We start from the raw sequence: 72,089 nt of genomic DNA on the forward strand, positions 1-72,089 counted from the left end.
TCTCCATAATATCTCCACAATATCTCCATACTATCTTCTCAATATCTCCACAATATCTCCATAATATCTCCACAATATCTCCACAATATCTCCACAATATCTCCATAATATCTCCAAAATATCTCCATAATATCTCCACAATATTGCCATAATATCTTCCAATATCTCCACAATATCTCCACAATATCTCCATAATATCTCCACAATATCTCCCCAATATCGTCCCAATATCTCCACAATATCTCCACAATATCTTCCCAATATCGCCATAATATCTCCACAATATCTCCACAATATCTCTATAATATTGCAGATGGAATTTTCCCAAATGGTCAAATGGCCCTGCTAAACTAATGCCTTTGAACTCGTAGGCCCGTCATATGTTTTTTCATCTTCCCTGTCCACTAAAAAACAGATAAATCATCCCTGTGAAGCAAGGCTGGAGTGCCTGAGAAAGGGCACGCAATCACCCGGAATTAAAGAGCCAGTAGCCAGAAGAGCTGACATCAGCAGTCGAGGCTCTTGACAATAGGCCCTGCCTCCGCCGCAAGCTGTGCCTTAGCATGGCCACCGCAGGAGCCAAAAAGACTCTCACCACCACAAACAAACCTGTGAGCTCTCTCTCGCTCTTTCTCGCTCTCTCCGGGCCCCACACGCACACTATAGCACTATAATATGCTGTATAGCTTTTTACCAAATTATAATGCACTCACGGCTTCCTCCACACTCTCAACTTATCCTGTTACGAGATGGTCTTGGCTTCGCTATGACTGTTCCTGAGCAGCAGTCAAATGAAATGGGACGACTACACTGATTTTGTCAACCGTCAAACTTTGTTTGTTAGACAATAAACAGTGAAAAACATGTCTGAAGTGGAATAATGGGACGTGCACTCTCACAATCTCCACATGGCATACAGTACTTATTTAGGATGAGGTAGTGGATGGTTTCTATCACAGAAAATGCAGCAGGTTGATCTCTCCCCCCATTGATCTGTCTTTGAGAAGGAACAGGCACTACATTAATAACACACATGCTGAATGGTGCAAAAAGAGGGGTTATGGTAGATGCAGAGGAGGGGGAGCGAGAGAGAGAGAGAGATGGGGGACATTATTGTTTGCTTTACTGTCTCATATGAAGCATGCCCCAGTGAATATTAAACAGTTGAATCTAAAATTGCGTTACAACTTATTTTTTCTCTCTACAAGCTAACATCACTTCAATCCACCACTTCACCCTATGCTGTCCCTTTAAACAGTTATGTTGAAAAATGTTTTCAGGCAAATACAGATTATTATTTCCCCCAAAACAAATGCTTTCGTTATGGGCTTGTGTTGGGCTATTACTATGAAAACGTAAATTATGATTTGGTATGAAAATGACATTTCTGTCTCAGAATCAGTGAATAATATACTACCAATGACTATTTCCATGAAATACATTTCAATTCAGCTGAGAACCTGAGGAGAGCCACATACCGTACTCCATAGTTTTCCTGAAACAAAAACCATATCTAATGCAAACACTGAAACCATGCACTCAGGCAATCAGCACAGTGGAGCTTTAAAGCCCCGACAGACTATATCAGACATAATGTGCCACAAATCAGTCAACCTGACCTATCTCATTTACGGCCTCTGCGTTTACCATGCACATGAATACAGATGAACACACACACAAATACACACACATATACACAAATACACAAGCTTGTGCACGCACACACACACACGCACGCACGCACGCACACGCACACACGCACACACGCACACACGCATACGCGCAGGCATACACACACACAACTAGTATCCTGGAGACAACATGAACAAGCACATGGGCATGCCAGCTAGTAATTATTATCAAGATTATTATCATTAGTCAATATGAGCTTTTCCTTCGATGGTCAAGTCAAAGTAAAACTGCGAGAGTGTGTGTGTGTGTGTGTGTGTGTGGGGGGGGGGGGGGTTATGTGCCATGATGCCATGAAAGAGCCAAGACTATTTTCCATCCATCTCTGCATGTTGTGCTGGTGCTGGTGGCTAATTATCACATCATAACAAAACTAAAATAGCTTGGGCCTTTTCCTGGCGGTCCACCAATAACAAGGCACAACTTTCTCCACTCTCTTTTTTTCTCTCTGAGTGTATCCATTGTAAGGCTGGTGAACCACAAGCTGGACTCAGTGCCCTTTACTAAAGTGTTGGGGAAAATGACAGAATATTTCGTAATGGTAAAGAAAATAAAATTAACAGTTACGACATCCAGGTTGAGTTACAAAAATTGCAATATCTAAGGATAAAAGGTAAAAGGTACAGACAGACAAAACATTCTGCTAAACACACAGACAGACAGACAAAACGTTCTGCTAGACACACAGACCGACAGACAAAACATTCTGCTAAACACACAGACAGACAGACAAAACGTTCTGCTAGACACACAGACAGACAGACAAAACATTCTGCTAGACACACAGACAGACAAAACATTCTGCTAAACACACAGACAGACAGACAAAACGTTCTGCTAGACACACAGACAGACAGACAAAACATTCTGCTAGACACACAGACAGACAGACAAAACATTCTGCTAGACACACAGACAGACAGACAAAACATTCTGCTAGACACACAGACAGACAGACAAAACATTCTGCTAGACACACAGACAGACAGACAAAACATTCTGCTAGACACACAGACAGACAGACAAAACGTTCTGCTAGACACACAGACAGACAAAACATTCTGCTAGACACACAGACAGACAAAACATTCTGCTAAACACAGAGACAGACAAAACATTCTGCTAGACACACAGACAGACAGACAAAACATTCTGCTGAACACAGACAGACAGACAAAACATTCTGCTAGACATACAGATAGACAAAGGCAGTCAGAATCATCAATTTTGCAACTGCTAATGAATAAACACAGAGATGATAACAATTCACTTCTGCATTGTCCGCAATTCATTTTTTACTGAAGTTTTCTGTGAGTATAATCCTTGCCAAGGTTATTTGCTAAGCTCATTTTTGACGGAGGGGCTCTGGGAAGATAAAGGAGCGGAGGAGAACGATGGGAACCTAAAAGGTATTATCTGAGTTCAGGAGGTGATGAACCACTGATGGATTTGAACATTTTCAATTAGATAAGAGAAGGTCACTGGAACAGGACACACACACAGACAGGCATGTAGGCACCCCCCCCCCCCCCCCCCCCCCCCCCCCCACACACACACACACACAAACATAGACACACACGCACACACATAAATGCAGATACACGCACACACACACACATAAACTTGTGATTTCACACACAGATAGATACACGCACGTGCATACACACACACACAAAGACACCCACAACGTTCAGCAGAGAGAAAAAGAAGATGAAGTTTGACCATTTTTAGTGGTGGAGGAGATTGCATGTGAATTTATCCCTGCCAGTAAGGATGAGGATTTATACTGTGGTCTTTGCTTGAGCAGCCTGATTAAACAACCTTGTAACAGGCTGCCTGGTCCAACAACTTGGGGTGACAGGCTGCCTGATCCAACAACCTGGGGTGACAGGCTGCCTGATCCAACAACCTGGGGTGACAGGCTGCCTGGTCCAACAACCTGGGGTGACAGGCTGCCTGGTCCAACAACCTGGGGTGACAGGCTGCCTGGTCCAACAACCTGGGGTGACAGGCTGCCTGATCCAACAAGCTGGGGTGACAGGCTGCCTGATCCAACAACCTGGGGTGACAGGCTGCCTGGTCCAACAACCTGGGGTGACAAGCTGACTGATCCAACAAGCTGGGGTGACAGGCTGCCTGATCCAACAACCTGGGGTGACAGGCTGCCTGATCCAACAACCTGGGGTGACAGACTGACTGATCCAACAAGCTGGGGTGACAGGCTGCCTGATCCAACAACCTGGCGTGACAGGCTGCCTGATCCAACAACCTGGGGTGACAGGCTGCCTGGTCCAACAACCTGGGGTGACAGGCTGCCTGGTCCAACAACCTGGGGTGACAGGCTGCCTGATCCAACAACCTGGGGTGACAGACTGACTGATCCAACAAGCTGGGGTGACAGGCTGCCTGATCCAACAACCTGGCGTGACAGGCTGCCTGATCCAACAACCTGGGGTGACAGGCTGCCTGGTCCAACAACCTGGGGTGACAGGCTGCCTGGTCCAACAACCTGGGGTGACAGGCTGCCTGATCCAACAACCTGGGGTGACAGGCTGCCTGATCCAACAACCTGGGGTGACAGGCTGCCTGGTCCAACAACCTGGGGTGACAGGCTGCCTGGTCCAACAACCTGGGGTGACAGGCTGCCTGGTCCAACAACCTGGGGTGACAGGCTGACTGATCCAACAAGCTGGGGTGACAGGCTGCCTGATCCAACAACCTGGGGTGACAGGCTGCCTGATCCAACAACCTGGGGTGACAGGCTGCCTGATCCAACAACCTGGGGTGACAGGCTGCCTGATCCAACAACCTGGGGTGACAGGCTGCCTGATCCAACAACCTGGGGTGACAGACTGACTGATCCAACAAGCTGGGGTGACAGGCTGCCTGATCCAACAACCTGGCGTGACAGGCTGCCTGATCCAACAACCTGGGGTGACAGGCTGCCTGGTCCAACAACCTGGGGTGACAGGCTGCCTGGTCCAACAACCTGGGGTGACAGGCTGCCTGATCCAACAACCTGGGGTGACAGGCTGCCTGATCCAACAACCTGGGGTTACAGGCTGCCTGGTCCAACAACCTGGGGTGACAGGCTGCCTGGTCCAACAACCTGGGGTGACAGGCTGCCTGATCCAACAACCTGGGGTGACAGGCTGCCTGTATTATAGCACAATATGAATTGGAACACGTAAAAATGTAATTCTACACCGTCTTTACTTTCACAAACACCTGAAAATCCCATTTGCATTTTTATTTCCTAAATACATTTAAAATGTATTGGAAGCAGGTTATCAAGTCATTTCACATGTCATGTTTTCCAGTAGGGAAGACTCACACCAATACTGCCTTCATTTCAATATGATATGAAATACTGTACAGTTTTTCCCAAAAATCACACATACCCAGGAATCCAGATCTCTACCGAGTGAGTTCTAAGAATGGTCCTAGCCCAGTAAGGTATCATCATGGAAAAGCAGGAATTTGAATGTAATATTTGTATCTACTGAAATGGCAGCAGTGGCTTGTTCTATTAATAATATTACGTAGTGTTACTGAGAGTGTCTGGACCTGCTCTTACTGCAGACCAGAGTCTCTTCTCTCAGGCATTCAGGACACAGACAGACAGGTGGTTTATAATGCATCCCTGGCATCATGGGAAGAAAGAAGTAACTAAGTAAGAAACAGAGACAGACTGTATAAGGTCACTCTACACCCAGTCTGCACGGTATACACTCCTCCCTGACACACACACACACACACACACACACACACACACACACACACACACACACACACACCAACTTCTATAAGCCTCCAGTCATCACGGTAGCAGACAGGCGGACAGTGGCCGTATCACTCTAGTGGTGTATCCACTGTACCACTCTAGTGTTGTACCTACTGTACTACTCTAGTGGTGTATCTACTGTACCACTCTAGTGGTGTATCTACTGTACCACTCTAGTGGTGTATCTACTGTACCACTCTAGTGGTGTATCTACTGTACCACTCTAGTGGTGTACCTACTGTACCACTCTAGTGGTGTATCTACTGTACCACTCTAGTGGTGTATCTACTGTACCATTCTAGTGGTGTATCTACTGTACCACTCTAGTGGTGTATCTACTGTACCACTCTAGTGGTGTATCTACTGTATCATTATAGTGGTGTATCTACTGGACCACTCTAGTGCTGTATCTACTGTACCACTCTAGTGGTGTATCTACTGTACCACTCTAGTGGTGTATCTACTGCACCACTCTAGTGGTGTATCTACTGTACCACTCTAGTGGTGTATCTACTGTACCATTCTAGTGGTGTATCTACTGTACCACTCTAGTGGTGCATCTACTGTACTATTCTAGGGGTGTATCTACTGTACCACTCTAGTGGTGTATCTACTGTACCACTCTAGTGGTGTATCTACTGTACCACTCTAGTGGTGTATCTACTGTACCACTCTAGTGGTGTATCTACTGTACCACTCTAGTGGTGTATCTACTGTACCACTCTAGTGGTGCATCTATTGTACTATTCTAGGGGTGTATCTACTGTACCACTCTAGTGGTGTATCTACTGTACCACTCTAGTGGTGTATCTACTGTACCACTCTAGTGGTGTATCTACTGTACCACTCTAGTGGTGTATCTACTGTACCACTCTAGTGGTGTATCTACTGTACCATTCTAGTGGTGTATCTACTGTACCACTCTAGAGGTGTATCTACTGTACCACTCTAGTGGTGTATCGACTGTACCACTCTAGTGGTGTATCTACTGTATCATTATAGTGGTGTATCTACTGTACCACTCTAGTGGTGTATCTACTGTACCACTCTAGTGGTGTATCTACTGTATCACTCTAGTGGTGTATCTACTGTACCACTCTAGTGGTGTATCTACTGTACCACTCTAGTGGTGTATCTACTGTACCACTCTAGTGGTGTATCTACTGTATCATTATAGTGGTGTATCTACTGTACCACTCTAGTGGTGTATCTACTGTATCACTCTAGTGGTGTATCTACTGTACCACTCTAGTGGTGTATCTACTGTACCACTCTAGTGGTGTATCTACTGTATCATTATAGTGGTGTATCTTCTGTACCACTCTAGTGGTGTATCTACTGTACCACTCTAGTGGTGTATCTACTGTACCACTCTAGTGGTGTATCTACTGTACCACTCTAGTGGTGTATCTACTGTACCACTCTAGTGGTGTATCTACTGTACCACTCTAGTGGTGTATCTACTGTATCATTATAGTGGTGTATCTACTGTACCACTCTAGTGGTGTATCTACTGTACCACTCTAGTGGTGTATCTACTGTACCACTCTAGTGGTGTATCTACTGTACCACTCTAGTGGTGTATCTACTGTATCATTATAGTGGTGTATCTACTGTACCACTCTAGTGGTGTATCTACTGTACCACTCTAGTGGTGTATCTACTGTATCACTCTAGTGGTGTATCTACTGTACCACTCTAGTGGTGTATCTACTGTACCACTCTTGTGGTGTATCAACAGTACCACTCTAGTGGTGTATCTACTGTACCACTCTAGTGGTGTACCTACTGTACCACTCTAGTGGTGTATCTACTGTACCACTCTAGTGGTGTATCTACTGTACCACTCTAGTGGTGTATCTACTGTATCATTCTAGTGGTGTATCTACTGTACCACTCTAGTAGTGTATCTACTGTACCACTCTAGTGGTGTACCTACTGTACCACGCTAGTGGTGTATCAACAGTACCACTCTAGTGGTGTATCTACGGTACCACTCTAGTGGTGTATCTACTGTACCACTCTAGTGGTGTATCTACTGTATCATTATAGTGGTGTATCTACTGTACCACTCTAGTTGTGTATCTACTGTACCACTCTAGTGGTGTATCTACTGTACCATTCTAGTGGTGTATCTACTGTACCACTCTAGTGATGTATCTACTGTACCACTCTAGTGGTGTATCTACTGTACCACTCTATTGGTGTATCTACTGTATCATTATAGTGGTGTATCTACTGTACCACTCTAGTGGTGTATCTACTGTACCACTCTAGTGGTGTATCTACTGTACCACTCTAGTGGTGTATCTACTGTACCACTCTAGTGGTGTATCTACTGTACCACTCTAGTGGTGTATCTACTGTATCATTATAGTGGTGTATCTACTGTACCACTCTAGTGGTGTATCTACTGTACCACTCTAGTGGTGTATCTACTGTATCACTCTAGTGGTGTATCTACTGTACCACTCTAGTGGTGTATCTACTGTACCACTCTTGTGGTGTATCTACTGTACCACTCTAGTGGTGTATCTACTGTACCACTCTAGTGGTGTACCTACTGTACCACTCTAGTGGTGTATCTACTGTACCACTCTAGTGGTGTATCTACTGTACCACTCTAGTGGTGTATCTACTGTATCATTCTAGTGGTGTATCTACTGTACCACTCTAGTGGTGTATCTACTGTACCACTCTAGTGGTGTACCTACTGTACCACGCTAGTGGTGTATCAACAGTACCACTCTAGTGGTGTATCTACTGTACCACTCTAGTGGTGTATCTACTGTATCATTATAGTGGTGTATCTACTGTACCACTCTAGTTGTGTATCTACTGTACCATTCTAGTGGTGTATCTACTGTACCACTCTAGTGGTGTATCTACTGTACCACTCTAGTGGTGTATCTACTGTACCACTCTAGTGGTGTATCTACTGTATCATTATAGTGGTGTATCTACTGTACCACTCTAGTGGTGTATCTACTGTACCACTCTAGTGGTGTATCTACTGTATCACTCTAGTGGTGTATCTACTGTACCACTCTAGTGGTGTATCTACTGTACCACTCTAGTGGTGTATCTACTGTACCATTCTAGTGGTGTATCTACTGCACCACTCTAGTGGTGTACCTACTGTACCACTCTAGGGCGGACTGAGAGAGGACCTGTATGCGATTGATGCCTGTGGCTGATAAAATAGTTTCCACAGGGACTTGGCAATGACCGAGTCCATTTGGCAAGTCAACCGACACTGGAACAAATGTGTATGTATACTGTGCACATAAGGATTATCAGGATGAAGACCAGATGGTGGAGAGGGTAAGAGTTGTGAGTTGAGTTTAGGGTTGGTTGTGATTTGAGAGCTATGCTACCTGGAGGGTAAGTATAGATTCATGCACGCTTAGTGTGTGTCTTTCAAAGTGATGCCCTGAAGGGGACGCATGCACGCACTCACACACACACACACTTACACACACATTGTTACTTTGAAAGCTCTCTCACTTCCTCTCCTTAGTATCATGAGTGTTATTAGAATGAAATCCAAATGAAAGCAGTGAGAGAAAGATAAAGAGTTAACTTATGTCAGACACCCACGACCTGGCTGAGTTTCCTGTCTCGTGTCATCCCCTCATGCACCATCTTTTAATCCCACCTTCCCCGCACATCAGAGCACACATCTCTTCTTTTCTTTTATCACAAGATTCATGAGATACAACTGGGAAGCTATGCAGAGGTTTGAAGCCTTCAAAAGCCAGAGAGAGACACAGAGAGACAGAGAGACAGAGAGACAGAGAGACAGAGAGACAGAGAGACAGACAGACAGACAGACAGACAGAGACATACCAAATGTGAACGATCTGAGAGACAAGGCAAGAAGGGCATTCTATGCCATCAAAAGGAACAAAATTCGACATACCAATTAGGATTTGGCTAAAAATACTTTAAGCAGTTATAGAACCTGTTGCCCTTCATGGTTGTGAGGTCTGGGGTCCGCTCACCAACCAAGAATTCACAAAATTGGACCAACCCCAAATTGAGAGACTGCGTGTAGAATTTTGCTAAATCAAATCAAATCACACTTATTTATATAGCCCTTTGTACATCAGCTGATATCTCAAAGTACTGTACAGAAACCCAGCCTAAAACCCCAAACAGCAAGCAATGCAGGTATTAAAGCAAAAATATCCTATGTGTACAATGTAGAACACCAAATAATGCATGTTAAGCAGAATTAGGCCGATACCCAATAATTATCAATATCCTGAAAATAGCCGTTAAATTCGACAACCACCTAAAAAGAAGAGATTCCCAAACCTTCCATAACAAAGCCATCACCTACAGAGAGATGAACCTGGAGAAGAGTCCAAGCAAGCTGGTCCTGGGGCTCTGTTCACAAACACAAACACACACCACCGAGTCCCCAGACAGCAACACAATTAGACCTAATCAAATGATGTGAAAACAAAAGGATAATTACTTGACACATTGGAAAGAATTTACAAAAAAACTGCACAAACTAGAATGCTATTTGGCCCTGAACAGAGAGTACACAGTGGCAGAATACCTGACCACTGTGACTGACCCAAACTTAAGGAAAGCTTTGTACAGACTATGCACAGACTCAGTGAGCATAGCCTTGCTATTGAGAAAGGCCGCCGTAGGCAGACCTGGCTCTCAAGAGAAGACAGGCTATGTGCACACTGCCCACAAAATGAGGTGGAAACTAAGCTGCACTTCCTAAGCACCTGCCCAATGTATGACCATATTAGAGACACATATTTCTCTCAGATTACACAGATCCACAAAGAATTCAAAACCAAACACGATTTTGATAAACTCCCATATCTATTAGGTGAAATACCACAGTGTGCCATCACAGCATCAAGATTTGTGACCTGTTGCCACAAGAAAAATGTCAACCAGTGAAGAACAATCATCATTGTAAATACAATCCATATGTATGCTTATTTACTTTAGTCATTTGTACATTGTTACAACACTGTATATATACATAATATGACATTTGAAATGTCTTTATTATTTTGGAACTTCTGTGAGTGTAATGTTTACCGTTCATTTTTATGGTTTATTTAACTTTTGTATACTATCTACCTCACTCTCTTTGGCAATGTTAACATGTTTCACATGCCAATAAAGCCACTTGAATAGATAGATAGATAGATAGATAGATAGATAGATAGATAGATAGATAGATAGATAGATAGATAGATAGATAGATAGATAGATAGATAGATGATAGATAGATAGATAGATAGATAGATAGATAGATAGATAGATAGATAGATAGATAGATAGATAGATAGATAGATAGATAGATAGATAGATAGATGTTTCTCTCGGTGGTGTGTAGGACAGTTTGTGGGCCCAGGTTTGGAAACAAACAATTGCTTAGGTCTGCCTGAGATAGATGAGATTCAGAGTTGTACACGCTTCTTCTGTGCCATGTCAGGACATGGATATTCACACCCATTGTTTTTAATTGTCCAGATTTGAAGCATTCCAATGCATTTGACATTTGGAGTTGTATTACATTATGATGTGGTAAATAATACCTACGGGCTCTTTGAGTTTACAGTTAGACCGTTTGGACTTCATCTTTACTCTGCTCCATTTCCCTTTTCTTACATGCAGTACTGTATATCTTCACCTTGCCTCATCTGTCTCACTTTCTCTTCTTCTCCCTCTCCTGTAATCAATCATTCTGAAGTTTCTGGGGGGAGATATGATATCCAGGATGAGTGTAGAATGGGTGTGTGAAACCTTAAACTATAGTGCCTTCGACATTACATTCCGGCTGTTGCCATGGCGATAGGAGAGCGGAAGTAGAGATAAAAGTATTCATGATTTGATTGGGAGGCGATGGTGACTGATCACTACTACTACTGACTCCCTGATATCATTCCCCTCCACATCAAAGCAGCTTTTCCCGGGATAGGCCTCCCATATACCCCACAGAGATGACTCAGTACAAAGAGAGAGAGTCGACATATAGCTGTAATCGTTCTCTGGTGTTAGACTTCAGGGGTGGCCTGCAGGGGGTCTGCATATACCGACTGTAGCTACATTAAGGACGAGCAGTTGGCCACTCTTTTCTCATATCCCACAGTCAGTGTCAGAGTTTTTGTATAGTTTTTGTATTGACAGGAATGTTCACATTCTGTGACGCTCTTGTCAACCTTCAGCGATATGTTGATTCACTACCCTCTCTCTGTCTCCCAGTCTTTCCGCCACTCCCTCTCTCTCTTCCTCAGACATACGCACGCATATGCACATGCGCAGCTTACAGACCACACATTAAATAACTTTTGATGTAATTTCACCGACTGAGGAATTAAAGGTTGGAGGTTCTGGGCCTGGGGGTGGCTGGGAGGGGGGCTGCACTTCTGACAAGGCAGTTCCTCCAGCACTGTTTAGCATTTACGGTCTTCCTGCTAATTCTGAACCAGGCTGAAATAGATTTGAAGTACTGCTTTCTCTACCTCGCCACATAAGTCTTCATTAGCCAATCCCCATGACCCGCACTAAACCCACATCATTACCCCCCCCTCCCCCCCCTCCCAGCCATCATCAATATACCCCCCAGCCATCATCAATAAACCCTGTTGTCCTGTAGGCTTTGCCTGGCAGGTAGCCTCACACTTCAGTCCAACTTTAATCTAGATTCTGTCACACAGCTTAAACACTGCACCAACTCATTGCCATTCACTCAGCCCTCCCTCTCCCATCCCTCCCTTTGTCATCCAAATGCATTCTGTGCACCTAATACCATTAGGGATGTCCATATCTCAGGCCCTATTCTAATGCTTGGAAAAGGGGTTCTTATATTGAGGGAATTTGTTAGCGTGCCTCATCTCCTTTCTCATTTTAGTTTTCCCCCAGTGAATTAATCTGGGTGGGAAATAAATATAAAACAGAAAACAAAACAAACATTGAGGGTCTCAAAAGGCAGCCAAACTTGAGCACCAGAAAAATACCAAAAACCAAGCAAGAAAAGGGGCTCTGGGGTTCTGATGCGCTAAAACATGTTTTGATTCATTCTGAAGGATGTAGTGTTGGATGGAATCAAATACAGTACCCTGATGACATCCACTCTAGGCAGTTTCCTGTCCTACTTGTTGTAAACATACAGATGTTCACCTTTGTCAGGAAGATTGCAGATTGGTGAAACAATAGAGTGAAGCTGGAGTTCATGTCAGCTGATCATGATCTCTTTTTTCCACAACTGGCCATAATCTTTGCTTCGTTATCATCATCAACACAAACACATATGCACGTGCACACAAATACACACACACACACACACACACACACACACACACACACACACACACACACACACACACAGTACCCACATACGTCCTATAGCAACTTGTTTGTAGTATCCCTGACTGAAGCATCCTGGTTCTGGGTTTTTGTTCCTACGGTACACTAACACTAAGCTGGAGTGGGACGCAACATTCTATACTAAGCCACTAATCCCTGTCAACTTCCTGTAACACCTTCTATATGACAGGATCACACATCTCAAAGCCCTCAAGTCTGGATCACACACACACTGACACACACTGGCAAATACACACACACACACACACACACACACACACACACACACACACACACACACACACACACACACACACACACACACACACACACACACACACACACAAAGACATAGACACACATAAATACACACACGAACACACCCGGGATGCATCCAAAGGACGTCTTATCATCTCCACATCCTGTCTGTAAAGCAGCCAACCAGAAACTTGAGAGGTGGACGGCCATCTTTTGTTCAGCCCACACCCGATATGCAGACTGAATACGGTATTGAATTACCCGAAAGTACATTTTAAAACGCAGCCCACACTTTAACAATATATCTTTCTTCTACCTTCTGCTTCACAAAAGTTACCTTGGTTGTTAGATACTATCGAAAACGTTCTAGTAACTTTGTAAATAGTTAAAGCCGATCCTCTGCCCCCGTGGTCCCGTTCGAGCACTCTGTGCAAGGAGCAAGGATTTGAAATGTTAATTAAGTATGAGGCCATTGCCAGATAAAAAGGGGAAAAAAATTAGCAGAAAGTTGTATGAAATAGAAACTTTTCTATCCAATCATGAAACTAAGATAGATTTCATTAATAATTGAAATATGGAGAAAAAGACTTGCTGGGGGATACTGTCTGCCACGTATGCAGCTTTATAATTCAGTCAAAGTGAATAGGTGTTTCAAGGAACTGCGTGGAAATCAAATCAACAAGCTCTCCAATACCAGTCAAGACACTTGTTGATGTACAAAAAATGATGGCAGACAACCAAGGCATAAACATGACATTTTTGATAGATATAGGAGAGGAAAATTACAGTGTTAATATTATTTTCAAATGAGAGGGGCACTTCTCCAAAGTTAATTTCCTTTCCAAAAGGACATTGTCACTACACTCTTAGGGGAAAAAATCCTATCTGTCCCCATAGGAGAACCCTTTGAAAAACAATTGTTGGTTCCATGTAAAACCCTTTCTATAGAGGGCTGTACATGGAACTCAAAATAGATTCTAACTGGAACCAAAAAGGGTTCTCCTATGGGGACAGCCGAAGAACCCTTTTGGAACCCATTTTTCCAAGAGTGTATACACCAGCCTTCAACCACAAGAGAGATGCGTGTGTGTTTGAGAGAGAGAGAGAGAGAGAGAGAGAGAGTTGCCTTTCTGCTGGTCTATCAATCACTACATGTATTAAGTCTGAAACCACCATCCTAGATGTCGTGACTTCAAAATGAGGGACATTGTAGAAAACTGGATTGCCTCTAACAAATCTAACCAAGTTGATAATGTCATAATGTAGGCTGGCTCTGGCCCAACCCATCGGTTTCTGGAACCAATCAGAATAGTCAGAATGTGTTCGCATTCAAAACTATGGAGAGACAGAGAGGATATCATCAAGACCATAGAGAGACAGAGAGGACCACATCAAGACCATACAGGGACAGAGAGGACCACATCAAGACCATACAGGGACAGAGAGGACCACATCAAGACCATAGAGAGACAGAGAGGACCACAAAAAGACCATACAGAGACAGAGAGGACCACATCAAGACCATACAGAGACAGAGAGGACATCATCAATACCATACAGGGACAGAGAGGACCATATCAACACCATAGAGAGACAGAGAGGACCACATCAAGACCATAGAGAGACAGAGAGGACCACATCAAGACCATACAGGGACAGAGAGGACCACATCAAGACCATAGAGAGACAGAGAGGACCACAAAAAGACCATACAGAGACAGAGAGGACCACATCAAGACCATACAGAGACAGAGAGGACCACATCAAGACCATACAGAGACAGAGAGGACCACATCAAGACCATACAGAGACAGAGAGGACATCATCAATACCATACAGGGACAGAGAGGACCATATCAAGACCATACAGGGACAGAGAGGACCACATCAAGACCATAGAGAGACAGAGAGGACCACAAAAAGACCATACAGAGACAGAGAGGACCACATCAAGACCATACAGAGACAGAGAGGACCACATCAAGACCATACAGAGACAGAGAGGACCACATCAAGACCATACAGAGACAGAGAGGACATCATCAATACCATACAGAGACAGAGAGGACCACATCAAGACCATACAGAGACAGAGAGGACCACATCAACACCATAGAGAGACAGAGAGGACCACATCAACACCATAGAGAGACAGAGAGGACCACATCAAGACCATACAGAGACAGAGAGGACATCATCAATACCATACAGAGACAGAGGACATCATCAAGACCATAGAGATACAGAGAGGACCACATCAAGACCATAGAGAGACAGAGAGGACAACATCAACACCATAGAGAGACAGAGAGGACCACATCAAGACCATACAGAGACAGAGAGGACCACATCAAGACCATACAGAGACAGAGAGGACATCATCAATACCATACAGAGACAGAGGACATCATCAAGACCATAGAGAGACAGAGAGGACCACATCAAGATCATACAGAGACAGAGAAGACCACATCAAGACCATAGAGAGACAGAGAGGACCACATCATGACCATAGAGAGATAGAGAGGACCACATCAAGACCATACAGAGACAGAGAGGACCACATCAAGACCATAGAGAGACAGAGAGGACATCATCAAGACCAGGAGAAATAGAGGTTTGGGCGGAAAGACAGACAGAAGGTGAAGGAAACACTGCTGCTACCTCGCTCTCCAACCAAGGTGCAGGAATTGAGGAGCAAACTGAAGTGAAGTGGAATTTCCACACAGAAAGTCAGAAAGACAGACAAAATAATAGCATCCTTAACAGAGGCAATATTAATAATAATAATTTGATGGGTGCTTATATTTGTCCTATTTGTACAAGTTTGTATTAATTGGAAATATGTTATTTACATATCCCAACACCCCCTGAGAATGGGTCACAGCCAGTGTCTGCAATTATCAGTGGCATCCCTGGAGCAATTAGGGGTTAGTGTCTTGCTCAAGGACATATTTGTTTTAATCTTGTTCACTCTGGGATGGGCTACCACCTGGGCTACCTGCTGCCCCAGAGGTAACAAGGGTAACAGAGGTATGATAACAGGGGTAACATAGGTATGGTAACAGAGGTAACATAAGTAACAGGGGTAACAGGGGTAACATAAGTAACAGGGGTAAGAGAGGTAACAGTGGTAACAGAGGTATGGTAACAGGGGTAACAGAGGTATGGTAACAGGGGTACCAAAGATAACGGGGTACTAGAGGTAACAGAGGTATGATAACAGGGGTAACATATGTATGGTAATAGGGGTAACAGAGGCAACAGAGGTAACAGGGTAACAGAGGTAACAGGAGTATAGTAACAAAGGGAACAGAGGTATCGTAACAGGGGTAACAGAGGCAAAACGGGTTACAGAGGTAACATGAGTAACAGAGGTAACAGGGGTAACTGGGGTAACAGGGATAACAGGGTTAACAGAGGCAAAAAATGGTAACAGGGGTAACATGAATAACAGAGGTAACAGGTAACAGAGGTAACAGGTGTAACAGGTAACAGAGGCAACAGGGGTAATAGAGGTAACAGAGGTAACAGGTGTAACAGGGGTAACAGAGGTAACAAGAGTAACAGAGGTAACAGGGGTAACAGAGGTAACAGAGGTAACAGGGATAACATGGGTAACAGGGATAACAGGGGTAACAGGGTTCACAGAGGCAAAAATGGTAACAGAGGTAACAGGGGTAACAAGGATAACATGGGTAACAGAGGTAACAGTTTTAACTGGGGTAACTTGGGTGACAGGGGTAACAAGGCAAAAAGGGTAACAGAGGTAACATGAATAACAGGGGTAACAGGGGTAACAGAGGCAAAAAGGGTAACAGGTGTAACATGGGTAACAGAGGTAACAAGAGTAACAGGGGTAACAGTGGTTACAGATGTATCGTAAAAAGGGTAATGGGGTAACACTGGTAACAGAAGTAACAGAGGTAACAGGGGTAACAGGGATAACATGGGTAACAGAGGTAACAGGGGTAACATTGGTAACAGGGATAACAGGGGTAACAGGGGTCACAGAGGAAAAAAGGGTAACAGAGGTAACAGGGGTAACAGGGATAACATGGGTAACAGAGGTAACTGGGGTAACACTGGTAACAGGGGTAACACTGGTAACATGGGTAACAGAGGTAACAGGGATAACAGTGGTAACATGGGTACAGAGGTAACAGGGGTAACAGGGGTCACAGAGGTAACAGAGGTAACAGGGGTAACAGGGGTAACAGAGGTAACAGAGGTAACAGGGGTAACAGGGGTCACAGAGGCAAAACGGGTAACAGGGTAAAAGGTGTAACAGGGGTAACAGAGGTAACAGAGGTAACAGGGGTAACAGGGGTAACAGAGGCAACATGAATAACAGAGGTAACAGGGGTAACATGGGTAACATGGGTAACACGGATAACAGGGGTAACAGGGGTCACAGAGGCAAAAAGGGTAACAGAGGTAACAGGGATAACATGGGTAACAGGGAAAACAGGGGTAACAGGGGTCACAGAGGCAAAAAGGGTAACAGAGGTAACAGGGGTAACAAGGATAACATGGGTAGCAGAGGTAACAGGGGTAACTGGGGTAACACTGGTAACAGGGGTAACACAGGTAACAGAGGTAACAGAGGTAACAGGGGTAACAGGGGTAACAGAGGTAACATAGGTAACAGGGGTAACAGGGATAACATGGGTAACAGAGGTAACAGGGGTAACTAGGGTAACATGGGTAACAGGGGTAACAGAAGCAAAAAGGGTAACAGAGGTAACATGAATAACAGGGGTAACAGGGGTAACAGAGGCAAAAAGGGTAACAGGTGTAACATGGGTAACAGAGGTAACAGGTGTCACAGGGATGTTTTCCCCTCTCCTACTGTGAAAGACATTTGCGGTTGATATATTATTGATTATATATTTTAAAAACAACCTGAGGATTGATTATAAAAAATGTTTGACATGTTTCTGTGGACATTATGGAAACTATTTGGAATTTTCGTCTGCGTTGTCATGACCGCTCTTTCCTGTGGATTTCTGAACATAACGCGACAAACAAACTGAGGTATTTTGGATATAAAAATCATCTTTATGGGAAAAAAAATGGAACATTTGTTGTGTAACTGGGAGTCTTGTGAGTGAAAACATTCGAAGATCATCAAAGGTAAACGATTAATTTGATTGCTTTTCTGATTTTCGTGACCGAGCTACCTGATGCTAAATGTACTTAATGTTTTATCGTGCGATCGATAAACTTACACAAACGCTTGGATTGCTTTCGCTGTAAAGCATAATTTCAAAATCTGACACGACAGGTAGATTAACAAAAAGCTAAATTGTGTTTTCCTACATTGCACTTGTGATTTCATGAATATAAATATTTATTGTATGTAGCGCTATGCTATTCAGCGGTTGTTGATGACACTTATCCCGATATCGGGATTGCAGCCATAACAAGTTTTAACTCTGACATCTTAAGGTTAGGCATTAACTGAATGGTTAAGGTAAGGGTTAAGGTTTGGGATAAGCTTTAAAAGAAAAATCACAAATCAACTTTCTATCACTAGATTTCAACTTGCTACCTTTAGAATCGGAGGTAGCTGCTTATGGGAAGCCACCATCCTCATCCACAACACTCTAGCAAAAGCTAAACTTACTTGAAGGTAACAGCACTCACTGTTGACCCTGGTGGATGGTTTTCTTTTCATCTTCCGACGTCCTCAGATGGACGTTGAATACTGACTTAGTACAGTAGTGGTAGTTTAGTACTTTATAGTAGAGATAGGTAGTAAGCAATGATGAAATGATTATTGGTGACACTGTGTGATGGACTGCAAAACTGTCCAAAGCTTCCTCTAATACACACACACACACACACACACACACACACACACACACAAACACACACACACACACACACACACAGACACACACACACACACACACAAACACCCATACAAACACACACACACACATACCAACACACACACAAACACACACACAAATAAATTGTGCTCCCCCACACAATAAGTGGAAAACAGCTGGCTAACAACACCACAGATATGATCCACTGACCACTCACACACACACCCCTTTGATGACCCTGATACAGTATATAGTGTTTCTGAAGTTGTAACCTGCAGTGACAGTTTGAGAGAGGCCAATAAAGAACATAACAGCTGTTGGTGCTACAGATGCAAGTATCAACTGATACACTTAACAATCTGCAATGGTGTACACTACAATACCCATCCTTTTGTATATTGCAATGCAAGAACCTATATTGAGATCTAACTGTATGAGTCAGACCTGGTAACATTGTCCATGGAATCAATGCTCAAACAGATGCTGATTGTTCTCAGACAAACAAATCAATAACGGTTGAAAGGGAATGGATTCCTTTCTGTTGTTTATGCTGCCCGACTGTTTAGACATACACACGGGCGCTGACACAGACACACACACACTTTATACCCCACACATAAACACAAATGCTGTGAACCACACAGAATACACCTCTACCCAATAGCGGAATCAAGTGATACAGGCAACAAACTTTTTGTTTATAAGGAGAGATTTCGGTCAATTTATAATACTATGAGGTTTATGAGAAATTGGGCAACGGCAGCACAGTGATGAATTTAATTCCATTGACCTTCCTAATGAATATATAATTGCCCTGAATTATTTGGATGCTGGAGAAAAAGAGCAAAAGTCATAATCTCCCTCCAGTTTTTTCAGTTTTTTTTTCTGTTAAATTTAAATAAAGGCCATACTTGAATTCTGAGCCTGTTTGTATTTGATGGGATAATACAGCAGCACTTATTATGCCATACCTGGAGGCAATTTCTTGTCAAGTGAATATCCCCATACCCAGCTGAAGAAATGTCAATTGTTTAAATTTTTAAAACACTGTCATTGTCATAGTTAGAAGTTGTATGAATTAGGATCAGTGGTAGAGACTTCAAAGAAACTCACCTGCACATTCATAATCACTTGCTGTGGGAGTGATGAAGACGTCAGCTTAAGAAAGAGGTGAAACCTGCCTCGGAGTCAAATGGCTTTGAGCTACATTTACTCTGTTAATAGACACAGGCGTCCGTTTTATCTTCAATAACCACCGTTTTAAATGTCATTCCATTTCCCAAAAGAAATGCAATCATTTCCCTTCCGTGTGACAGGAAATAATCTATAATTACCGGGGGACATGGTGAGCACTGTGATTACTATAATTCAACTGCAGTGGTCAGAAGAATTCTGGAAAAGACAGGTTTTAATATACTGAACCAAAATATGAACGCAACATGTAAAGTGTTGGACCCATGAGCTGATTTGCACAAAAAGCGTATTTCTCCCAAATGTTGTGCACACATTTGTTTACACCCTGTTAGTGAGCATTTCTCCTCTGAAAGATAATCCATTCATGGCCTCCTGAGTGACGCAGCGGTCTAAGGCAATCTATTGCAGTGCTAGAGGCGTCACTACAGACCCGGGTTTGATTCCAGGCTGTGTTGCAGACTGCCTGGGAGACCCATGAGGCGGCGTACAATTATCCCACCGTCATCTTGGCTAGGGGAGGGTAAGGCTCTCTACCTTTGCCTCTCCCGCGTCCGTACGGGAGTTGCAGCGATGGGACTGTAACTACGAATTGGATATAATGAAAAGGGTTTGTAAAAGATAATACATCCACCTGACAGGTGTGGCATATCAAGGCGATGATCATTACACAGGTAGTGCTGGGGACAATAAAAGGCCACTCTAAAATGTATAGTTCTATCACACAACACAATGAATCAGATGTCTCAAGTTTTGAGGAATCATGCAAATGGAATGCTGACTTCAGGAATGTCCACTAGAGCTGTTGCAAGATAACTGAATGCAAATTTCTCTACCATAATGTTGTTTTAGAGAATTTGGCAGTACGTCAAACCGGCCTCACTACCACAGACCACGTGTAACCACGCCAGCCCAGGACCTCTACATCCGACTTCTTAATCTGCGGGATCGTCTAAGACCAGCCAATGAGACCAGCTGATGAAACTGTGAGTTTGCACAATCAAAGACTTTCTGCACAAACTGTCAGAAACCGTTTCAAAGAAGCGCATCTGCGTGCTCGTCATCCTCACCAGGGTCTTGACCTGACTGCAGTTTGGCGTTTCAACCGACTTCAGTGGGCAAATGCTCACCTTCGATGGCCACTGGCACGCTGGAGAAGTGTGCTCTTCACATGTTAATCATGGATACAGCTTTACCGGGCAGATGGCAGACAGTGTGTATGGCGTCGTGTGGGTGAGCGGTTTGCTAATGTCAACATTGCGAACAGAGAGCCCCATGGTGGTGGTGAGGTTAAGGTATGGGGAGGCATAAGCTACAGACAATGAACACAATTGCATTTTATCGATGGTAATTTGAATGCACAGAAATACCATAGCAAGATCCTGAAGGCCCATTGTCATGCCATTCATCCGCCGCCATCACCTCATGTTTCAGCCTGATAATGCACAACCACATGTCGCAAGGATCTGGATTCATGGATTCATGGAATTCATGGAAGCTAATTCATGGAAGCTAATAATGTCCCAGTTCTTCCATGACCTGCATACTCACGAGACACCCATTGAGCATGTTTGAGATTCTCTGTATCAACGTGTACTGCAGCATGTTCCAGTTCCCACCAAAATCCAGGAACTTCTCACAGCCATTGAAGAGGAGTGGGACAACAGTCCACAGGTCACAATGAACAACATGATCAACTCTATGCGAAGGAGATGAGTCCCGCTGCATGAGGCAAAAGGTGGTCACAGCAGATACTGACTCGTTTTCTGCTCCACGCCTCTACCTTTTTTAAGGTATCTGCAACCAACAGATGCATATCTGTGTGTTTGGACCATGACAGTTTGTTGTTGATGTCGACACCAAGGAACTTGAAACTCTCGACCCGCTCCACTACAGCCCTATCGATGTGAATGGGGGCGTGTTCAGCACTCCTTTTTCTGTAGTGCACGATCAGCTCCTTTGTATTGCTCACGTTGAGGGAGACGTTGTCCTGGCATCTGACCTCCTCCCTATAGGCTGTCTCAATCCTACCACTATTGTGTCAATAGCAAACTTAATGATGGTGTTGGAGTAGTGCTTTGTTACGCAGTCCTGGGTGAACAGGGAGTACAGGAGGGGACTAAGCACGCACCCTTGAGGGGCCCCCGTGTTGAGGATCAGTGTGGCAGACATGTTGTTGCCTACTCTTACCGCCTGGGTGCGGCCCGTCAGGAAGTCCCGGATCCAGTTGCAGAGGGAGGTGTTTAGTCCCAGGGTCCTTAGCTTAGCGATGAGCTTTGTGGGCACTATGGTGTTGAACGATGAGCTGTAGTCAATGAACAGCATTCTCACATAGGTGTTCCTTTGTCCAGGTGGGAAAGGGCAGCGTGGACCGTGATTGAGATTGCGTCATCTGTGGATCTGTTGGAGCGGTATGCGAATTGGAGTGGGTCTAGGGTTTCCGGGATGTTGGTTTTGATGTGAGCCATGACCAGCCTTTCAAAGCACTTCATGGCTACCGACGTGAGTGCTAGTAGTCATTTAGGCAGGTTACCTTCTCTTTTATGGGTACAATGATTATGGTGGTTTGCTAGAAACATGTTGGTATTACAGAATCGGTCAGGGAGAGGTTGAAAATGTCAGTGAAGACACTTGCCAGTTGGTCCGCACATGCTCTGAGTATACGTCCTGGTAATCTGTATGGCCTCGCAGCCTTGTAAATGTTGACCTGTTTAAAGGTCTTGCTCACATTGGCTATGGAGAGTGTGATCACACAGTCATCCAGAATAGCTGGTGCTCTCATGCATGCTTCAGTGTTGCTTGCCTCAAAGCGAGCATAAAAGTCATTTAGCTGGTAGGCTCGCGTCACTGGGCAGCTCGCATCTGGGTTTCCCTTTGTAATCCGTAATAGTTTTCAAGCTCTGCCACATCCGATGAGCATCAGAGCCGGTGTAGTAGGATTCAATCTTAGTCCTGTATTGATGCTTTGATGCTTTGCCTGTCTGATGGTTCGTCTGAGGGCATATCGGGATTTCCTATAAGCATTAGTGTCCCGCTCCTTGAAAGTGCCATCTCTAGCCTTGAGCTCAGTGCGGATGTTGCCTGTAATCCATGGCTTCTGTTGGAATATGTATGTACAGTCACTGTGGGGACAACGTCATCGATACACTTATTGATGGAGCCGGTGACTGAGGTGGTGTACTCCTTAATCCATGCCACTTCCGTATTGAGTGAGTCACTGGTACTTCCTGCTTTCATTTTTGCTTGTAAGCGGGAATCAGGATGATAGAATAATGGTCAGATTTGCCAAATGGAGGGCGAGGGAGAGCTTTGTATGTGTCTCTGTGTGTGGAGTATAGGTGGTCTAGAGTTTTTTATCCTCTGGTTGTACAAACTGACATGCTGGCAGAAATTATGCAAAACGGATATACATTTTCCTGCAAATTTGCCTGTTTGCTTATGGCCTTATATAGCTTGTTGAGTGCGGTCTTAGTGCCAGCATCGGTTTGTGGTGGTAAATAAATGACTGCAAAAAATATAGATGAAAACTCTCTTGGTAGATGGTGTGGTCTACAGCTTATCATGGGTACTCTACCTCAAGCGAGCAATACCTTAGACATCGCGCACCAGCTGTTATTGACAAATAGATACACACAACCACCTCTCATCTTACCGGACGTAGCTGTTTTTTCCTGCTGATGTATGGAAAACCCAGCCAACTGTATATTATCCGTGTCGTCGTTCAGCCACGACTCTGTGAAACATAAGATATTACAGTTTTTTATGTTCCGTTGGTAGAATAGTCTCGGCCGGAGCTCATCCAGTTTATTCTCCAGTGATTGCACGTTGGCCAATAGAAGGAATGGTAGAGGTGGCTTACACACTCGCCGACGAATTCTCACAAGGCACCACGATCTCTGCCCCTTTGTACCTCTGTCTTTTCTTCACGAGAATGACAGGGATTTGGGCTTGGTCTCAGAGAAGCAGCATATCCTTTAGTATATCCTTCGGACTCAATATAGAATCATTCTGCTGTAGAGAAGCTCTTTTCGGTCATAAGAGACGGTAGCAGCAACATTATGTACAAAATAAGCTACAAACAATGCGAATAATCGGACAAAATAGGACAGTTGGTTAGGAGTCCGTAAAATGGCAGCCATCCCCTCCGGCACCATTCCCAGTCATGTGAAATCCATAGATTAGGTCGTAATGTATTTATTTATATTGACTAATTTCCTTGAACTGTAACATGAACTGTAACTCAGTAAAAAAAAAAAATTGCATGTTGCTTTCATTCAGTTCAGTGTAGTTTGCTTGCGGCCCAAATGGCATCCTATTTGCTTAATAAGGATCGTACCCTTTTTTTAAATGTTTTGCCTAAAATGAGATACCCAAATCTAACTGCCTGTAGCGCAGGACCTGAATCAAGGATATGCATATTCTTGTTAACATTTGAAAGGAAACACTTTGAAGTTTGTGGAAATTTGAAATTAATGTTGGAGAAAATAACACATTAGATCTGGTAAAAGAAAACACAAAGAAAAAATGCAAGAGAAATGCCACAATGTATTATTCCAGTTAATGCCCTATCAATGCCCTTAATGCCCTGGTCAAATGTTTCAGTTCTACCTGCATACAATAGACAATATGAAATCCATTGTTTTTTATAATTCACTTTCCTTTTACTGTTAACCACTAGATTTTTGTTGTTGTTGAATGTGTGCATTTTTGGCATCATACTATCTAAAAGTGAAAGAGTCATCTTTACTTTATAGAATGTACAGTAGAAAAAAATAGTAAGTGACAGAACTGCTGCAGTAAAAGCTTTATTAGCAACATGAAATTGCTGCCAGTGATCAACAAAAAATCCAACATACAGATGTCTATGCACCTTGGATAGAAACGCTTGGCCTGCCTTATCCACCCCTGGCAGTCTTCAGCTGAGATGTCTCTGCAGCCGGCATCCACTGCATCCAGGAGGGACATTTGGTCATGTGACCGATGATCATACACTTTCCATCTCCAGGCAGAAAACCATTCCTCAGTGGGGTTCAGCAAGGGTGAGTAGCGGGGGAGGAAAGGTGAGTAGGGGGGAGGAAAGGCGAGTAGGGGAGAGGAAAGGCGAGTAGGGGGGAGGAAAGGTGAGTAGGGGGGAGGAAAGGTGAGTGGGGGGGGTGAAAGGTGAGTAGGGGGGAGGAAAGGCGAGTAGGGGGGGAGGAAAGGCGAGTAGGGGGGTGGAAAGGCGAGTAGGGGGGAGGAAAGGTGAGTAGGGGGGAGGAAAGGTGAGTAGGGGAGAGGAAAGGCGAGTAGGGGGGAGGAAAGGCGAGTAGGGGGGAGGAAAGGTGCGTAGGGGGGAGGAAAGGTGAGTGTGGGGGAGGAAAGGCGAGTAGGGGGGAGGAAAGGCGAGTAGGGGGGAGGAAAGGTGAGTAGGGGGGAGGAAAGGCGAGTGGGGGGGAGGAAAGGCGAGTAGGGGGGAGGAAAGGCGAGTAGGGGGGAGGAAAGGTGAGTAGGGGGGAGGAAAGGCGAGTAGGGGTGAGGAAAATAGAAACCATTCTTGGATGGGCTGCAAACCAGTTTGTGATTACATGTGAATGGTGGAATGCTACATTGTCCCATGCAATCACAAATGTCCTCATATTTTCTCCCAGCTGTTCCTTTTCTGCTTCTGGTGGAGGTCATCTAAAAACAAAAGAAGGCGCTCAGCGTTGTAGGGACCAATCTGGCATTTCTGCAGACCAAACCAGCACTCGAGATTGCAGCACACATTGTGATATTTGCTCCTCTTTGTCCCGGCACATCAATGACGACCCTTTTTGACTCTCTGAAAGAAATCAAACACAGTATGTGTAAATGCTTTTCAGTATGTCCAACTGTATGTACTGTAACCCATGTTTACATGTAGAGTAGCATAGCGTAAAACTCACTACAGAACAATACTTTTTGGATAGACACTATACCTGGACGTATTGGTGCCAGAGTTCCTTGACCCGCTCAGTCTACCTCACTTGGGCCAAGCTTCCTGCCACCTAGGACCTCTATACCAGGCGGTGTCAGAGGAAGGCCCTAAAAATTGTCAAAGACTCCAGCCACCCTAGTCATAGACTGTTCTTTCTGCTACTGCACGGCAAGTGGTACTGGAGCACCAAGTCTAGGTCCAAGAGGCTACCAAACAGCTTCTACCCCCAAGCCATAAGACTCCTGAACATCTAATCAAATGGCTACCCATACTATTAGCCCCCCCCCCCCCCCCCCCCTATTTTACACCAATGCTGCTCTCTGTTGTTATCATCTATGCATAGTCACTACATGTACATACAGTACTACCTCAACTAACCGGTGCCCCCGGATATTGACTCTATACCGGTAGCCCCCTGAATATAGTCTCGCTATTGTTATTTTACTGCTGCTCTTTAATTATTTGTTACTTTTATTTCTTATTCTTATCCGGATTATTTTTAACTGCATTGTTGGCTAGGGGCTCGTAAGTAAGCGTTTCACTGTAAGGTCAACCTACACCTGTTGTATTTGGTGCATGTGACTAATAAAATGTGATTTGATTTGTTCCTTTTATAAATAACTGTGTACAACTGTTTCATTCGAACTCTGTGTTTGGTCAGAGTCTGAGCAATGGTAGTCAGGCTGATGCTTTCCACATTGTGAAATACCAGGTTGTCCTCTACAGTTCTGTATTTCTCTCAGTTTTATTGCATTGTCAGCAATGACCAATCCTATGATGGCATGCTCTTGGTCTACACTGAGGAGCTTTCCTCTTCTCCCCCAGGGGTTTTGTCATGCCCTCTTCCTTCAGAGGAACAAAAATACAATATATGTATTTGCATTGGATGTTGTGCTAATTGTGTTTAGAGTTTTTAAAATGTGACTACAGATTGGACAAAAGGAAGTTAGCGATTGTAAAAATCTGTTATTGGGAGTCTAGCATTTTATAGACAATTGCCTCAGATCTATTGAAAGCTCATGACATATTTTCTCTCCACAGTTGAGTAAAATCATGGTTTTAACACCTCAGTGGATCTGTGATTCAACGTTCCAGCTCCAGCTCCTAACTTTCAGAAATAATCTCCAAGGGTCATAATTAATTAATTAATTCATTCATTCATTCATTTTTATTGTAATGATCTATGTAGTGCAATCACCTACAAGTCAAGCAGAAATACTTACAAAAATATATCTACCTAGAATTAATGAAGAGATGCCTTACCACCAGTGGAGGCTCCTCAGAGGAGGAAAGGGTCATCATCCTTAGTGAATTTCATAAAAATAAAATAAAAATAGTGAAACATTAAAAAAGTTATCCTTTTAAGATAAAACTATAGTAAATATATTCACATTGCCAAATAATTGATTAAAACACACTGTTTTGCAATGAAGATCTACAGTAGCCTCAACAGCACTCAGTAGGGTAGCACCATGGTATAGCCGAAGGACAGCTAGTTTCCGTCCTCCTCTGGGTACATTGAATTCAATACAAAACCTAGGAGGCTCATGGTTCTCACCCCCTTCCATAGACTTACAAAGCAATTATGACCACTTTTGGAGTATTTCCTTCAACATGTCAGAGCTCTTGCAGCATGATCTGACATCTGACATCACTCACTATCTATTTTTTACTATCTATTGCCGCTCTGTCACTGCTAGTCCATATATTTAATAGTTATATATTCTTATCCCATTCCTTTACTAGATTGTGTGTATTAGGTTTTGTTGTGGAATTATTAGATATTACCTGTTAGATACTGCTGCACTGTTAAATAAAATAAAATAAAACTTTATTTGCAACACGCGCCGAATACAACAAGTGTAGACTTTACAGTGAAATGCTTACTTACAAGCCCTTAACCAACAGTGCAGTTCAAGAAGAAGAAAATATTTACCAAGTAGGCTAAAATAAGAAGTAATAATAAAAAGTAACACAGTAAGAATAACAATAATGAGGCTATATACAGAGGGCACCATACCGAGTCAGTGTGCAGGGGCAAAGGCTAGTTGAGGTAATCTGCACATGTCAATTTCAATTTCTTCATTCAGCCATGTCTAGGTGAAAAATAATACATCACAGTTTTTAATGTGCCATTTGTATGATAATCTTAATAGTAGGTCATAAATTTTATTTTCCAACAATTGCACGTTAGCAAGGAGAATAGAAGGCATTGGGAGTTTGCTTCCTCGCCTCCGGATTCTCAGAAGGATCCCCGATCTGTGTCCCCTTTTCCGGCGTCTTTTCTTCACGCAAAAGGTGTGGATCTGGGCCTGTTCCAGTGAAAGCGGAATGTCCTTCTCGTCACCCTCGTTAAAGGAAAAGGTTTCTTCCAGTCCGTGGTGAGTATTCGCTTTTCTGATGTCTAGAAGTTATTTTAGGTCATAAGAGACAGTAGCAGCAACATTATGTGCACAATAAGTTTAAAAAATAAGTTACACAAAATGAAAAAAAATGACAAAATTGCACAATTGGTTGGGAGAATGTAAAAATTCAGCCATGTTCGTCGGTGCCATCTAGCTTGTCGGATCTAGAAGCAGAAGCATTTTGCAACATGTGCATGTGACAACAACATGGTAGCAACACAACATGGTAGCAGCACAAAACATGGTACAAATATTATTGGGTACAGACAACAGCACAAAGGGCAAGAAGGTAGAGCGGTTAGCGGTTATTATATAAAGGTTTGGTTTGGAAATGTTTTTCTCCCCTGGTCACAGACCGTAAAAAAAAAAGTTAAAAAGAAGAAAAACTCGTAGGAGGTGAAAGCTATTTGAACTCCCAGAGTTGTGACACTATTCCATAACAGCGAGACGTGGGAGGAAGAAATGAATGCCCGTTGCAAAATGCTCGCTAATGGCTGACAGGTTCAGGGGTTGTTTTTACGACCGTGTAATTATAAACTTCAACACTACCCTGGTCTTTGGCCAACACACACAGGGACCCATGCAGACGTTGCATTTTTAGAAGATGTAAATTGGTCCTTTTCTATTGAATAGAATATGAATATGATTATCACCAGACTTTAGCTTCAAAGAGGGATTTATGAGAGCATCACTGATGAGTGTGTGTGTGTATGTCTGTCTGTATGTGCGTCCATTTGTGCATGGGTGTTCGTACGTCCATTTGTGCATGGGTGTTCGTGCTTGTGTGATCATATGTGTGTGTTTACTTTTCCATATGGCTCCAGTAAAAACTGTGGAAGTGGAAGAAGCCTTTGTTTCCAGTGACAGTTTGTCTGGGCCGTAGGGAAGAGTAGACAGGACAATGAACAAAAATAAGAGCTCTTCTTATATCAGAAGCACATCTTGGTTATTTTAGGCTCCAACCTGAAACAAGCAACCAAATGGACCATTAAGGGGGCAATCAAGGCGCTCATTGTAATGTCTCTGGAAAGAGTGAAGAAAGTCAAACTGAAAATAATTCATAATTTACTGGTAAGAAGTCTAATTAACAAACACACTATGTTGACAGGTTCTCTCTAGAGAATATACTTTTTATACATTTCTTAACTCTGGGGCCAGATACTAGACTCATACTTAACTCCTGTAGTCATCCTCTCCTCTCCTTGTCACACCTCGCCCCTCCTCTTCTGTCCTCTTCTCCCTTCCCCTCTCCTCCATTCCCTAACCCTCCTCTCCTCTCGTGTCATCCTGTGACCTTGACTAGTGTCAGGACACGAGGCGCTTCACCCTCTCCACTGACCACTTCCTGAAAGCATCAGCTTTAGCATCAGCTTGATTTGGCCACTGGAAGCAAGAGAGGGAGATAGAAAGTGAAAGGGCAGAAACCCAGGTGAGCTGAGCTCTTTGGGGGCAGTCGGCAGTAGGAGTTATGACAGAGAGAGTTGGTGGAGCGCTTCAGTGTTAATGCCTTCCATTATGTTTCTGGGCTTGGCTGGAGCGTCAACCGCAGCTCTTAAGTGATTGGCTTTCTGCTTGGCGGAGTAAGAAGGCGGGACGCCGCTCGTAGCAGGTTAGAATCAGACCCTCGCTCTGTTGTTCTAACAGCTGTTAAAAGGGAGAGTGAAGAATGACAGCTCCTACCTCTTTTGGCCAGGTGTACTACATCACCCACTAACCCAGTCCCTCGCCCAGCCACCCTGCCTCTCAGTCACCCTGCCTCCCAGCCTCCCTGCAAGCCTGTCTCTCAGTCACCCTGCCACCCAGCCACCCTGCAGCCCAGCCACCCTGCCTCTCAGCCACCCTGCCTCTCAGCCACCCTGCCAGTCTGCCTTTCAGCCACCCTGCCAGCCTCCCTGCCAGCCTGCCTTTCAGCCACCCAGTCTCCCCTCTCAATTCAATGGGCATTATTGGCATGGGAAACATATTAATAATTATTTATTAATTAATTTAACTAGGCAAGTCAGTTAAGAACAAATTCAAATGTACAATGACCGCCTATACCAGCCAAACCTGGACAATGCTGGGACAATTGTGCACCACTCCCCATCACAGCCGGTTGTGAAACAGCCTGGATTCGAAATAAATAGGCCATGGTGGCGAAGTAATTACAATAAAGCAATTAAACACTGGAATGGTAGATCGGCAGAAGATGAATGTGCAGGTAGAGATACTGGGGTGCAAAGGAGCAAAATAAATAAATAAATACAGTATGGGGATGAGGTAGGTAGATAGATGGGCTGTTTACAGATAGACTAAGTACAGGTGCAGTGATCTGTAAAATGCTCTGACAGCTGGTGCTTAAAGCTAGTGAGGGAGATGTGAGTCTCCAGCTTCAGAGATTTTTGCATAAACAATAAAAAATGAACAGGTAACATTACACTCACAAAAGTTCCAAAAGAATAAAGACATTTTAAATGTCATATTATGTCTATATACAGTGTTGTAATGATGTGCAAATAGTACAAAAGGGACAATAAATAAACATAAATATAGGTTGTATTTACAAGGGTTTTGTTCTTCACTTGTTGCCCTTTTCTTTTGGCAACAGGTCACAAATCTTGCTGCTGTGATTGCACACTGTGGTATTTCACCCAATATAAATGGGAGTTTAATTCTGGATTTGTTATCTAATTCTTTGTAGGTATGTGTAATCTGAGGGAAACGTGTGTCTCTAAGATATCCTTCATTTTGGGTGTCACGAACCGGCTCAAAGCCTGTAACAAAAGGGAGACAACGTGGAGATAAGGAGTAACAAAATATATATTTATTAAATAAGTAACTAAGTATAATATACAATGGTGTGTGTAATCAGTAATCAGTAGTCTAAGTGAGTGTTTTGCATGCATGAATGTGATAATGCAGGGTGTTGAAAGGAGCCAAAGCGAACCACCATAAAGCCAACAAGAAACACAAAATCTAGAAAGGTGTCTGCATGGAGAAAGTCTCCATGAATGTGGAAGAGGTCTATTTATCCTGGGACACACCTGGCCCAGGTGTTTCCCATGTAGCTGACGACCCTACCAACTCCGCCCACCGGCATCCTAATAAGGAAACAAGAACAAAGAGAGAATACAGCAGACAGAGTGGGAGGGTCTTCATATGGGTCAGTCACAGTGGTTAGGTATTCTGCTACTGTGTACTCTCTGTTTAGGGCCAAATAGCATTCTAGTTTGCTCAGTTTTTTTGTCAATTCTTTCCATTGTGTCAAGTAATTATCTTTTTGTTTTCTCATCATTTGGTTGGGTCTAATTATGTTGCTGTCCTGGGGCCCTGTGGGGTCTGTTTATGTTTGTGAACAGAGCCCCAGGACCAGCTTAATTAGGGGGCTCTTCTCCGGGTTAATTTCTATGTAGGCGAAGGTTTGGGAATCACTTCCTTTTAGGTGGTTGTAGAATTTAACGTCTCTTTTCTGGATTTTGATAATTAGTGGGTATCGGCCTAATTCTGCTCTGCATGCATTATTTGGTGTTTTACGTTGTACACTGAGGATATTTTTTGCCAGATCCTAATTGGTATGTGGAATTTTATGTTCCTTTTAATGGCATATAAGGCCCTTCTTACCTTGTACCTCTCAGACCGTTCACAGCTTTGTGGAGGTTACCTGTGGCTCTGAGGTTTAGGCCGAGGTATATATCGTTTTTGTGTTCTCTAAGGCAACTGTGTCTAGATGGAATTTGTATTCGTGGTCCTGGCAACTGGACCTTTTTTGGAACACCATTATTTTTGTCTTACTGAGATTTACTGTCAGGGCCCAGGTCTTACAGAATCTGTGCAGAAGATCTAGATGCTGCTGTAGGCCCTCCTTGGTTGGGGACAGAAGCACCAGATCAGCAAACAGTAGGCATTTGACTTCAGATTCTAGTAGGGTGAGGACGGATGCTGCAGTCCTCGCCAATTCGTTGATATATACAGTGGGGCAAAAAAGTATTTAGTCAGCCAACAATTGTGCAAGTTCTCCCACTTAAAAAGATGAGAGAGGCCTGTAATTTTCATCATAGGTACAGTTCAACTATGACAGACAAAATGAGAAGAAAAAAAATCCAGAAAATCACATTGTAGGATTTCAAATTAATTTATTTGCAAATTATAAGTAAAAAATAATAATAAATAAATAAGTATTTGGTCACCTACAAACAAACAAGATTTCTGGCTCTCACAGACCTGTAACTACTTCTTTAAGAGGCTCCTCTGTCCTCCACTCGTTACCTGTATTAATGGCACCTGTTTGAACTTGTTATCAGTATAAAAGACACCTGTCCACAACCTCAAACAGTGTCACTCCAAACTCCACTATGGCCACGACCAAAGAGCTGTCAAATGACACCAGAAACAAAATTGTAGACCTGCACCAGGCTGGGAAGACTGAATCTGCAATAGGTAAGCAGCTTGGTTTGAAGAAATTAACTGTGGGAGCAATTATTAGGAAATGAAAGACATACAAGACCACTAATAATCTCCCTCGATCTGGGGCTCCACGCAAGATCTCACCAAAATGATCACAAGAACGGTGAGCAAAAATCCCAGAACCACACGGGGGGACCTAGTGAATGACCTGCAGAGAGCTGGGACCAAAGTAACAAAGCCTACCATCAGTAACACACTACGCCGCCAGGGACTCAAATCCTGCAGTGCCAGACGTGTCCCCCTGCTTAAGCCAGTACATGTCCAGGCCCGCCTGAAGTTTGCTAGAGAGCATTTGGATTATCCAGAAGAATATTGGGAGAATGTCATATGGTCAGATGAAACCAAAATATAACTTTTTGGTAAAAACTCAACTCGTCGTGTTTGGAGGACAAAGAATGCTGAGTTGCATCCAAAGAACACCATACCTACTGTGAAGCATGGGGGTGGAAACATCATGCTTTGGGGCTGTTTTTCTGCAAAGGGACCAGGACGGCTGATCCGTGTAAAGGAAAGAATGAATGAGGCCATGTATCGTGAGATTTTGAGTGAAAACCTCCTTCCATCAGCAAGGGCATTGAAGATGAAACGTGGCTGGGTCTTTCAGCATGACAATGATCCCAAACACACCGCCCGGGCAACGAAGGAGTGGCTTCGTAAGAAGCATTTCAAGGTCCTGGAGCGGCCTAGCCAGTCTCCAGATCTCAACCCCATAGAAATCTTTGGAGGGAGTTGAAAGTCCGTGTTGCCCAGCAACAGCCCCAAAAGGTGTGTGAAAACCTTGTGAAGACAGAAAACATTTGACCTCTGTCATTGCCAACAAAGGGTATATAACAAAATATTGAGATAAACTTTTGTTATTGACCAAATACTTATTTTCTACCATAATTTGCTAATAAATTCATAAAAAATCCTACAATGTGATTTTCTGGACTTTGTTTCCTCATTTTGTCTGTCATAGTTGAAGTGTACCTGTGATTAAAATTACAGGCCTCTCTCATCTTTTTAAGTGGGAGAACTTGCACAATTGGTGGCTGACTAAATACTTTTTTGCCCCACTGTATGTTGAAGAGGGAAGGGCATAAGCTGCATCCCTGTCTCACCCCCAGCCCTGTGTAAAGAAATGTTTGTTTTTTGCTCATTTTAACCACACACTTGTTTGTGTACATGGATTTTATAATGTTGTATGTTTTTCCCACAACACCACATTCCATTAATTTGTCTAGCAGACCCTCATGCCAAATTGAGTGAAAATAGTTTTTGAAATCAACAAAGCATTATAAAATGTAGCCTTTGTTTTGGTTTGTTTATTTGTCAATCAGGGTGTGCTGTCAGGTTTTCTGGGTCTCTACGTTTCTGGTTGGTTATGTTTCTCAATTTCTTTCTTAGGTTTTTGCAGTCTTCATGAAAACATTTGTCATTGTTGGTCATTTTCTTAGGTTGTCTGCCTGAAATTTGATAGGGAAGCTGAGAAGTGAAATATACTGTTTAGGTTTTCTACTGCCAAGTTTCCGCCTTCACTATTACAGTGAACATTTTGTCCAGGAAGTTGTCTCAAAGGGATAAAATTTGTTGTTGCCTAATTGTTTTTTGGTTGATTTCCACTCTACTTTCCTTCAAGCTATAGCATTTCTTTAAATTATTCAGTTACTTTGGCTTTGATGCCTCATGATTGAGCATAGATCAATTCAAGCGGAGTGTGAATTTGCTGTGATCTGATAGGGCTGTCAGTGGACTGATTGTGAACGCTTTAAGAGACTCTGTGTTAAGGTCAGTGATAAAGTAGTCTACAGTACAGTATTACTGCCAAGACATGAGCTATAGGTGTACCTACCATAAGAGTCCCCTCGAAGCCTACCATTGAATATGTACATACCCAGCCTCCGACAGAGCTGCAGGAGTTGTGACACGTTTTTGTTGGTAAGGTTGTTGTAGTTGTGTCTAGGGGTCATATGGCGAAGGGAATGCTATCGCCTCCAGGTAGGTGTTTGTCCCCCTGTGTGCTGAGGGTGTCAGGTTCTTCTCCAGCTCTGGAAATTAGGTCGTCATAGACTAGTACATGTCCTTGGGCCTGGAAATTGTTGATCTCCCCCTCTAGGATTGAGAAACTGTTATCGTAAAAGGTATGGGGATTCTATTGGGGGGATATAGGTAGCACACATAAGATAATTATTTATTTCCTTAATAATTTCTATCCATATTTAAATTGTTCCTGTTTTAAGTAATTTAATGGAGTGGGTTAGATCTGCTTCATACCAAATTAGCATACCACCTGAGTATCTTCCCTCATTACACCTGATAGTTTGGTGGATGGGACTACCAGCTCTTTGTAATCTAGAGGGCAGCCAGTGGGTCGTCTTCTTTATACCATGTTTCTTGTAGGAATTTATTTGATGAAGTCTGGGTTCCTGCTCTTTAGGCCTAAGGTAGATTACCTCAGACCTTCCATATTCCTGGATGAAATAGTAAAAGCTTTGTGTTCCATAGTCTCTAGTGTTGTTTTTGTGTGGTTTAGGCCCGGACTATCACAGTATGTGCGAGCAGAGCATGATGAGCATCTGATACACACCTCTCTGCTCACGGCCTGGGCATATGTCCTGCTGTCACACTGAGGTTCTTTCCACTGGGGCGGGGGGCATGGAGTGGGCAGAAGGAGCATAGATCTAATATGGGGGGCCTATATAGGGTGTGGCCAGGGTTTGCTTGGGGTGGTCTTAGCTGGTTGGGGTGTGGCTGGTGACGCTGTGGTCTGTTGCTCTGTTGGTCCTGTGTGAGGTGCTGGGGCTACGGTTGAGGGTGACATCTTCCAAATAGGGATTGCTGCCTTGTTCAGGTGGACCTGGTCGTAAAGCCTGTTAAAGTCCAGGGTGAGGTGGTGGGCCAGGTAGACATTATGTTTTGAGGCACAGTCTCGCGAAATGCTTGCATTCAAAGGCTGTATGGTGGCAGGGTAAAAGTATCTTCGTGGTAGCAGGGTGGAGATAACCACTTCGTTCGGGAAAGTGAAAGAAACCTTTTCAATCACTCCCTTGAGAGCTGTGGCCACCCTTTCCTGCTGGGCCTTCAGGTCATTTGTGCCCATGTTAATTATGATGTGGCTGGGGGACCCTAGTCTGTCCTCTGACAGCCACTTTGTGTTTGGGAAAAAATGTATCCTCTTGAATGTATTTGCCATTTGAGTCAATGAGGAGCACAATCTCTGACATTTGTGTGGCCTCGGTGGATGTGGGGGGTTGTCAGGATGGTTATCGGGGGAGCTGACAGGAGGGTGGTTAGGAAGGGGTGGGGTCTGTTGGGTTTGTGGGTCCTGTGTTATCTGTTCCATTGCGGTGTTGAGGTTGTGGTCGGGGTCTGAGGTAGGCTGTTCTGTTGGCTTCTCTGGGGGAGTGTCCTGCTCTCTGTCACACCTCAGCTTTATGACCTCTTCCTTCAGTGCCATGTGTGACTCTTTAAGTTCTCTCACCTCAGTCCAGCAGTGCATGTGCATTTGTGGGACCTGGGTGTGTTCAGTGCTGGGGGGGGACTATCCTCGTCTGCAGGACAGTTTGAAGAGGTGTGATCAGACTCAGGATGGTGGAGTCATTACAGAGAGAGAACTTTTCCTGCTATGCTCTCTCTTTGATCCTGTAAAAGTCCTGCTGGAACTGCATGAGGATGCCCTGCACCATTACTGTCCTAGACTTGTACATGTTGACAGAGGTTGTTTCAATTTCCTCAATGTCTAGTATTCTGAGTTTCCACTCTGGGCCAATACCCTCTCTCTTGACATAGGGGTAGTGTGCTCTTATAGCACTGTGCCATGCCAGGGGATGGTCTGTGTGGAAAATTAAGTTGCTTAAATTCCCCTCTTTGTAGCAGTCAGCTAATAGTGTCTCTGTACTGTCCTTGAGGAGCTTTTTTGGTACTTATTCCTTGCAGTGTTATGTTTTGTGTTGCATAGTATTTCCAGGTTCTGCTGCATTTCTTCTGCAGGTTTTGGTTTGTTACAAGTTTTTTTCTTGATAGTCCTTGGTAGTAATATTCCATCATGTTGTCCTGTATAAGTCCTTGCAAAAAATATATATTTTATCTACATTTATTCAACTCTAATTCTATATTTTTGCGGAACTCAAGAGCGCATGAGCTCACTCTCTCTCTCTGTCTGTCTCTCTCCAGTCTAGTAGCTCTCTACTTTTGGGCTCCCGGGTGGTGCATAATTGGCCCAGCATCGTCCAGGTTAGGGTTGGTGTAGGCCGTCATTGTAAATAAGAATTTGTTCTTAACTGACTTGCCTAGTTAGATAAAGGTTGAATAAAAAAAATGTCAAAACATTTGCAGTCTAATAGCTCTCTGTCACTCTGTATCTTTCTTTCTCTCTGTCTGTCTTTGTCACGCCCTGACCATAGTTTACTTTGTATTTTCTATGTTTTGATTGGTCAGGGTGTGATCTGAGTGGGCATTCTATGTTACATGTCTAGTTTGTCTAGTTCTATGTTCGGCCTGATATGGTTCTCAATCAGAGGCAGGTGTTCGTCATTGTCTCTGATTGGGAACCATATTTAGGTAGCCTGGGTTTCACTGTGTGTGTGGGTGATTGTTCCTGTCCTTAGTGTTAGTTTGCACCAGTTTAGGCTGTTTCGGTTTTCATTACGTTTATTATTTTGCACTGTTTGTATTTAGATTCGTGTTGCTATAGTCACAATAAACATGGATCGTAATCTACACGCCGCATTTTGGTCCGACTCTCCTTCTCATAAAGAAAACCGTTACAGAATCACCCACCACCAACGGACCAAGCAGCGTGTCAACAGGCAGGAGCAGCGCGAGGAGAAGCGCAATAAGGATTTCTGGACATGGGAGGAAATCCTCGACGGGAGAGGACCCTGGGCTAAACCAGGGGAGTGTAGCCGCACTAAGGTGCAGCGGGAGAAGAAACAACAGGAACAGCCCAAGGAGGAGTACAGTATGGAGTATACTACTTGGGAGGAGATCGACAGGTGGGCGGCCGACCCAGGGAGAGTGCCGGAGCCCGCCTGGGATTCGCTGGAGCAGTGCGAGGAAGGTTACCGTAGAATGGAGGCGGTGAAAGCAGAGAGGCGCTGGTATGAGAAGGCAGCACGGCGACGCGGATGGAAGCCTGAGAGGCAGCCCCAAAAATTTCTTGGAGGGGGGCTAACAGGGAGTATGGCTACGCCAGGTAGGAGACCTGGGCAGACTCCCTGTGCTTACCGGGGGGCTAGAGAGACCGGACAGACACCGTGTTATGCAGTGGTGCGCACGGTGTCTCCAGTGCGGGTGCATAGCCCGGTATATTCCAGCTCCACGTGTCTGCCGGGCTAGATTGAGCGTCGAGCCTAATGCCATGAAGCCGGCTCTACGCAGCTGGTCTCCTTGGGCCGGCTTACATGGCACCAGCCTTGCGCTCGGTGTCTCCGGTTCGCCTGCATAGCCCAGTGCGGGCTATTCCACCTCGCCGCACTGGCAGGGCGACCGTGAGCATTCAACCAGGTAAGGTTGGGCAGGCTCGGTGCTCAAGAGCTCCAGTGCGCCTGCACGGTCCGGTTTTTCCAGTACCACCTCCACACCCCAGCCCTCCGGTAGCAGCTCCCCGCACCAGGCTTCCTGTGCGTGTCCTCGGCCCAGTACCACCAGTGCCAGCACCACGCATCAGGCCTACAGTGCGCCTCGCCTGTCCAGCGCTGTCGGAGCCCTCCTCCTCTCCAGCGTTGTCGGAGTCTCCCGCCTGTTTAGCGCTGTTAGAGCCTTCCTTCTCTACAGCGCTGGCGGAGTCTCCCGCCTGTTCAGAACTGCCAGTTTGCAAAGAGCTGCCAGTTAGCATAGAGCTGCCAGTTAGCATAGAGCTGCCAGTTAGCATAGAGCTGCCAGTTAGCATAGAGCTGCCAGTTAGCATAGAGCTGCCAGTTAGCATAGAGCTGCCAGTCTGCAAGGAGCTGCCAGTCTGCAAGGAGCTGCCAGTCTGCAAGGAGCTGCCAGTCTGCATAGAGCTGCCAGTCTGCAAGGAGCCGCCAGAGCTGCCAGTCTGCATGGAGCAGCCAGGGCCGCCAGTCAGCATGGAGCAGCCAGGGCCGCCAGTCAGCATGGAGCAGCCAGGGCCGCCAGTCAGCATGGAGCAGCCAGGGCCGCCAGTCAGCATGGAGCAGCCAGTCAGCATGGAGCAGCCAGTCAGCATGGAGCAGCCAGAGCAGCCAGTCAGCATGGAGCAGCCAGAGCTGCCAGTCAGCATGGAGCAGCCAGTCAGCATGGAGCAGCCAGAGCTGCCAGTCAGCATGGAGCAGCCAGTCAGCATGGAGCAGCCAGAGCTGCCAGTCATCATGGAGCAGCCAGTCAGCATGGAGCAGCCAGAGCTGCCAGTCGACCAGACTCTCCCAGATCTGCCAGTCGACCAGACTCTTCCAGATCTGCCAGTTGACCAGACTCTTCCAGATCTGCCAGTCGTCCAGACTCTTCCAGATCTGCCAGTCGTCCAGACTCTTCCAGATCTGCCAGTCGTCCAGACTCTTCCAGATCTGCCAGTCGACCAGACTCTTCCAGATCTGCCAGTCGACCAGACTCTTCCAGATCTGCCAGTCGACCAGACTCTTCCAGATCTGCCAGTCGACCAGACTCTTCCAGATCTGCCAGTCGTCCAGATTCTCCCAGATCCGCCAGTCGACCAGATTCTCCCAGATCCGCCAGTCGACCAGATTCTCCCAGATCCGCCAGTCGACCAGATTCTTCCAGATCTGCTAGTCGACCAGGATCTGCTGAAACCGCCAGCCAGCCAGGTTCTGGTAGTTTCTTCTACCTGCCTGGGCTTCCTCTCAGTGCTGAGCTTCTTCTCAGTGCTGAGCTTCCTCTCAGTGCTGAGCTACCCATCTGTCCCGAGTTACCTCTGTCCCGAGCTGTCCCTCTGTCCCATGTTATCATTGTGGTGGGTAACCTATTTAGGGACGTTTAGGAGGGGGATTAAAACTGTCATGGAGTGGGGTCCACGTCCAGCGCCAGAGCCGCCACCGCGGACAGATGCCCACCCAGACCCTCCCCTATAGGTTCAGGTTTTGCGGCCGGAGTCCGCACCTTGGGGGGGGGGGGGTACTGTCACGCCCTGACCATAGTTTACTTTGTATTTTCTATGTTTTGATTGGTCAGGGTGTGATCTGAGTGGGCATTCTATGTTACATGTCTAGTTTGTCTAGTTCTATGTTCGGCCTGATATGGTTCTCAATCAGAGGCAGGTGTTCGTCATTGTCTCTGATTGGGAACCATATTTAGGTAGCCTGGGTTTCACTGTGTGTGTGGGTGATTGTTCCTGTCCTTAGTGTTAGTTTGCACCAGTTTAGGCTGTTTCGGTTTTCATTACGTTTATTATTTTGCACTGTTTGTATTTAGATTCATGTTGCTATAGTCACAATAAACATGGATCGTAATCTACACGCCGCATTTTGGTCCGACTCTCCTTCTCATAAAGAAAACCGTTACAGTCTTTGTCTCTCTCTGGCTCTCTTTGTGTCTGTATCTCTGTCTCCTTCACTACCCCCTCGCCCTCTTTGTTCTCTCACTCTGCCTCCCTCGCTTACCATGCTCCAGGAGAGTGGGGGATAAAATCCCTATCAAATCCAAAATAAGTAGCCCAAATTATTAGCCAGTGATCAACACCCGCTCTGGCTCTCGCACTGCCTGCTGGACTGTCTGCCCAGCCACTCGTCTCTCTGCAACATCGCCCCACACTCTCCTCTCCAGGCCGTGTAGAAAGTGATACTCTCCGTTTTCACACATTACTCAACCTAGAAGAAATCATGAATTTAAAGTTTATAGTGAATTTCCAATGCCAGCTGGAAGACTGTGGCATCAGGGGCGTACACTCCACGGTGATGTCCGAATTCACAGTGACACCTCCTCAGTCGTTCAACCCTTGTAGAGGAGAGCAGTAAATTAAACGCAATAACATATTCTAAATATGTATATGCGACCAGTCAAATTTGATTTGAACTAGACTTTAAACAGGTAGGTCCAGTGGGTGGACTATATCAGATGAGGATGTTGTCATATTGATAGACTACACCTCATTCACCATATTGTGAAGAGATAACCTCACCAGTGATGAGAATAATGTCCTATTGCATGTTTCTGGGGCACTCCTCTAGTACAGTAATATGTCTTTCTTACAGGTTTGTGGATGGATTAGATCTTTCCATCTGACAATATTTGAACCTACAGAAGGGAGCGAGAAGTGAGCAAGGGAGGGGGAGAGAAGGGGAGGAGGAGGAAGAAAGAGACATGCAAACAGTTTATTCTAATCTGATAACACTCTTCTTTGTCATTAACCTCAGAGTGGCCTCAGCTGATCCAATTTTACCTTTCTCTTTCTCCCCCTTCTCTCCTCCCTCTCCCGCTCTCCCTCTCCTCCCTCACCAATAGGGAGGGATAGGTCACTGCAATGAAGGAGAAAGGGAGTAGATAGAGGAAAGAGAGAGAATATTAGATAGTGTGACCCCAGACCTCTGGCATTCCGCTTCCATTCTTCTCCATGCACAGTCATCATTAACGGTTCATCCAGTACCAACAGGCCACAAATACGTCCCTCCTCATTGGTGGCACTACTGGTGTCACCACACATACTGTAGATGTAATGAAGAGGGAGAGCTGAAATAAAGAGAGAGTGTCACGTTCTGACCTGTATTTCCTTTGTTTTGTATTTATTTAGTATGGTCAGGGCGTGAGTTGGGTGGGCAGTCTATGTTTGTTTTTCTATGTTTTGGGGCATTTCTATGTTTCGGCCTAGTATGGTTCTCAATCAGAGGCAGGTGTCATTAGTTGTCTCTGATTGAGAATCATACTTAGGTAGCCTGGGTTGCACTGTTTGTTTGTGGGTGATTGTCTATGTAGATTGCTTGTTTCAGGTCTAATTTGTAGCTTCACGGTCATTATTTGTTTATTGTTTTGTAGGCAGTGTTCAGTACCTTCTTTATTAAAGATTGACCATGGACACTTACCACGCCGCATATTGGTCCTCTGATCCTTTTCGCCTCTCCTCTTCAGATGAAGAGGAGGACGACCGTGACAGAATCACCCACCAACCAAGGACCAAGCGGCGTGGTAAAAGACAGCGACGACAGCAGCAGCAGCAACAACAGCGGCCAGCATCACAGGACTACACAACTTGGGAGGAGATAGACAGATGGGCGATCGACCCAGGGAGAGTGCCGGAGCCCGCCTGGGATTCGATGGAGCAGTTTGAGGAAGGTTACAGGAGAATGAGGTTGGCGAAGGCAGCACGGCAGTGCGACAGGTACAAGAGGCAGCCCCCAAAACATTTGGGGGGGGCACACGAGGGGTGGAGCTAAGCCAGGTAGCAGACCTGCGCTCACTCCTCGTGCTTATTATAAGCAGCGCGTTACTGGTCAGGCACCGTGTTATGCGGTTAAGCGCACGGTGTCGCCAGTACGTGTCCATAGCCAGGTGCACTATAGGACAGCCCCCCGAGAGTGTCATGCGAGTGCGGGCATCGAGCCAGGGCGTATGGTGCCTGCTCAGTGGGTCTGGTCGCCGGTACGCAGTTTTGGTCCAGGGTATCCTGCGCCGGCTCTGCGTGCTGTGTCTCCGGGGCGCTGGGAGGGTGCAGTGCGTCCTCTGCCTGCGCTCCGCTCGTGCCGGGCAAATGTGGGAATGGAGCCTAAGGGAGAGGTGCGTGTAGTAAGCACTAGATCTCCCATGCTTACCCACAACCCGGTTCAACCTGTGCCTGCATTCTGGAGGGTCCGGGCTAGAGTGGTTATCCAGCCTGGGGAAGTGGTGCCAAGGTTGCGCACCAGAGCTCCAGTGCTCCCCCACAGCCTGGTCCTTCAGGTGCCTCCTCCTAACCCCAAGCCTCCTGAAGGTCTCCCCTGGTGGTTCCTGTGGCAGCCCCACGCACCAGGCTGTCTCTCTGTCTCCTCCCTGCAGGTGGTCCTGTCTGTCCGGCGCTGCTGCCGGAGTCTCCCGCCTGTCCGGCGCTGCTGCCGGAGTCTGAGGCGCCAGAGCCCCTCAGCCCAGAGGCGCCAGAGCCCCTCAGCCCAGAGGCGCCAGAGCCCCTCAGCCCAGAGGCGCCAGAGCCCCTCAGCCCCGGCCCGCTAGCTGTCTGAATCGCCCTGTCTTCAGCCCGTCCAGCTACTCATTGGACCCTATGATCACTCGGCTATGCATGCCTATCCCTAATGTCAAAATGCCTTGTCCATTGCTGTTTTGGTTAGTGATTATTGTATTATTTCACTGTAGAGCCTCCAACCCTGCTCAATATGCCTCAGCTAACCCTCTTGTCCCACCCCCACACATGTGGTGATCTCACCTGGTTTAATTGATGTCTCTGGAGACGATGCCTCTCTCATCGTCACTCAATGCCTAGGTTTACCTCAACTGTATTCACATCCTACCATACCTTTGTCTGTACATTATGCATTGAATCTATTCTACCACGCCCAGAAACCTGCTCCTTTTACTCTCTGTCCCGAACGTACTAGACGACCAGTTCTGTTAGCCCTTAGCCGTACCCTTATCCTACTTCTCCTCTGGTGATGTAGAGGTTAATACAGGCCCTGCAGTGCCTATCTCCACTCCCATTCCCCAGGCCCTCTCATTTGTTGACTTCTGTATCTGTAAAAGCCTTGGTTTCATGCATGTTAACATTAGAAGCCTCCTCCAGGACCCTCTCTTTCTAAAATGATCAGCCAAAATTGTTGCAACCCCTATTACTAGCCTGTTCAACCTCTCTTTCGTATCGTCTGAGATCCCCAAATATTGGAAAGCTGCCACGGTTATCCCCCTTTTCAAAGGGGGTGACACTCTAGACCCAAACTGCTACAGACCTATATCTATCCTACCCTGCCTTTCTAAGGTCTTTCGAAAGCCAAGTGAACAAACAGATCACCGACCATTTCGAATCCCACCGTACCTTCTCCGCTATGCAATCTGGTTTCCTAGCTGGTCATAGGTGCACCTCAGCCACGCTCGAGGTCCTAAACAATATCATAACCGCCATCAATAAGAGACAATACTGTGTAGCTGTAGTCATCGATCTGGCCAAGGCTTTTGACTCTGTCAATCACCACATTCGTATCGGCAGACTCAACAGCATTCGTTTCTCAAATGACTGCCTCGCCTGGTTCACCAACTACTTCTCAGACAGAGTAGTTACCTTTGATTTAGTTTTTCTTTGACATTTTATGGGATAAATTACTGATTTACAGTTCATGGGGATTGCCTAATCACACATATGAAGTTTTGGAAAGATCTGACTTTTTTAACCCTTCGAAACAGCCCCTGTGACATCAATTATGGCACTTCCGGTTGGCACAGGAAGCTATAAGTAAATACATATCCTCATTGGGGTATGCCTTTACAGAATTCCTAGTTTTAAGTGTTTACGTTAAGAACTGACCGATTTACACAGGGTTGAATGCACTATTTATCACAAACTGCTGGTTTCGGTATGGAAAAACACGTTTAGGGTGATTTTAACCACTTCCGGTTGCTTCAGGAAGCTTAGAATCGACACAGGCAGAACTCCTAGTGTCCTGATGGACTGTCATTGAAGACAGGTTCATAAGGCATTCATAACTCACATAGGCTGCAGGTTGACTTTAGAGGAGCAGGCAATGTATTCCTATGGGGAGAGATGTCATTGTAATCTGTGAGATCAAAAAAAAACTGTTTTACTGTTAAGGGTCAATGCCACACGGTCAAGGTTAGGTTTGCACAGATCGGGAGGACCTCAGGATAGTACCTGAGGTCGAATTGTGCTTCTCACCCTAACGGTTCTCTCACTGTCACCCAAAAGCAAATGACATTTAGGGCCAGGCTTCATTTTGGGCCTACTTTTTTCATGGTCGCTGCACTCAGAGCGAGCTACGGTCAAGCGTGGCATCTCGTTGAACTCGGCACGGCCTAGAGAATATGGAAATGTCTGTGTGTCTTTAAGCACCACACTTTGTCATTCCATCCTTGCTGTGTGTGTGTGTGTGTGTGTGTGTGTGTGTGTGTGTGTGTGTGTGTGTGTGTGTGTGTGTGTGTGTGTGAGAGAGAGAGAGAGAGAGCTTTTCTTTGACACCTGTTGGGAGAAATGACTGACTTACAGTTCATGGGGGTTGCCTAATCACACATATGAAGTTTTGAAAAGATCTGACCTTTTTACCCTTCGAAACAGCACCTATGACACCATTTTAAGGCACTTCCGGTTAACACAGTAAGCTGAAAGTGAACACATATCCTCCTTGGGGTAGGCAATTACAGAATTTTGAGTTTTAAGTCTTTATGTTAAGAACTGACTTATTTGCGGAGGGTTTAGTGAGTGTGTGTTATTTCAGAAATGTACAGAAAATCACAGAAATCTCGCAGAGCTCCGAAGCATACGTTAAAAATATTCGTATGAACACGCTGCAACTGGATCTGTAACTGTTTTTGTTTTTTTTACTATTTTTGAACATCACCAATTTTACATTGTACAATTTCTCTTAAATGACGATAGATAAATGGCTGGTTCTTTTTTATTGACACTGGAAGTTCCTTGACTTTGACGTGAAGCAAAAAAATGATTGCTCTATTTTCATTTTGGACCTTTAATCCCAGAAAAATGTCCATAACTCAAAAACCGTTGAGGCCTAGACGCCATTTTGTTCGGGGCCAACTGCCCATTATGCCAAATCTATGCTCGCCAAGTTTCGGCTTTGAAATGTTTTCCGTTTAGGAGATAAGGCCACGTCGTGACACGTGATGTTTTGTACATTTGCAATATGATTGCATTCGCCCTCTTGTGGGATTTACCGGGATAGCGGAAAAATGACCAACATTTTATTATTTTATAAAACTGAAACCGAATGTCCGAGAGAGTTAGTTTGATGACTTCCCGGATGATCCGGCCCTGCCGCACGGCCCGACGCCGTCCGCAAATTTTACAAACGTTTTCAGACATCTAGTAAGGGACCGTACATTTGCAATGTGGACATTCTCACTAACCATATGGCGAATGTCAAAATGTTCCCTTAAGGTATGTTAGTGTTCCTATTGAGTTCCAATAGGTTAGTGCTCCTTTTGAGAATACACTTCCGGAGTCTGGTGCAGTGGTTAAGCTCCTGACTCAGGACCACACACACTGCCATGGTGGTCCAACTTGTTCCTCCTCTTCCATTGTGTATCCTTCTGTTGTACTATCCAATCTTTAAAAAATCTACAAAAGTAAATCAGGAAGTTTGGAACACTTTTTAGAAGCACAATGCTACTTGTGGATTCTCCACCGTCCAACAATAGTGCAGAGTCCTGACAGGCCAGCAGGCTACTCTCTAACATGGCAACTCCTCTGCCCTCATCCTCGGCCCTGTATCCCTGATAAGGCCTTGGTACAGGATAGCACAAGAAATCTCTTATTTTTTACACTGCACTCAGTTCCCTGAGCAACTCTAACAGATCCTAGGCCCTGTTAGCATTGAATTGCACACACAGCACGTAAGCATACACACATACACATATGCACACAAGCAAGCATGCACGCATACTCACACCCTGGCCTTGAAGAGGCAGCAAAACCAGGGACACTAGCTACCTCCTTATAGAATAATTACAAACACCACCACCCACCCTACTAGCCCATAGAGAACACAACACTATGGTATATCAACGCTTTATTATGTATTATTATGTATGCTGAAAGACTGCATTAGCAAGTAGGACAGTAATGATGGGACCTTGAATACCAAAATGTGTGTATATCATCTGCAAGCGAGAATGTAAAATTGCTGTACTGTATATTTTGTTTGCCTATTTGCATAATATCAGGAAGTAAATCAGTGTGCAAAATGGCACACGTATTTCCTTTACATTTTTCATGACCTCATGTTTATGTATACGGTTAGAGTAGTATAGCATATAGTCTAAGACTGAACATACAGTACAGTATATACAGTGGGGCAAAAAAGTATTTAGTCAGCCACCAATTGTGCAAGTTCTCCCACTTAAAAAGATGAGAGAGGCCTGTAATTTTCAAAAATCCAGAAAATCACATTGTAGGATTTTTTATGAATTTATTTGCAAATTATGGTGGAAAATAAGTATTTGGTCACCTACAAACAAGCAAGATTTCTGGCTCTCACAGACCTGTAACTTCTTCTTTAAGAGGCTCCTCTTTCCTCCACTCGTTACCTGTATTAATGGCACGCCGCCAGGGACTCAAATCCTGCAGTGCCAGACGTGTCCCCCTGCTTAAGCCAGTACATGTCCAAGCCCGTCTGAAGTTTGCAAGAGAGCATTTGGATGATCCAGAAGAAGACTGGGAGAATGTCATATGGTCAGATGAAACCAAAATATAACTATAATAATAATAATCAACTCGTCGTTTTTGGAGGACAAAGAGTTGCATCCAAAGAACACCATACCTACTGTGAAGCATGGGGGTGGAAACATCATGCTTTGGGGCTGTTTTTCTGCAAAGGGACCAGGACGACTGATCCGTGTAAAGGAAAGAATGAATGGGGCCATGTATCGTGAGATTTTGAGTGAAAACCTCCTTCAATCAGCAAGGGCATTGAAGATGAAACGTGGCTGAGTCTTTCAGCATGACAATGATCCCAAACACATCGCCCGGGCAACGAAGGAGTAAGAAGCATTTCAAGGTCCTGGGGAGGGAGTTGAAAGTCCGTGTTGCCAAGCAACAGCCCCAAAACATCACTGCTCTAGAGGAGATCTGCGCGGAGGAATGGGCCAAAATACCAGCAACAGTGTGTGAAAACCTTGTGAAGACTTACAGAAAATGTTTGACCTCTGTCATTGCCAACAAAGGGTATATAACAAAGTATTGAGGAACTTTTGTTATTGACCAAATACTTATTTTCCACCATAATTTGCAAATAAATTCATAAAAAATCCTACAAAGTGATTTTCTGGATTTTTTTCTCATTTTGTCTGTCATAGTTGAAGTGTACCTATGATGAAAATTACAGGCCTCTCATCTTTTTAAGTGGTAGAACTTGCACAATTGGTGGCTGACTAAATACTTTTTTGCCCCACTGTAAATACCTGTGTGACTATGACTGTCTGAGTCATTGGCATCTTCTTCCCATTTGCAGGTCTTGCTACCATAGTAGGGGAGAGGAAGAAAGAGAGGGGATGGAGAGGTTGGTGTGAGGGTAGAGGGGATGGGAAAGGGGGAGAAAGAGCAAGAGGTGGTCGAGGGAGAGGAGGGAGAGATAGGGAGAGGGGTAGAGGTGGGAAAGGGGAAGAGGAGGGAGAGGAGGGAGAGAGAGAAAGAGCAAAGGGGAGAGGAGGGAGAGGATGGAGAGAGAGAAAGAGGAGGGAGAGGAGGGAGGGGAGAGGTGGGAGAGCAGGATGAGAGAGTAAGAGGGGGAGAGGAGGGAGAGGGGAAGAGGTGGTAGAGGACAAGAGGAGGGAGAGAGGGAGAGGGGAGAGGAGGGAGAGAAGCGAGAGAGAGCAAGAGGAGGGAGAGAAGGGAGAGAAAGCAAGAAGAGGGAGAGGGGAAAAGAGGGAGAAGAGGGACAGAGAGCAAGAGGAGGGAGAGGGGTAGAGAGGAGGGAGCGAGAGGAGGGAGATGGGGAGAAGAAGAAGGAGAAGAGGATGACAGTAGGATGAAGGTAGAAGTGTAGAAAATGTAAGAGGGAAGAGTGGGAAGAGGAAGGAGAGGAGGGGAGGTACCAGCATTCGTTTGTCTCAGTGCGTCACAGGTCCCCGGGCCTCATGGCAGACAAGCAGAGTGCACCAACATCAAAGCACACAAGAGTCCTCTTATCAGACGCAGTCCCATTACCCAGCCTTGCATACATCTGAGCAGGGGTTACTCACTGCACCACTACACCGTAGCCCCAGCAGCCCTTGTCCCCATACACCCTTTTCCCCAGCCCCACGACACCACACTGACAGCTAATTTAATTAGATGAGATAAACGACAGCAGAGGCTTCTGAGGTAAACTTTAAACTATGATTTCCTGTTAGTAATAGGAGAAAATGTGTTAGTCTGCCGGAGAACAGTGTGTGTGTGTGTGTGTGTGTGTGTGTGTGTGTGAGGGAAAATTGGTTTGCATGGATGGACCTGGGTAAATGAAAAGGCCAAGGGCAAATATAGAGACGCAATAGAGTCAAAGAGGAAGTCTGGAGAATGACATTTAGGTCGGACTGGATGACGTCCTCGACACAATCAATCTGGATCCACTCTCTGAATGCCTCGTTCAGACTACAGATTGTCTTTGACGACGTGAGGAGAAGTGTTAGCACTGAGAAAGATAGGACTGCTATGGAAGTGAAAGTCTTCAAGTTTCCTATTTTCTCTATTCAAAAGGCCAAACACTGCCTGAATTAACAGATTGATCTTTAAAACACAAATGTAAACCTGGGACGGACAGAATGTGATAAATATTCATGATGTAGTTTGAAAATCTTTTTGTCTTCTTGTTGTTCTTCTTCCAAATTTTGCCTCTTGAAATAAATTAATGTACAAACGGGAGAGTGATGATCTCAGAATCTCATTGTTCATACTATTGAAAGCCTGAAAGAGGTTCTGTAAAGAACTCTCCAGCCATTCTAATATAAAATATAGTTTGTCTGACAGTCTACTTAGTGTAGAATGGCTGTTAAGCCAACAAAACAATGCAAGCAAACGTCACATTATTTTAGGTCTTTTTTTAGTCTAACATCTCAGATGTGATTGTGTAAGACCAATGGGAGTGAAGGTAGGGGGGTGCTGGAAGAGTGGACAGCTGTATCACTAGAGGCAGTTAGTTACCTGCTGTTTCTACCTCAGGTTGTTGTGGCTGTAGGCGTTGTTATGTACACAACGTCCTAACTCATACTATCCACATAGTAGCTGCAGCAAGCCTCTCAGCAGGAGAAGAATACTGTAGTGGGAAAGAAAAATAGAGAGGTGGGGAGAGAGAGAGAGTGAAACATCGAGAGCATGGGCTCCTGAGTTCTCCTGAAACAAAATATGGAATTAGAGAAAGGATAAATGTAGACAAACTTGAATTTTTTTGCAAGGACTTACTAACCTCACCATCAAAACAATTCCACACCTTAAACCTTGATTTTGGACTAACAATGGCAGGAGCGTTCCACAGCCACCACCCCCCCCCCCCCCCCCCCCCCAACACACAAATGTAGAGGCCATTGAAGCCCCCATGGCTTATCCTTGTCCAGAGGTTATAACAATACAGTACCCTGTGGATATTTAACATAACACAACAAGGAATAAGTACCAAAAAAAGCTACTCAAGGACAATCCAGAGACACTATTTGCTGACTGCTACAAAGAGGGGAACTTAATTCCACTTAATTCCACACAGACCATCCCCTGACATGGCACAGTGCTATAAGAGCACACTACCCCTATGTCAAGAGAGAGGGTATTGGCCCAGGGTGGAAACTCTGAATACTGGTCATTGAGGAAATTGAAACAACCTCTGTCAATGTGTACAAGTCTAGGACAGTAATGGTGCAGGGCATCTTCATGCAGTTCCAGCAGGACTTTTACAGGATCAAAGAGAGAGCATAGCAGGAAAAGTTCTCTCTCTGTAATGACTTCACCATCCTGAGTCTGATCACACCTCTTCAAACTGTCCTGCAGACGAGGATAGTCCCCACCCCCCCCTCCCCCAACAAGACCCGGAGGGCAGAAGGTAGAGATGGACGGCTGTCTGAGAGAGCTGGCTGCTCTTCGGATTGAGGTGAGAGAACTTAGAGTCACACATGGTACTAAAGGAAGAGGTCAGAAAGCTGATGTGTGACAGAGAATAGGACACTCCCCCAGAGAAGCCAGCAGAACAGCCCACCTCAGACCCCGACCACAACCTCAACACCACAATGGAACAGACAACACAGGACCCACCAGCCCAACAGACCCTACTCTCTCCTAACAGCCGCTCTCCACCCTGCTACCATGAAAATACTTTCACCCTGTCACCATACAGCCAGTGAATGCAAGCATTTTGCGAGACTGTGCCTCAAAACCTCATGTTTACCTGGCCCACCACTCCTCCCTGGAATTGAACAGCCTTAACGACCAGGTCCACCTGTACAAAGCAGCAATCCCAACTTTTGCCAGAACCCTGAAGGACGTCACCCTCAACCGTAGCCCCAGCACCTCACACAGGAACAACAGAGCAACGGACACCCTGCATAGACCAGTGAGACACCCTCCCAGATCTGCAAGACCCCCTCCTGAAGGACCAGCACCGAGATAACCCATGCCAAGAGGACCTACACCCAGACCACAGCATTACCAGCCACACCTCAACCAGCTAAGGCTGTGAGCAGAGCAACAGGAAAATAAATTAGAAAAACAGACATGTCATCCTCCAAGAAACATGTTATAAAGGAGATGGGCCCACTGATAGCCTTCTGGGTTACAGAGAGCTGCTAGTCCCATCCACCAAACTACCAGGTTTGAAACAGGGAAGAGACTCAGGAGGTATGCTAATTTGTCAAAACAGAGACATTTTACATCTGGCTAGAAATTAATAAGGAAATGATCTCAACAGAGAAAAATGTCCTCGTGTGTGCTACTTATACCCCCCAATAGAATCCCCATACTTTAATGCTGACAGTTTATCAATCCTAGAGGGGGAGATCAACAATTTCCAGGCCCAGGGACATGTACTAGTCTGTGGAGACCTACATGCCAGAACTGGACAAGAACCTGACACCCTCAGCACACAGGGGGACAAACACCTACCTGGAGGTGACAGCATTCCTTCCTCCATATGCCCCCCTAGACACAACTACAGCAACATTACCAACAAAAATGTGTCACAACTCCTGCAGCTCTGTCGGACGCTGGGTATGTACATAGTCAATGGTAGGCTTCGAGGGGACACCTATGGTAGGTACATATTTAGCCCATCTCTTGGCAGTAGTACTGTAGGCTAATTTATCACTGAGTTCAACACAGAGTCTCTTAGAGTGTTCAAAGTCAGTCCGCTGACACCCTTATCAGATCACAACAAATGCATACTCTACTTGAACAGAGCTTTGCTCAATCATGAGGCATCAAAGGCAAATAGTATTAAATTAATAATATTAATAAATGCTATCGATGGAAGGAGAGTCGTGGAAATCTACCAAAAAACTATTTGGCAATAACAAACTCAAACCCTTCTAGACAATTTCCTGGACAAAATATTACACTGTAACAGTGAAGGTGTAGACTTGGTAGTAGAAAACCTAAACAGTATATTTGACCTTTCAGCTTCCCTATCAAATCAAAAAATGTCAAGCAGACAACCTACTGTAAGAAAATTAACAACAATGACAAAAGGTTTAATGAAGAATGCAAACACCTAAGAAAGCCGCCGGCCCCGGACTGGGGACCCTTTCAGCGGGCCCCGAATAGACGGGAGACTCTGGCAGCTCCGGTTTGTAGGGCGACTCTGGCAGCGCCGGAGTGAAGGGCGACTCTGGCAGCGCCGGAGTGAAGGGCGACTCTGGCAGCGCCGGAGTGAAGGGCGACTCCTGAAGCTCCTGACTGACGGGCGGCTCTGGCAGCTCCTGACTGACGGGCGGCTCTGGCAGCTCCTGACTGACGGGAGACTCTGGCAGCACTGGACAGGAGGGAGACTCTGGAAGCGCTGGACAGGAGGGAGACTCTGGAAGCGCTGGACAGGAGGGAGACTCTGGAAGCGCTGGACAGGAGGGAGACTCTGGAAGCGCTGGACAGGAGGGAGACTCTGGAAGCGCTGGACAGGAGGGAGCACCTGGAGGGAGGAGACGGAGAGACAGCCTGGTGCGTGGGGCTGCCACTGGAGGCCTGGTGCGTGGAGGAGGCACCGTATGGACCGGACCGTGGAGGCGCACTGGAGGTCTCAAGCACCGAGCCTGCACAACCTGTCCTGGCTGGATACTCCCCGTAGCCCGGCAAGTGCGGCGGGGTGGAACAGACCGCATTGGGCTATGCTGGCGAACCGGGGACACCATGCGTAGGGCTGGTGCCATATAACCCGGGCCGAGGAGACGCACTGGAGACCAGATGCGCTGAGCCGGCTTCATTGCTCCTGGCTCGATGCCCACTCTAGCCCGGCCGATACGAGGATCTGCGATGTAAAGCACCGGGCTATGCCTGCACACTGGGGACACCGTGCGCCTCACGACATAACACGGTGCCTGCCCGGTCCACCTCTCGCCACGGTAAGCACGGGGAGTTGGCTCAGGTCTCCTACCTGACCAATCTCCATGTGTGCTCCCCCCAATCACTTTTGGGGGTTGTCTCTCGTCCCTGTTGCGCTGCCGTGCTAACTCCTCAAAATCCCCCTCGATATTCCCCAGCCTGTGCCCAGGGTCCCCTACTGTCCAAAATCTCCTCCCATGTCCAGGAGTCCAGAACCCTCTGCTCCTGGTTACCACGCTGCTTGGTCCGGTTGTGGTGGGTGGATCTGTAATCTCTTCGCCGTCTGAGGAGGAGTAGGATGGATCGGACCAATATGCAGCGTGGTAAGTGTTCGTCATATTTATTACGCTGAACACAGGAAACAAACGAACAAGCGAATTTAGAAAAAACGAAACAGTCCCAAATGGTGAAAAACACTGAAACGGAAAATAACCACCCACAAACAAGAGTGAGAAAACAGGCTACCTAAGTATGGTTCTCAATCAGAGACAACGATTGACAGCTGCCTCTTATTGGGAACCATACCAGGCCAAACACATAGAAATATAAACACAAGAACAAAACATAGAATACCCACCCCAACTCACGCCCTGACCAACCTAAAATAGAAACATACAAAAGGAACTAAGGTCAGGACGTGACAAAATTCTTATTTACAATGACAGCCTACCCCGGCCAAATCCTGACGACGCTGTGACCAATTGTGCGCCGCCCTATGGGACTCCCAATCACGGCCAACCAGGGACTGTAGTGGCACCTCTTGTACTGAGAGGCAGTGCCTTAGACCGCTGCGCCACTCGGAAGCTCCAAGTGTGCTGTTAAAATTGGCAAAAAACAGACACATTTCTTTCCATAGGGCTGTGGAGTGAAAAAGGGATGCAGCTTAAGCCCCACCCTCTTCAACATATGCTCTACTGGTCAAAAGTTTTAGAAAACCTACTCATTCAATGGTTTTTCTATATTTGTATTATTTTCTACAAAAACACAAAAAGCTGTTCTATGTTTTCTATTTCTATGTTTTGGCCGGGTATGGTTCTCAGACAGCTGTCTATCGTTGTCTCGGATTGGGAATCATACTTAGGCAGCCTGTTTTTCCACCTTAGTTGTGGGTAGCTGACTTTGTTAGTGGCCTGTATAGCCCTAGTAAGCGTCACGTTCGTTTTTTGTTGGCGACATTCATAATAAAAAGAAATGTACGATCACCACGCTGCACCTTGGTCCGGTCATTTCCCTGACGACGTTCGTGACAGTATCAGAATTCTCTTTCAAAACGGAATTTCTCCCTGAGAACATAAACAGCGATAAACCAAAAGCACCATATAGAAACCAGTGTGACAACTGTTAAATAAAATGACACGGAGCAGCTTTATTGAGCAAAAGATAACTGAATCTATAAAGGGAAAACATCAAAGCATCACCCATAACCCAAGGCCATATATTTACATACAAAAGGCCTATATACGTGTATAGCATAAGATTGCAATGGTAATATACTGGTAAGAGGCAGTTGGGAACCCATTAATTACCTTTTACTGCAGTGGGCTACCGTAAATCAGGGTCACACAGAGTGTTTCTTGGTAGACTTAAACAAATCTACTTTGAAACAAAAGTATACACCTGACACACACGGTTATGGGCTTCAAAAAAGAAGGCACCTGTACCATGTCAGATATAGAGTTGAAATGTATTACATTTTGAGTTTGTGTCCCAATATTACACTTTATATACATCAGAGAAGACTGAAATGTAACAAAACCGTTTGACATAGAAACATCGTAATTTCTGCTTTTTAAAATAATGTGATGTTTAATAATTATTAAATTATGAAAAATATTAATAACATTCCACCCATGAGGCCACTAGGTCATTTGACTGCAGGAAAGGGCTACTAATGAAAGCACTCTATCAAAACAATATTTTCAGTAGCATCTACACATCGTTAGAGTATAACAGAGGCTTAACACACCCACACAAACAATGGCATAGACAGAGAACAGCCACACAGACAAGCATCACACTTAGAAACACACGCGCGTACTCACAACCACGCGCATACACACAGGCAACACACACACATGCACACACACACAAACACACACAGATGCACGCACACTCGCACACTCGCACACACACACACACACATACACATCATCCGGCACAAACAGATAACAGTCCAACAGCGTTTTTTCATGAGAAGATAGAGGACTCAGAGGCTTTTACCTGTCTTTATACTATTACACATACCCTATGCCCTGAGTTTTACCTTCAATATAACATGAATCTACATTAGCAGCACATTAGCCACCATAATGTGGCCCATTAATCTTACAGGGTAATTCTGAAATGACACTGGGGATGCCTCCTTTAAAATGAGTAGAGTAGGAAAGGAGGAGAGGAGAGACGGAGGAGAAAAGGAGGAAGATGTGTGGAGGAGAGCAAAAAAGGAGCAGAGGAGGAGAGGAGGGAGGTGTGTGTAGGAGTGGAGGGAGGTATGTGGAGGAGAGGAGGTGAGGAGGAGATGAGGAGAGGAGGAAATTAGGAGAGCGGGAGAGGGGGAGAAGATGGAGATGTGTGGGGGAGAGACGGGAGGTGTGTGGTGGAGAGGAGGAGAAGAAGGTGTGTGTGGAGGAGAGGATAAAGGAGCGAGGTATGTGAAGGAGAGGAGGAAAGGAGGAGAGGTGGGTGGTGTGTGGGAGAGAGGAGGCGAAGAGTTAGATGTGTGTGTAGGAGAGGAGGGTAGGATGAGAGGAGGGGGGTGTGAGGGATAACCTGAAGAAATCTCAAATGTACACACAGGCATGCACACACACACACACACGCACACACACCACTGGCATAGTGGAAAGTGTAGAGGCCCACAAGTTTCTTTTAGGGCCCACCTGATGCTATAAGAACATTCCCAGAACACATTCTGTCTGTTCTTTAATGTTTAATTCGGTTGTGGGAACAGTCTGGTGGGAACATTTTGGGGACATGACCAGACCAAGTGGTGCACAAAAATGTAGCATAAAAAGCTTTATCTGATCAAGCTCGTGCCAAATTACCAAAGATAACCATGAAGACAAAGCTATCACCTTGTCCTCGACTGACGAAACACCATGGATGGCAGGTGGACGCTAGTAGGCCTACATATGCAGCAGCTAGCCCTAACAGCCTTCCAGTCCCGACAGAGATCTCACTGCCAGGGCCCGGCAATGACAGTGGCCTTGCTCCTCCTCTTCTTCCTCCCCTCGAGAATAGTGACAGTTCCTCTCGTGTGAGTTGCAGCCCTCCTCTTAATCCTCCTCTCCAGAGAACCAGCAGCGCTCATGAGCGCAAACCCTTTTCTGTGAACAGTGGAAAGCCCAACTAGCTCTTATAGTCTCACATCAGAATTAGACGCTCATCCATGTTTCTTAAATGTCAAATTCCGAAGTTATTCCAAAAATCACATTTCAAAGTGTTTAAACTGACAGTAAACTGAGGAAGCCAAGCCCCCCAGCAAAAAGCCATATTACAACCTATGCATTGTGATAATTGCATTGTCAAACACACCTTTGTTTTATCACAAAACCGGCTAGCAACCTCTGTGCAGTTAAATCCACAAAACATATTGCATGTACAGTAACAGACAGTTACTTGACCTACAGCTTGGTCCAGCAAGTTAATGCTTACGAATAGTTTTGGGCCACTAAACAACTATGGATTTAGAACCACAGATTTCAACATCATCAAATATAATCCAAGCTAAATATGATGTGGCTGTCCATGGTTCTGATTTCTGTGTGTGTGTGTGTATGTGTGCGGGTGCGTTCGTGCAATTAGAAAACATGTTGACTCTACTTGTAGAGAAATGCCAATGCAGTCCTCCTCTCTTTCATGTTGACGAAATGGTCTATCACTCTGTCATACAGTACACATTTATGTTTTTGTTGTCCTTGGCTACCTGGCTAAAATGCTTGCTCGCTAGCCTAACTTCTGTTCATGGGCAACGTTAACATTAGCCTTCTACATCTAGCTACATATTGAACTTCCATCCTCTCAGGCCAGGGGCACAACAATGTATGAATTAATGGTTGGATCAGAATCAACATTATAATCATTGGCCAGTGTGGAGAATTAAGTAAAACCACAAGTCCAAATCCAAATCTTCCGGTTACTAGTCCAACGCTCTAACCACTAGGCTACCCTACCGCCCCAAACTTTGTGCACGACACAAGTAATATTTCGAACAATTGTTTACAGACAGATTATTTCTCTTATAATTCAATGTATAACAACTCCAGTGAGTCAGAAATTTACATACACTTGCCTTTTAACAGCTTGGAAAATTCCAGAAAATTATGTCATAGCTTTAGAAGCTTCCAATAGGATAGTTGACATCATTTGAGTCAATTGGAGGTGTACCTGTGGATGAATTTCAAGGCCTACCTTCAAACTCAGTGCCTCTTTGCTTGACATGATGGAAAAATCTAAAGAAATCAGGCAAGACCTCAGAATTTTTTTATTTTTTTTAAATTAAATTGTAGACCCCCACAAGTCTGGTTCATCCTTGGGAGCAATTTCCAAACGCCTGAATGTACCATATTCATCTGTACAAACAATAGTATGCAAGTATAAACACCATGGGACCATGCAGCTGTCATACCGCGTTAAGTCTCCTAGAGATGAAAAGTATCTATATCCACAGTAAAATGAGTCATATATAGACATAACCCGAAAGGCCGCTCAGCAAGGAAGAAGCCACTGCTCCAAAACCGCCATAAAAAAGCCAGACAACGGTTTGCAACTGCACATGGGGATAAAGATTGTATATTTTGGAGAAATAAAAATAGAACTGTTGTGCCATAATGACCATTGTTATGTTTGGAGGAAAAAGGGGGAGGCTTGCAAGCCGAAGATTACCATCCCAACTGTGAAGCACGGGGGTGGCAGCATCATGTTGTGGGGGTGCTTTGCTGCAGGAGGGACTGGTGCACTTCACAAAATAGATGGCATCATGAGGTAGGAAAATGATGTGGATATATTGAAGCAACATCTCAAGACATCAGTCAGGAAGTTATAACTTGGTCACAAATGGGTCTTCCAAATGGACAATGACCCCAAGCGTACTTCACAAAGTAGTGGCAAAATGGCTTAAGGACAACAAAGTCAAGGTATTGGAGTGGCCATCACAAAGCCCTGACCTCAATCCTATAGAAAAGTTGTGGGCAGAACTGAAAAAGCGTGTGCGAGCATGGAGGCCTACAAACCTGACTCAGTTACACTGGGCCAAAATTCACCCAACATATTATGGGAAGCTTGTGGAAAGCTACCAAAAACGTTTGACCCAAGTTAAACAATTTAAAGGCAATGCTACCAAATACTAATTGAGTGTATGTAAACTTCTGACCCACTGGGAATGTGATGAAATAAATAAAAGTTTAAATAAATCATTCTCTCTACTATTATTCTGACATTTCACATTCTTAAAATAAAGTGATGATCCTAACTGACCTAAGACAATGCATTTTTGCTAGGATTAAATGTCAGGAATTGTGAAAAACTGAGTTTAAATGTATTTGGCTATGGTGTATGTAAACTTCCCACTTCAACTGCATATATTTTTTTAATCTATTGGTTGCTGATTGGTATGCTGTTGCATTAACAATTGATATAGCTGAGAGATCACTCCGCTATCCACATCGACGGGACAGCAGTGGAGAAGGTGAAAAGTTTGATCTTCCTCGCCGTACACATCGCTGACAAACTGAAATGATCCACCCACACAGACAGTGTGGTGAAAAAGGTGCAATAGCGCCTCTTCAACCTCAGGAGGCTGAAGAAAGTGTGGTGAAGAAGGAGCCATAGTGCCTCTTCAACCTCAGGAGGCTGAAGAAAGTGTGGTGAAGAAGGAGCCATAGTGCCTCTTCAACCTCAGGAGGCTGAAAAAGCCTAACCAACTCTGCTAAGGTGAGTAAAATGGTCAAAGGGTGTTTTCACATATACTCCACTTCAAAAGAACCAATCTCAGTGTAGAACAAGCCATTCAATCCGAATGTGTTATCGGACAGCTAGATATACCTACTTACATTTTGGAAACTAAAAGATTGCATTTAAATAAAATATGAGAGATAATAATTGTAATCAGAAGATATTATTAACATGTACACTACCGTTCAAAAGTTTGGGGTAATTTAGAAATGTCCTTGTTTTCCATGAAAACATATATGAAATGAGTTGCAAAATGAATTGGAAATGTAGTCAAAATGTTGACAAAGTTATAAATAATGATTTTTAATTGAAATAATAATTGTGTCCTTCAAACTTTGCTTTCGTCAAATAATCCTCCATTTGCAGCAGTTACAACCTTGCAGACCATTGGCATTCTAGTTGTCAATGTGTTGAGGTAATCTGAAGAGATTTCTCGCCATGCATCCTGAAGCACCAAGTTGGATTGGCTTGATGGGCACCTCTTACGTACCATACGATCCAGCTGCTCCTACAACAGCTCAATAGGGTTGAGATCCGATGACTGTGCTGGCCACTCCATTATAGACAGAATACCAGCTGACTGCTTCTTCCCTAAATAGTTATTACATAGTTTGGAGGCGTGCTTTGGGTCATTGTCCTGTTGTAGGAGGAAATTGACTCCAATTAAACGCCGTCCACAGGGTATGGAATGGCGTTGTAAAATAGATTGATAGCTTTCCTTCCTCAAAATCCTTTTTACCCTGTCCAAATCTCCCACTTTTCCACCACCAAATCACCCCAGACCATCACATTGCCTTCACCATGCTTGACAGATGGCGTCAAGCACTTCTCCTGCATCTTTTCATTTTTTCTGCATCTCACAAATGTTCTTCTTTGTGATCCAAACAACTCAAACTTGGATTAGTCTGTCCATAACACTTTTTTCCAATCTTCCTCTGTCCAGTGTCGGTGTTCTTTTGCCCATCTTTTATTTTTATTGGCCAGTCTGAGATATGGCTTTTTCTTTGCAACTCTGCCTAGAAGGCCAGCATCCAGAGTGGCCTCTTCACTGTTGACGTTGAGACTGGTGTTTTGAGAGTACTATTTAATGAAGCTGCCAGTGAGGCGTCTGTTTCTCAAACTAAACACTCCAATGTACTTGTCCTCTTGCTCAGTTGTGCACCGGGGCCTCCCACTACTCTTTCTATTCTGGTTAGAGACCGTTTGCGCTGTTCTGTGAAGGGAGTAGTACACAGCGCTGTACCAGATCTTCAGTTTCTTGGCAATTTCTCGCATGGAATAGCCTTTATTTCTCAGACAAGAATAGACTATAATCATACCCACAAATGCTGATGCTCCAGATCCTCAACTAGTCTGAAGAAGGACAGTTTTGGTGTTTCTTTAATCAGAGCAACAGTGTTCAGCTGTGTTAACATAATTGCCAAAGGGTTTTCTAATGATCAATTAGCCTTTTAAAATGATAAACTTGGATTAGCTAACACAACGTGCCATTGGAACACAGGAGTGATGATTGCTGATATTGGGACTCTGTACGCCTATGTAGATATTCCATAAAAATCTTCAGTTTCCAGCTACAATAGTCATTTACAACATTAACAATATCTACATTGTATTTCTGATCAATTTTATGTTATTGTAAGAAAAAATTGTACACCCAAGGTAGGCTACTGCCCCTTTAAGAGCTAGAATAGATTTTGTATGCTATTTTGTGATTCTCAACCAATATGTTGGTGTCTTCTCACACTATTCAAACCCTGCAATCAATAAACAGCTTATGAAGCTCTCTTAGCCTATAGATCACATATAGATCAGATCACATTGATCACACTATAGATCACATTGCAAACAAATAATCTGAACTAAAAACTCCACACATTTTGAAATGTCTGTGCGTCCTTGACAATCACTAGTCAATATCCAAAAGCAGCACAGAATTTTTTACCCGGACCTGCATATCATCATCTTTTCTCTTTTGTGACACCAATGTGAGGGTTTAGGGCAAGGGAAACGTAGTTGCAGTAGTCTAAACACCCAGAGTGAGGTGTTCTCTCATTTGTGTCTGGGCGTAGCTAGCTAGCAAGCTAGCCAACTATGGCCAGTTAGCTTGGGTGCTTGATTAGGACAAGCATCTTGTTGTTGTTGATGTGCATAACTGAGGGAGAGATAGCCTACCTTTACATGGTTGTTTGATCAATAGGACTGCAAAGTTCTCAGATGTAAGAGGACTCCTGTGGTATTCACAGAAATCCTTTCAAGTGTATTTTGTGGCTTTTGGCAAATGCGTTCTAATGATCTAAAGTCACGCTGTTGCAACTGCCTGTAAACACACAGTCCAGTTCAAAGTGATTGATGGCAGGCCTGTGTGGCAAATGGCTTGTTTGCATAAAGACCTACTGTAGCTCTGATTGGCTATAGTGCACCGGTCTGAGTAGACTCCGGTCCTGGACGAGACAGATGTTTTTATTAGGTTTTATTTACTGCAGTGTCTATTAATTGTCCAAATGCATGGCCTCTTTCGCACTCTATATTGCTAAAGAATTATCACAAATGCCTTAGATGATGTAATTCCCAAACATTCTAAGAATTTATGAAAATGTGAAAATGACCATATCTAAGTGATCACTTGTCAGAACTTTATTTTAACTGTCATATTCTTCCTGTTAGTATATATGAACTGATTTTAATAATATTTCATGTTGCTAAAATGCGGTCAGTTCCACTTTAAATGGTTTATCTGACCGTCAACACAGCAGCAGCAGATTCCCGCTACAAATGTAGCCTACACTAGTCTGGTCTCCGCAGCCCATTTGATACAGCAAAGTTAGAAAGCCCTAGAAGCTGGTGTATGAAGACACCTGAAGACTCCTGGAGCCACCATGACAATGCTCCTCAAATAACTTTCTGCAGCTCCAAAGTTTGGATCCCAGTAAATATGAAAGAGATGGATTTAAAAGCACCTGAAATCCTGTAGTCCTATCTAGTGTGGAGCTATACAGGTGTCTAGGGAACAACTTTTCTGTCATATCTGCCTTTATTCTGCTGTATGACCTGTGTTTGGTAAGACAATATTCAATAACTCCTAGAGACTGACTTGTAAGGGTGACCTGGCTGCAATATAATCAGACGTTTTATCTTCAATGACTCATATCCGTTTATTTTCATTTTCCCCCCACTGGACAATAATATGAATTTAGATTACTCAGCAAGTTTTTCCAAACGACAGAGATGGGAAATGAGTGTGTGTGTGTGTGTGTGGGCGTGTGTATTGTGTATGAGAGTGTCTGTGTGAGTGTGTAAATGTGTGTGTGTGTGGGTGTGTGTATTGTGTATGAGAGTGTGTGTGTGTGTGTGTGTGTGTGTGTGTGTATGTGTGTGTGTGTGTGTGTGTGTGTGTGTGTGTGTGTGTGTGTGTGTGTGTGTGCGCGCGAAAACAAAGAGAAGAGAGTAATAAGGTATGTACACACATTCATAACCACACAAAGGTACACAGACACACACACACACACACACACACAAACACACACACCACCTATCCAGTTCCATTACTGACTATATATCCTTGAAACTGTGTGTTCCTAGATAAACGTCACCTCAACAAAGAACAGAGGGAGACATTCCACATCATTCAACAGACAGTTACATTTCTTGTGTTCACAGAGGATGTCAACGATTGAACGTTTGAGGCGTTTTTAAGACTGTGGTGTTTTCCCAGGCTGCTTAACAGCTCCAGTACAGAGAGACTTGAGTCTAAACTTAAACCAAAACACATGATACCAAACACACCACAATAGACAGTAGAGAAACCATGCTTGAGTGTACAATAACTTAAACCGAAACACATGGCAGGGGAATCAAGAGGCACAGCCAACTGGGCAGAGGAGACAGACACAAACATAGAGGTGGTAAAATGGCTGTGATGGGGGAGGCGTGGGTGGTGCACCCTCAGGGATGGGGTAGCAGGAAGACACCCCATCGCATTCCTTTTACCCCCACCCTCCAAAACAATTATGAGGGAAATACAACAGATATTCTGATAGCATAGCTGCATGACTCTAAGCAATACATTTAAACTATGCCAGGAGGTTTACGAGAGTGAAAACATTGTCAGCACAGCTCAGTGGTCAACTCAATTTATGTGGACGACAGAAACAAAGAAAGCCACCTGGCTGCGGTGTTTGACAAACACAGAGTGCTTTTCAGCTGAGCAGTTAGCCTTCTGAGCCCTGTCCACTCTGAGTTCAGATCATCGAGCAAAGTCAACAACCAGGGGCATTTGAGTTCCTCTGGTAGTTTAGGATAGGATAGGATAGGATAGGATATGATAGGATAGGATAGGAGAGAGAGAGAGAGACAAAAGGAGAGAGAGAGAAAGGAAATAAAGGAGAGTGAGAGAGAGAGAGAGAAAGGAGAGAGAGAATGGGGGAGAAAGGAGAGAACGAGATAGAGAGGGGGGGGGGGGTAATCTGTGTTTAGCTAACTTAAACAGTCTTTTAGTAGTGTTCTCAGAAGAGAGGAGAGACCACACTCAAGCCAGACTCCACTCCTCCCCTCTCCATGGAAACCAGAAGAGAGCGAGCACAGTGCCACAACAGAGAGGAACAAGATGGATCTGTTACTCATGCATGAGGCTGATTTAACTTTCAGATGATGTTCTTCCCCCTCCTCCCTGTCCCTCGCCTCTTCCTGTGGCTGCCCACAACACCCCCCAACACCCCCTCCCCACTCCTAAGTCTTATAAAATACTGGAAGATTGATGGCATTGAAAGGGGGGGGGGGGGGTGTAAGGATTATAGACACATATAGACTGCATGGCACACAGGACTTTAGATAGAGGTGTAGGCCCTGGGTTTAACCTTTGTCTGAACAGTACTGACATTCATGTGGTGATAGATATTTGGATGAATACTGTATTACACAAAACACTAATGAGTGGGAGATTAGGAGTGAAAGAGCCCTCCAAAAAGTTGTGTTTGTATAATATTACAGTATATTGAAATGCTACTCTCATATTTCCTTTTCTAAACCCTAGACTTATAGATTCCCACAGAGTCGGCGCTATCCTCCACCTCGCTCCCCCTACACACTGTAAAACTAATAATAATTTTTTCATTTATTTTGGAGAAAAAAATAAATTACATTTAGAGGTCTGATCAGCAGTGCAGCCTCTGGGATGGAGTGCAAGCAGAGGGAGAAAGGGAGCGAGGGAGACAGGGAGACAGGGAGGTATTGTGCTACAAGGCTGCAATGGCTCACTGTTTGCTTTGGTTTCTAGGGTAACACCAGACTGCAAAGAGATAACTTAAACAGATGTGGGAGAGAGCGAGGGAAAAACTGGGAAATAACCAAAGAGAAAAGCCACTGATAAATCTGCCGTGTCTGAATGTTTTTTTCCCTTCTTTTTTTTGGTTATTCAAGTCTTTCTTTCAAGAGCAGGGGAGAATGCCCAGAGAGAGAGATGGGGAAATGAGAGGAAACAAGAGATTCAGGAGGAGAGAAAGAGACAGCAGGAGAAAAGAGGGGGAGATAGAGATAGAAAGATGGAGATATAAAGAGGAAGGGAGTGTATATATTGTGTGAGAGAGAGAGAGGGAGAGAGAGAGAGAGAGAGAGAGAGAGAGAGAGAGAGAAAGAGGGAGGCAGAGATACTGCATCAGTGCATTGCCAAATCCCTCATAAGATATCTAATGTACATCATACATGACTGATTGAGAAGAAGCCCCTAAAGGTCATCATAGGCCAAGATGCAAATCCAAATAAACACACAATCACCTGGCTTTACCACATTTGTCAACGTATGGAGGGAGATTTTACAGATAATGCAGGGGCCCAATATCTTATAGTGGGGATGGTGCCATCATTATATGAGTTGATGTGACGGATTTAATTTAGTGTTCAACTCAGTCAATTCAGGAAGAGCATTGAAATTCAACACATTATTAAAACAATTAAATTAAAAAATATACATATATATTTTTACCCCTTTTTCTCCCCAATTTTGTGGTATCCAATTGGTAGTTACAGTCTCATTGCTGCAACTCCCGTATGGACTCGGGAGAGGCGAAGGTCGAGTTTCTACCACAATTTTGTTATTCATTAATTCAATTTGAAATCACTTCCTGAGTTAATTGCAAGTTAAAAACTGATTTGATCCCAATCCTGGTGTGCTGCACAGGTGCTTTAAACATTATAAGAAGATTTTGGAAATATTGATATTAGTTCAGGCACTAAACAGAGCAGAGAAAGTTCCCCCTTTGATCAAGGAAAACTGTATTGGACACCAGTTAAGAGACAAAATCAAAAGGTAAAATTCCCTTTATAGTTGGCTGGGAGGAGAGACCTTCAGCCTCTGTTGAACCTTTGACAATAAGAAAAAAACTGACAGGAAAATGTCTATTTTTATTGCCGAAAGCATCACCTCAACCATAGCCCTCACTGAGCATAATTAAAATATTAAAATACTAATTGAAAATATTTTTCTTTGAGCTGAGAGAGAGCACATATTTTTTTCATTTCTTATAATGCTATAGAAAAATTACATACAGAGATTGAATAATTGCTAGTCACTGGTTAATTTATTTATGTTCACTGAGAGCATTCATTGGAATTCCTTACATTAAAAGTAGTTATAGGGAAAGAACAAGAACATCAGGGAACATAACCAAATTAAATTATTACTCAGCATCTACAACAGCAGCACAGAGGAGAACTTCTGAACAAGCCAATGGACCATCTTATTCTTATAGACCTAGTGTGTTCTCAATCAGCTTTATATTTTAAAATTGAATGAAATAGTTTGGGATTTAACTAAAGGAGGCCCTGGGTCAAACCAGAAACAGAGCAGTTTACCACAGAGTTTTCAAACACAGAGGTCCAACAGGATTATAATTCCGGGAATGCCTCACGAAGCAGACTCGACAGACCTGACCGGGGTTTAGGATTTGGGAAGTCAATGGGAGAAGTAAAAAATGCGTCCTTGTACATTTTCTCGAAATCTAAAGGCATAATCTAGATTAAAAAAACTGTCGTTTCAGCTACTTTTGGAGAAACAATTTCTGGACCTCTTTATTGAAATTGTCTTTGCATATCCTGTTACACCCTGTACTTCTATCCTCACAAACACAACCAGTTGGACATGATCCACTCTAACTACCTTCATAAACAAGGACTGTTGTAGCCTGGTCCCAGATCAGTATGTGCTGCCTTGAAAACACGTTTGGCTTAAAATTACCATAGGAGTTAGGACCGACCTGGGTCCAGGCTAAGCTACGATAGCTGTAACCTGTAAAATGTTATCTTCAGCTCTTAGCTCAATTAGCCTTCCTCACAGGGAATCATCACTTTATTAGCTCAATTAGCCTTTCCTTGGGGTGAATCATTACTTTATTAGCTCAATTAGCCTTCCTATTGGGGAATCGTTACTTTATTAGCTCAATTAGCCGTCCTCAGGGGGAATCATTACTTTATTAGCTCAATTAGCCTTCCTATTGGGGAATCGTTACTTTATTAGCTCAATTAGCCGTCCTCAGGGGGAATCATTACTTTATTAGCTCAATTAGCCTTCCTATTGGGGAATCATTACTTTATTAGCTCAATTAGCCTTCCTCGAGGGGAATCATTACTTTATTAGCTAAATTAGCCTTCCTCAGGGGGAATCATTACTTTATTAGCTCAATTAGCCTTCCTATTGGGAATCATTACTTTATTAGCTCATTTAACCTTCCTCAGGGGGAATCATTACTTTATTAGCTCAATTAGCCTTCCTCAGGGGGAATCATTACTTTATTAGCTCATTTAGCCTTCCTCAGGGGGAATCATTACTTTATTAGCTCATTTAGCCTTCCTCAGGGGGAATCATTACTTTATTAGCTCATTTAGCCTTCCTCGGGGGGAATCATTACTTTATTAGCTCAATTAGCCTTTCTCAGGGGGAATCCTTACTTTATTAGCTCAATTAGCTTTTCTCAGGGGGAATCATTACTTTATTAGCTCAATTAGCCTTCCTATTGGGGAATCATCACCTTTTTACTCAATTAGCCTTCCTCAGGGGGAGTGTATTAGTGTATTAGGGGGAGTGTATTAGCTCTAATGTGGATCTGATACACAGGAATCTAATATAAATCACACACTGACTAAACATTTACATTGGTGCTAATGTCCTCAATTGATGTTTGTATTCCAATATAGATTATATTTTGTGGGGGAAAGAGTAACACATTATAGTAAATTACATTTGGTATGAATTTATTGGTACGGATTTAAAGGACAAGGCACACCATAATGAACGCTGGCTGAGCGCAGTAGCTCATTTACTGGGTATCGACAAACAATGGCAATTCACGTGGTCAGGAAATGAACAGAAAATGACGGCTGATGTTCTGTGGTCAGAGGCGATAGGATGGCCACAAGTTGCTGCTTATAATAGTTGGTCGGAGTGGTCTGTTTAGTTTAGTCCATAACATGGACACATGTGAGACATACTGTAACTGCAAAATACTCTGAAATTAAAATGCCATCACACTCCACGATCTACAGACGGCACCACACTACTTAATTAAAAGGGCAACTCACTACATAATCTACAGACAGCACCACACTACTTAATTAAAAGGACAACACACTACATAATCTACAGACAGCACCACACTACTTAATTAAAAGGGCAACTCACTATAATATCTGTTGCCTGCAGTTATGGCAAATGTCTCCATTTGGTTGGATGCGTTGACATTATCATGTGAGTCATAATAACCCTACACTGAACTCTAACAGACCTGACCTCTCACCTCCCTCCTCACTAACACTATATCACAGTAGCATTATTCCCAGTAACTATGGAGACAGGAAATGATACAATGACCTCTTATTACCACTTGTAAATTATCAGTAGATAGGCATGGTTGGGTATGTTATTTTCTAAAAGTAATCCGATACAGTTACTAGTTTCCTGTCCAAAATTGTAATCAGTAACGTCACTTTTGCATCAACCAAACTCAGTAACGTAATCTGATTACATTGAGTTACTTTCCCCTTAAGAGGCATTGGAAGAAGACAAAAATGCATGTTACCAATTGAACGACATCTATTACAGGACAAATCAATGTTAAGGTTTACATAGCTGGCCATATATGAATGTGACATTTTACTATATGGGTTGGTTGTGTAGGCTTCTTCTAACCCATCGCTTTCTACTACATATAATATCATATCAATATCATATAATAATATGATTAAATTATATCTTTACATTAATATATATCATTTAGAAGTCCAAAAATGTATGTAGCAACTACAGATTTCCCCTTTAAATCTATCAAAAGTGTAGGAGTTTAAGCATGTGTCCATTAGACCTATGGATAATTTTTTTTATCAGCATGAATTAGATTGAGAAATAAAAGGCCCACTTTTATTCCACAGACTTGGATCCGCACTATGCAGCTGTTGCAAGAGTGCATTTTCACTGGCTGTCCACTAGTTTCAAAAACAATGATTAATAGGCAGCTTAAACTTCTTGAATTCAACCTTTATTGGGTTCAAATACACACTTAGATTTGTGAACAGCCATCCACAACAACCACAATCCATAAGGCACAAATAGCTAAATGAGAGCAGCAGTGTGGTTCACCTCAATGCGCTATGTAGATATCAATAATAAGTGAAATCCATATCGCCGTAGACTACATCACAGCTGTCATCCTTACCTCCAAGCCTTTATTCAAGTTGGATAATCTTTGGATGCCGACAGCAGTCGCACCATAGTGGTCGCTGACTTGTGGTCAGACACGCTCAGGTGGAACAAATTTAATCTTGCGCTAATTTCAATGCTGATTTGAATGTCATTGAGAAAACAAAGAAGTGTCAAAGATCTTTTTTGCAAACATCCTTTCTGAATTTTAAAGTAATCCTCGAAGTAATCATCTACTTTTTTAAAAGTATCTGTAATCGGATTACAATATTTTTTCTGGTAAAGTAACGGATTACAGTTTTAAAAAATTGTAATCCGTTGCTCCCCAACCCTGCAAGGTAACAGAAGTCCATATAGTTAATACCATTGCTAAAGTGGGCAACGTTCCATCAGAAAAGGATTTATCAGCATTCAGCATTTGGGTTTTGGAATATTTGCCTAGTTAAATTGGAGTCAAATTACTATATGAGAAAGCTTTCTGCCCTTGGACTCATGGCTGCTCTGCCTGCCCTCCAGACATAGGGGTCTGAGTGTGCTGCCCTCCAAATATAGGGGTCTGAGTGATCTGCCCTCCAGATATAGGGGTCTGAGGGGCTAAGATAGAGAGAACATTACTTACATCAAATGATTCCCTCAGTGCTGAATAGTCAGATGGAAGAGAACATCCAAGTGTATTTGATCAGTGGAATGAGAGAGGAGGTAGAGAAAGTACAACCCGGGAGAGAGAGAATTAGGCCACTAATAACAAAAACTCAAAAAAGAGCAATTCAGTTTTGGAAACATCTAAAATAATGACCCCCCTCTCATATAGTTACCAAGCCCTGCAATGCCAAGAGTTGAGAAAAGAAAAGAGTCCCCTCATCCAGCTGGTCCTGGGGCTGAGTTCACAAACCTGTTCTATTAACACACTGAAGCCTCAGGACAAGAACATCCAACCAATCAGAATAAAACAAATTACAACACAATCAAAACAAAACTACATAAATTATTGGTAAACACGAGCACAAAGCAAAATGCAGTGCTATCTGGCCTTAAATCGACAGTACACCGTGGCTAACTATTTGACCACGATAACTGATCAAAACCTTAGAAAAACCTTGACAAAGTATAGGCTTGGTGGACACAACTTTGCCATTGAGAAGGGTAGACACAGGAATATTTGGCTCCCTGTAGAGGAAAGGCTATGCAACCACTGCACAACAGCAGAACCTGAGAAAGAGCTGCATTTCCTGACAAAATGTAAAAAAATATAAAACAATCAGAGTGTCATTTCCCCAAATTTGAAACCCTTATTCAAGGTTTCAAAGACCTCTCTGATGAGGGTAAGCTACCCGTCCTGTTGGGGGAGGACGCAGAGAGCTGTGGGTTGGCAGCGCACTACACTGCTGCCTGCCATAAGATGAGGGACAGTGTCTGACAGAGCAATCAACCTGCATATGTCCTCTACTGTATGCTTATTGTTATTGTTCAATGTATGGTTATTTTGACCCTTGGTTACTGTTGTTACTGTTGTCTCGTTGACAATTTTGATTCTTATTATCTTAATATTGTATATATCCAAAGTAAGCTTTGGCAATATGTATATTGTTACGTCATGCCAATAAAGCAAATTGAATTGAGAGAGACAGAGAGAGAGAGAGAGAGAGAGAGAGAGAGAGAGAGAGAGAGAGAGGGAGTGAAACAGTGAGACAGAGAGAGTGAAAGAGAGTGAGAGAGAGAGTGAGTGTAGTATTGAGAAGACAGTGCTGAAATGTAAACATGAGCCGGTAGCAGTAGTACAGATGTAGGATCATAAGTTGATCACCCTGTTGCAGGACATTTACAACTTGTAGTGTATTTGAGGTTTAAAAAGGCTTCTGAAGTTAAACATTTCCACTTTGATGTTTCAGACTTTCCCTAATGAAAACCTTATCAACCCCTACAAAAATGTCCCTGATTTATGGCCTCCAGAGTCCAGTACGTCCTGTGCCTCCTCCCCGCACTTGCCCTGAGGTGTGTGTCTTCAGCCCGGTGCCACCTGTGCCGGTCCCACGCACCAGGCCTCCAGTGCGCCTCCACAGTCCAGTACGTCCTGTGCCTGCTCCCCGCACTCGCCCTGAGATGCGTGTCTTCAGCCCGGTACCACCAGTGCCTGCACCACGCATCAGGTCTCCAGTGCACCTCCACAGTCCAGAGCTTCGGGCAACAGTTCCCAGTCCAGAGCTTCAGGCAACAGTTCCCAGTCCAGAGCTTCCAGCAACAGTTCCCAGTCCAGAGCTTCAGGCGACAGCTCCCAGTCCAGAGCTTCCGGCGACAGTTCCCAGTCCAGCCGGAAGTCCGCACCTTTGGGGGGGGGGGGGTACTGTCACGCCCTGACCTGAGATATCTCTGTTTTCTTTATATTTTGGTTAGGTCAGGGTGTGACCAGGGTGGGTACGCTAGTTTTGTATTGTCTATGGTTTTGTAGGTCTAGGGGTTTTTGTAATTCTATGTGGGCCTGATATGGTTCCCAATCAGAGACAGCTGTTTATCGTTATCTCTGATTGGGGATCATATTTAGGTAGCCATTTCCCTTTGGTGTTTGTGGGATCTTGTCTAAGTGTAGTTGCCTGTCAGCACTCATTTGTATAGCTTCACGTTTCATTTTGTTATTTTGTTAGTTTGTTCAGTGTTCATTCTTTAAATAAATAAGAATGTACGTATACCACGCTGCACCTTGGTCCGATCCTTATAACGAACGTGACAAACACACTCAACTAGAGCCTTAATTCACCACTGTAGACCTGGTTTTTGATGAGCTTGTCTGAATGCATCATTCCCAATGAATCTGCCCAAAAGTACACCTGGAAAACAACATAGCAGTTAAGGAGGCACATGGAGAGGTCAGACTGTCAATCAACAGTCTGTTTTCACTGACACTAAAGCTGGTTGTCAAGACAGCTTTATTATATGAAAATGTGAATCTGGGTTATCGAGCTCCAAAGGATGTGTGTAGACATAGGCGTACGTTGCAAGTGTCAAATGATTTGTCAGTGAGTCTTGGTGGATTCATTTGCCTGTCAAAAAGAGGACGCTTTAAGTCTAGAAGGCTTTATAAACTTTCCAATTAGGCTCAGCTCAGCAGATCTGTCAGTTGTCCTCACCTCCCGACCGACTCAAACCAAGACAAGATTCAGACATTTCCTGTAGACTAGAGGTTAACCCCCCCCCCCCCCCCTCCTGTGAACGTTATCTATTGTAGAACCCTGCAAGATATACCCTGTAAAAAGAGAGATGGGAGGATGTTGAGATGAATGAGTAAATGAATAGGAAAAGTCCAAGTTTTATCTTAATTTCAGGCCGACACAGCTTTGCTCCTGCACTGATGAGCAGCAGTCACAGTCAGATGTGCATAACCCATCTACATGTTCTCATTAAGACATCGTACAACACACACAGCACCAGTCAAAAGTTTGGACACACCTATTCATTCAAGGGTGT

The sequence above is a fragment of the Oncorhynchus mykiss genome, chromosome 32 (assembly GCF_013265735.2).
Source record: "Oncorhynchus mykiss isolate Arlee chromosome 32, USDA_OmykA_1.1, whole genome shotgun sequence".
In the NCBI taxonomy this organism is placed as follows: domain Eukaryota; kingdom Metazoa; phylum Chordata; class Actinopteri; order Salmoniformes; family Salmonidae; genus Oncorhynchus; species Oncorhynchus mykiss.